Source organism: Chiroxiphia lanceolata, chromosome 18 (assembly GCF_009829145.1).
Source record: "Chiroxiphia lanceolata isolate bChiLan1 chromosome 18, bChiLan1.pri, whole genome shotgun sequence".
Taxonomy (NCBI): Eukaryota; Metazoa; Chordata; class Aves; order Passeriformes; family Pipridae; genus Chiroxiphia; species Chiroxiphia lanceolata.
The window spans coordinates 3820476-3889591 of NC_045654.1; the positions used below are offsets into that span (position 1 = coordinate 3820476).

A 69116-nucleotide genomic window follows, 5' to 3' on the forward strand; every position below is an offset into this window, starting at 1 on the left:
TTCCTCGTCTGGAGAGCCAGGCCCTGCCTCTGCTGCCCGGACACACGTGGCCACGGGCTCTGTCCCCCTCTGTCCCCCTCTGCCAGCTGCGTCTGACCTTTGGGCAGTGGCACTTGGAACGCAGCGGCGGCTGCGCAGCTTTGCCGCATGGTCCCCGGGGGCCGGTTCGCCGCCGCGGCCGCTCAGAGGGGAAAAATCACATTTGCAGCTCCATCCCTCCATCCCCCTCCCCAGTCTGGAGCTTTTTCAGAGCCAAAGGAAAGAAAAGGCCGTGGTCTGGCTTCCCTGCCTCCCTCTCCTCCTGCCCTTTCATTCTGCCCTTCCCAGCAGCTGCAAATGGCTTTGCCTGCCAACGCTCGCACTCATCTGTCCCTGCGCCTTTTCATCTTGCACTGCCCCCTAAATACCGGAGCTGGACGGCTTTGGTAGGTGAGCAGGGAGGGAAAAGGGCTTTTGCTGGAGCAGACGTGTGGGCAGGTGAGCTGCAGAGGCCCCTCCTGCCGACAGAGAAGCCGGCTGCTTCCACTCAGGCCGGCACAGAAGCCGGGGGGAGACACTTGGCACTGGCGAGGGGGACAAAGGGGCTCGGCAGGTCCTCAGTGTCCATGTGGAGATGATGGAGAGGCATGCTGGGTCCACTGTGAGGCATCCTGGGGGTGACATCCCACACTGGTGCCATTCCTGTTGTGGTTTTTCACACCCAAACTCCGCAGGTTTCCCTCCTCCCTCAACAAGGGCTGCACAGCCCCCTCATGCCATGTCCAGTATCCTGAAGCTTTCGAGCCAGGCTCTGATGAATGATCTTGTCAGCAGTGGATGCACTCAAGTGCCCACAGCCTCAGTGCTCTTCAAGGAAAGCTGCAGCTCCACTTCCCAGCCTCTCCCTTATTTATTGCCTGGAGAGACACGGGGTGGGGAGATGGAGGGAAGGGACAGGGAGGTCACTGCCAGCATCCTGTTGCCCCAGGGGCCAGCACAGCCTTGCAGCTGCCCCAGGGCTGTGGGTGCTCCCAGGTTTCCTGTGGGTGAAAATGGCTTTTCCACAAGTGGAGAAAGGAAGGACAAAAAAAGACTTTTGGCAAGTGCCTCGACCTTGGATGCACCTGGATATGGGGGCAGATAGAGTGGGAAATTTGGGTGCTGGGCTCTGCCCAGGGCTGCACAGGCTGCAGGGACAACTGGGAGCCTTTGAGTGTGTGTGGGGGAAGAGCCATGAAACAGATATTTCCCATTAGAAAGATGGTGAATTCTCTCTTGCAACACTTTGATTCTGAAAATTGCATTTACTGGGCTGAAGATTCTTCAGTGGCAGCATGGGGCCTCTTGGCCACCTGCCACCATCCAAGGGTTTTTCCCAGCTGGGCACATGGTACACATTGTCCCATGGCCATTGCTGCTTCCCCACCCTGCAGCCCACTCCATGCCACCTTTCTTGGGAAAACCAGCTTGGATCCAGCCCCACTGGAGCACCTCCTGGCCCCTCCACCTTGGTAACCCCATGGCCAGACTGGCTCAGCAGCCACCCACATCTGCCACGGCATCCAAAGTGGAGCTGTGCATCACCTTGCAGGTTCACATCTCAGTTACAAAGGTTATTTTAAGTGAGGAGCCCTTCTTCCTCCTCCTCCCTGGCTGAAGCAGGCAGTGTGTTGCAGCAGGCAGTGGAGGGGCCCCCCTCCTGCCAGGCAGGGCTGGCTGAGTCAAGGGAATAATTGGTAGGTGCTTCTGGAGTGCCATGAGCAGAGGGCACTCACAGCCTTTGTTTATTGACTCTTGATGATAATGAATACTTCCAGAGATAATTATTGATTTTCTGCATTTGCAGTAAACCTGTTTGGCTGGGGAATGGGCAGAGCAGTACCATGCCAATGGCACGTGGAGGTGGGAACGGGGCAGATTGGGCAAAACCAGGCTCTGGCTCTTCCTGTGCATACAAGCCAAATAAGAAAAAAAATAAAATTCAACATTTATAGAAAAATATTTGTGCAGCTCCAGGACAAGCCCAGCTTTCTTCTCTCTACTAGGGGGAACAGATTAAAATTTAATCCTAGTTAAACACATTTTCTCCTCTCCCTCTCCTCGGGTACCTCCTGCACATACACAGCTTCATCCTGCTGATCCCTTCTTCCCTTGGCCCTGAGCTCATCCTCCTCAACAGCAGCCAAACACCCACAGTGGGTGTTCACCAGAGCAGGGACCCCTCTCTTCTCTCCATACCACCAAAATCAAAGCCTGGGTGTAGGAGGGGATGAGGTGATGGGGCCCTTTAAATGTGGCAGAGGATAAAGCAGGAAGAGGGATAGCTGGAGTTTCCTGAGCATTCCCACCTATCCCTGAGCCAAGTAGGTCCCATTCACATTTCCATGGGGTTTTTACCCCAAAAGGGGCTTTGTGGGGCAAGGGGATCCTGGGTGCTTAATTGTGGGGTGCAGGAAAAAAAATCAACGAATAAAATCTTCTTCATTGAGCTAAACTTCAACAAGGTGGTTGTAGGGCTGCAGAGCTGGGTGCAGCAAGGGGGGCTGGGGGCCAGCAGCCTTGGGAAGAGCCTGGTTTGCAGACCCCCATGCAGAAGGGGGAAGCCCAGGCTCAGCCCTTTGTGCCACTAAACTACCCTCCCCCCCCAAATAACAGAAGAAGAGCTCTCTAAGGAAGAGAGTTTTTATGTTTTGTATTATTTATATTTTATTTTATACTTTTATATTATTTATATTTTATTTTATACTTTTATATTTTATTTATTCATTTTGCTTTGGAGAAAGTTGTGCAGTTGTCCTCCAATTCCCAGTTTCCCTGTTCCCATCCCAGAACTCGCTCTCTCTGCTGCAGTTTATTGCACACATTTGGGTGCAAATGTTTGAACCTGGCAGAGACCCATGTTACCACTGGGGCTGTAAATAACCCGGGGTGGCATTTATGGCAGTCCTACAGGTTGGGTAACCCACAGCTGCGTGCTGCTGGCAAACAGTGGTCCCACAGGGTGGGCAGCACCTGCAAGGGCTCTGGGGATGCTGCAGCCGTGACCACCCCCGTGGCACCAGCCCCACAGGTCCCTGCAGGACCACTGGCAATGCCACGGGTTAATAGACACACTAGAAACAGCATTGTTTCTGCTTATGATGTAGTGCTTTTTCTGGGTATCTTGTAATGCTTTCTCAGGCTGTTTATTTATGAGACAATTTATTACAGTGCAGTTATTCTATAGCAGTGAAGTCTATTCCTGGGAGCCTCCGTTAACCGAGCCAATTGCTTAATTGGCTCACTGATGTCTCCACAAGGTACGCCAGGAGAGAGGGCTCTTGTAACGATCGGAGCCTCCCTCCTGCCCACACGCCACCCGTGCTGCTAATTTAATAGTGCAAACATTTATTATTCCTTTTATTTGTGAGTTAACGTTCGGGTGATTAGAGCAGTGGAAGGGGTGAAATGCCCTGGAGTGCCACGAGGACTCTGGTGACAGCTGGGAGTGGTTGGACTCATCTTGCAAAGCCCAGGGGATGCTGATGCCTTGTAGGGTATTTGGTTAATGAGCCACAAGGGGAGGGTTCGGGCTGACAGTGCCAGTGAGGCTCCTGCCTGACCCCCACCCCACAACTAGGTCATTCACCAGCAAATCAGAGACCAGGGCATGTGTGTGCTCACACCTGATCTCTCTTTGGTGAGCTTAATGTGCTCTGAAGGGAAAGAGGTTCCTAATGAACAGGCTGTGTGCTACAGGAATGACTGGAAGGGCCACAGGAAAACCAAGCTTTGATTTGCTTGGGTGGGGAGTCCCTGTCCCTGCCCAACTGCTGCAGAAGAGTAATGGCCCAGTGGTGGCTGTTCTGGGGAGGTGGGTGCCTGCTGTGTCTGCCATGGGTGCTGTCTGTGCCCTCCCCAGCCGTGTTTTCACAGCGTGGCTGATCTAGACCTCTCAAGCCCTTTCCCCTGCTCCCTCTGCTCTTTCCTGACCGTGACAGTCCCCGGAGGGCCCCCACTCTGACACCTCCTGCCCATGGTACAGTGTGCCCTGGGCCAGAGCAGAGCTGTAGCTCCCAACCAGCCTTTCCCAGCCGTCGCCCTTGGGCAGTTTCCTGGGGGGAGCAGCCTCCCAGCGAGCATCTCTCCGCTGTGCATGAATGTCGTCCTTCCCTATCAGGCTTTTAGGCAATGTCTGGCAGAGCTGACAGTGTTTCTCTAAGCCCTGCTGGATCCGTGCCTGCTCCCACTGCCGCCACTTTCCCAGGATCCGTCTCCAGCCGTCCGTGGCCTCTCGGCACAAATCCCGCCGGCGCTGTCCAGCGTGTGCCGCCGAGGCTCTGGCTTTGTGATTCTGAGTGGGGACACAGCTCGGGGCTGTCTGACCCTGGGTATCAGTGGGACAGAGCCCTGGCACTGGGAGTAGGAAGCAAAACGGGGCATGGAAGGAGGAGTTAGCAAACAACGCTGCCAGAACAAGCCTTCTGCTAATTTTGTGTTTATCGCAAAGAAGCGATTAAGTTTCCCTGTGATTTTCCTTCTTCTCCAGCTCCCACTGCCTATTGTTCCGGGCTCCATTATCCCCCCGCCGCTTACATAAACGTATCATGCGGGTTTCTGAGGCACAATAGAGAGAGTCTCATTCATCCAAGGTCACCAGCTTTTACTTGTGCTTCAAAGCATCTGGTAGAAGAAGCATTTTCTCCTAAAGACGTTTTTATTGTACTCGGTGCAGGGGCTGAGGAAAATCTCGCAGCACTGCACTTGCACCGCCCCAGCCCTTCTTCCCTTCCCGTGCACCCAGTCCCGGCAGGTCAAATCCTGCCTTGGAAGGTGAGGAATTGTTTTCTGTGCTGGTTGGGACCCTGCTGTGGGATTCCTCAGCCTGCTGCCACGCAGCCCCAGGGCTGCGTGCTCCATTCCAGATAAATGGGAAGGGATGGGGAGAGGGAGGAAAGAAAGGGGTTGTCTTCCAAAATCTTTCCCATATGGGTCCTGGTATGGACAGAGAGGTCTCCATGGCCTCCTGCTGCTTTCTCCCCCAGCTCTTGGCTCCAGGCTCTCCCCTGTGTCTGGCTGGGACTGGGCAAACACAAAGGTTATTGGTAACCTCTGTGGGGGGACAGGGACTTGCTCTGCCCTGGAGGGTTTGTGCCCCGCAAAGGGCAAAGCGCAGAGGTGCCCGCCAGCCAGCAGCGAGCTGGAAGTGTCTCCCGTGCTGGGGAACGTAATGATGGGATGGCACAAGGACAGTCCTGGGGTCTGTGCGGGGGTGGGAGCCCCCCAGAGCCACCTGGTCGGGGCGAGCAGCGAGGCGGCCCGTGGTGGCGGCGGGGAGCGAGCCCCTGCCGAGCGGGGCCGCGGGTCCCCCGGAGCCGCCCCCTCCCCTCCCCGGGCCGGGCTCGGCGCGGCCGCTCCGGGCGCAGCTGCGGCGGGGGCGGTGCCGGGGAGGGGACGGCGGCGGGTCCGGCCCCTCTGCCCGCCCCGCCGGCACAAAACGGGAGGCGGGGGCGGCCGGGGCCGCACTTCCCGCAGCGGGCCGGGCTGCGGGCCGAGCCGAGCGGGGCCGGGCCGGCGGCGCGGGGGATGTAGCGCTCAGCACCGCGGACAGCGGCGGGGCCGGCCCGCCGTGCCGGGGGGCCCGGGGGCCATGGCCGGCGTGCAGCAGGGCGAGAAGCAGCTCTTCGAGAAGTTCTGGCGAGGCACCTTTAAAGCCGTGGCCATGCCGCGACCCGAGAGCATCATCGTGGCCAGTATCACCGCCCGCAAGCCGCTGCCCAGGTAAGGGATGCGGGGCACGGGAGGGGGGGCTCTGGGGGACCCCGCGTCCTGCTCGACCTCCAGCCCCCTCCACAACATCAGGAGGGTTCTGAGTGTCTCCCTACCCAGCCAGTTAGTGGCTGGACGACCCGGGGGATCCTCTCCATGCCCGGGGCAAGGGGATGCTGGCTGGCTGAGCCCCTTCCCCTGCTGTGCTCCGGAGCAGGGCAGGTTTGGGAAACTTTGGTGGTGCTTGGAGTCCAGGAACTGACTGCTGCACACCAAAGGGAGCACAGTGAGGGTATGGAAAGTTCTAGCTGGGCTATGGAGGGAGGACAGTGGGGGGGGCATCAGCCAGAAAGTGTGGCCAGCTCCATCCCTGCCGAGCAGAGCCCTGGGGTGTGTGTCCTGCTGGTCGTCTTGTCTCTGTGTCAGTACTCCTTCATCAGGGAAGGTGAAGCCTGGGATGGGGAACAGCCCCTCTTCAGCTGGACCCTGCCTTGTCACGGAGGGGAGGCTGATACACCACAGGGATGTGCAGCCCAAGGAGCCTGGTCACTGCCATGGACCGGGGCAGCTCTGGGGCTGGTGTCCCCCTGGTCCCACAGCCAAGCAGCCTTGGCTTTGCACATCTGGTGCCTGCCCTGTCCTCCTGCTCCAGGGAGGCTGGTGCCCCTCATGTTTGCTGGAGGCTGAGCAAACCCATGAAACAAGGCAGGGGGACTGCAGGTACCCCCTGAGCCACTCTGCCGGGCTGTCACACGGGCAAGGGTCCGTGTGGCTTCCTCACAAGCATGTACAATCTAATTTAAACCAGCTTTATTTTGCTGACTGTCTCAATATTGGTTAAAAATACCCTCTTTGCACTGCTTTTATAAGGAAAGGAGGCTTTTGCTTGTTCTCTTCTCTCTTTGGTCTGTTTTTAACACTGCTGGCTGCTGTTCACCTGGTGTGGGCAACAACCCAAAGTTCCGTGGAGGTGATGGATCTGTAGAGGAGAAGGGCTTGGTCTGCAGTGGGTTGGGTATCAGGGGCTCAGCCTGTACTAGGGAATAAAGAGCTCATGGGGAGAGAGCTGTTTCGGATGCTTCCCGTGCCAGTGGAGGCTGAGAGCAACAATAGGGATGGGGGTCACTTCTGCCCCTGCAGCCCAGCTGCTGAGCATGAATTTTTTCAGTCTCTCTGATTTCCATTAACCTGGGTAGGAAAATGAAAAAGGCATGGCTTAAGCTTCCGAAGGAGAAGAGCAAATCTTGTTTACACAGGCAGCGTTTGCAGGGCTTCAGCCTTTGTGAGGGAGAGGAACCACAGTGTTGTTCTCCATCCCTCGCATCGGCTATGGTCGGCACCCAAAGGGGTTGTTGGCAGGCTGGGTGCTGGCTCACACACACACACTCCTGCCTGAAGGTGCCTGAATGAGCCGTGCTGCTTAAGTATCTTGCAGTTGGAGGTGAAATACAGCAATAAATTAAGGTATTGGGGAAATACAGCCAGCCTGGTGCCAGGAATGATGCCCGGCTCTAAACGGCAGTTCAGATTGCACGGACATCCCGGTGGGGCTGAGCACGGCAGCCCGGGGTGTTTGCAGCTCCATTAAAAAGTTCCCAAACGCGTGTACCTCTCTGTTCTGCTGGCAGTGCCGGCTCTGGCAGGAAGGGAACTGTCCATGCAGTGGCCAGGAGCTCTCGGCACGCGATAAAACGGACCCGCCGTTTGCACCTCAGCACTGTCAGACCCTGCACGACGGGGTCCCCAAGCCGGGGTGTGCCCCACACAGCTGGCCACGGTGCTGCCAGGTCCCCGTGTCAGTGGAGCCCGGCGCCTTTTGTCTCCTCGCGGCGTGTGCCGCGGGCCGGGGCTATTCCCTGCGGTGTGGCCGTCTGTGCCGCTGCCCTCGCCACACGTGTCCAGCGGGGTCAGCCCGGCGGGGCTCTCCCCGGGACCCACGGGGCACGTACTGCGCTCACCCCTGTCCCCAGGCACAGAGGGTCTCTGCTGCTCGGGGGGCTGACACCAAGGGCTGTGGGGACAGGGAGACTGCAGTTCCCAGCTCCTCTCATCAGGGCTGTTGGCTCGGCTTACATCCCACTCTGCTAGGAGCCCGAGGCTGCTGTCTGGGCAGGTTCACGCCTCCAGGGGCTTTGCAGCGGGTCCCCATCGGGGTGCACAGTGATGTCCCCAAGCTGGCAACAGGCTCGTAGTCCAGCAATATCCAGAGCCAGGCTCCTGCTCCCCATTCATGGTGAGAGCAGACCCATGGCTTGCAGCAGATCCTTTCGTAGTGGCCTCTGTGCCCAGCTCCACTCTGGGTTTGTTTTTCCTGAAGGTTTTGCTGCGCCACTGCTCCGATCGGCCTTTCTTCCCTGACGATACTCCCGGCTAATTTAAGAGCAAATGACTGCGGTGCCAACAAGCAGAGCGCACCAGAGAGGAGGTGGGGAGACCAGTTAGCCAAATGAAAAATTAAGATGACCATCTGGATTCCTGTTTTCTCCCACACTTGACAGCTGGTCCCCTGAAAACACCCTGCCCTGGATCCGGCCCCGCGCTTCCCGCAGTGGTGGAGACGTTGGCATGGTTTCTAGGCCAGGGCTGCCCATCTCCTCATCAGTTTTACTGTCTGACTCTGAGCCCTTGTGGAGTGCCAAGGGGCTCAGCTGCTGCATGGGGGTCCTGCCAGGAATCCCCCCAGTGGGCATAGCCCAAAGCCATCCCTGCTGGGTGCCCTGGGCTAAGGGCTCAGTCCTGCATCCTTGAGGGGCAGCGGTGGTGTTCCCAGGACAGAAGGTGATTTTTTTCCCCTCTTTCCAGCTGGCTTTGCCCTTGCCCCATCCCTCAGCACCACCTTCCTGCTGGTTCTGGAGATAAAGCTTCTTCCATTGAAATTCCCATCAAGCTCTCTAGGAGCTTTGAGGGGTTAAAGCTCTGCTAAACCCATGGTTCATCCTGGAACAATAGAGTACATTAACACCATCCCTCCTCATCCTGCTGGGGCTGGGGTGGGGCATGAAATCCGGCCCCCAACACAGCTTTGTGCCCAGAGCAGGGCTCTGCCAAAGTAAATGGATTATTGACCAGTTTGCAGAGTGAAAGGAAAAAATGAGGTGATGGGGAAAAGGGCTTTTCCAATTAACCTTTTCCCACACAGAGTCTGGTGAGGCTTCACTGTGCAGGAGGGGGTGAGGGACTAGGTGGTGTGGGGAGGCTGCGCAGGGCTGGGGCTGACTCCACACTTGCCTTTGCAAGAGATTGCTCCAGCATATGCAAAATCCTAGTGTGGGATTTGAGGGGTGGTTTGTGTGCCCAGCATGCTGGGTAGAGATGGAGTGAGGGACAGGGACCACCTATGCTGCCCTGAGCCCCTCTTGCTGAGCCAGGGTGCCCTCACTCCCTCTCATTGCTCCATAAGGATGGGACTTTGGCTCTTGTGAACCTGAAAATGCTTTTTAAATCTCCTGCAATAAGGTGGCTCTGCCCAGCCTTTGGTGATGTGTGTCACCACCACACTCTAGCCCCATCCCCAGGATCCCCTTTCCTCCCTCTTGGCTGAGCTTTTGGCTGCATCTCTTCCCTGGCCATGACCTCTGCCACAGCACAGCGGCTGCGAGCTCCATCCCACTCGGCAGCCTGACTTCTCCCAGCGCTGCTGCATATTCCAGCAGTGCCTGTGCCAGGAACCTGAGGACAGCCAGGTGGGAGATGCCTCAGGGTATCCTTGGGACCCAGAGGTGATGGCAGTCTGGGGGCTTGCGGGATTCTTTTGGGGGTGTTTGCCTTCCCTGCTCCCACTCCACCAGCCATTGTAGTGTGGTATGAGCTGCCCTGTCCCCCCAAACTCATCCAAAATCTACTTTGAGGGCAGTGCTGGAGCTGGGAGCTGTGGGTGCTGGTGTTTGTTCCCGGGGCAGCCAGTGATGCTGGGTGAGCTCTGGCAGTGCTGGGGGAAAGGAGGCTCCTGCCTCCCTCCCTGCCAGATGGTCTAAGTGGGTCACACCAGGGCAGTGCAGGGGATTTGTGCTTTAACCCTTAATCCCCCGGGATGCACCATGCACGGAGGGGGAGGGAGGGATGTGTTGCTGGAGTGGGATTAAGTCCAGTTTCACCACCTGGTTTGCCATTGAAGGTGATCTCGGAGACAGGTCTGGGTGCTGCTGCTGCTGCTGCTGCTGCAAACCTGCTGGGACAAGGGTGACATGTCCTCCCTGGCTGCACTGGGACGGGGTGGGAGCAGTCATGACACTGCGGTGCCAGGGGACACAGTACCCCAGCGAGGGCAGAAGGCATCTGCCATTCTCGTGTGGCCTTTGCAGTGACTTTTCACCATCCCAGCCTCTGGCTTCCCAGCCACCTTCAGGTGGCCCCGATCCCCAGCTCGTCCCCAGCGGGTTGGCAGCCCTCGGGTATCGATGCGGGGTGTGCCGCTGGGGAGGAAGCCCCGCTGGCAGCCCTGCTGTGCGGATGGTCCCCCACTCCCGCTAATCCTCCCCCTTGTTGGTCGGGCATCTGTTCCGCGGGAAGAGGCGGCGGCGGTGCCGGCCGCGCCAGCCGCCTGGCTGCCATCTGCTCCCTCCGCTCCCAACGAGCCCGAGTGCTAATGAGCCCGTGGCCCCGGCCCAAGAGGGGGGAGAGGGGCTTGAAAAGAAAAGCGCAGGGGGAGAAGAAAAGCCCCTTCCTTGGAGGGGCTGTCAAAAGGGAGGCTTTTGTCTGCCCCTGCCCTCCGGCTCCAGCTGGACGGCGATGGGAGCGGGGAGAGCTAATTAGGCAGCTCGGGAGCTGCTGGGAGGCTACGGGCAGCTGAGTGAGGGGAAGAGCAGGGGATGCCCGCAGGATTCCCTCCCTGCTGCTCGCAGAGCCTTCATCCTCCTCCTCCTTCCCCCGGCCCTGTCCATCTGCCTCTCCACTGGACTGGTGCTGGGCACCGTGTCCCTGCTGGCCTCCCTGGTGGGGTGAGGGACACCTCTGTCCCCACCTCTGTGAGGGACAAGGGGATGGAGGTTCCTGCCAGGGCTGGGTGGGATGCAGTGAGTGCCAGGCAGCACAGCCAGGCTCAGCACCAATGGGTGCCTTAGCCAGGTGTGCTGTGCTCCAGTGTGGGAAGGTGTACAAGCACCTAAGGATTCAGGGAAAAGGCCACTGGAAGCCCCTGTAGGAACCCCAAGCTCATGGATGGGGCTTTCTTAGTGCTACTGGGGTACTCCCAGAAGTGCTGCCTCTCCCCACCATACCCCTGCTGTGACCACGTGGGGCTTTGTCGCCTTCAACTAAAAGCTCCCCAAAGTGGACGTGAGGCTAAGAGTTGTCCCCAGACCAGCACTGCAGGGACTGGCAACCAAAGGGGTGCTGGGAAATATAGTGGTTTTGGTAACAGGTCATTTCTGACATGTAAAAGTCCATTTGAGAGCTCTGGTGAGCTCTGCTCTGGGGCTTCAGTTCCCATGGTCACCAAAAGAACACGGGTACAACCTGGCCCAGCTGCTGAGGGTGAAGGTCCACAGCACCTGGTGGGGAAACACGGGGTGAGGCTCTCCCTGAATCTGGGACTTGCTGCTGCCCCATCTCTGAGCAGGGGGGAGTCTGGGGCCTGCAGTGCCCGTGATGTGCCAGGGGAAGCACCGTATCTGATCTCTTCAGATGAGGGATGAAATCAGGTGGAAGGAAGCAAAAGGGGGGAAACTCCGCTGGCTGGCTGGAGGATCATTTTGTAGAAATATTTGATTTCATCCTTGAACAAAGCCACTGCAGACACTGCCCTGGCTGCCAGGCAGCCCCTCGTCTGCAGATGCCAGAGGTGTGGGTTTGTGAGTGCAGCACTGGTGGGGTCTGGCACTTTGGGGGGCTGTGCTGGCCATGGGGTCTCCCCCCAGCTCAGCACCATCCCAGCACTTGAGTGAGGCTGTTTCATGGATGTACTGAAGTGTGGAGAACCAGGGCAGAATGTAGCAGTTTAGGGTCTTACAGGGCTGGGGTCTTCTCTGCCTGGCTCAGGGAGAGTTGGCAGATGCCCCCATAGCAACACTGCATCCAGCCAGCCCCCATCCCTCCTTGTCTCCCATCCCTGGAGAGGCCAGAGAGCAGGACACTTGAACCCTGCACACGCGTTCACACCCCTCCCACGACATCCAGCTAATGAATATTTAGGGCTGTGGGGCCCTAAATAATAAATAGCAGTGATGACCTTGATGACAGGGATTGCTAAGAAGCCTCTGCCCAGCGCTGGGTCCTGTGGCTGCTCTTGTCTCCTTGCTGTCACCGTCCTGCCCCCACCATCCAGAGCAGCCTGTCCTGCTGTGGCTTGTCCCCAGAAAGGGCCTCTGCAGACCCCACTCTGTGTGTGTGGAGGGGTCCCCACTGTCCCTTTGGGTCCCTGGGCTTGGGAGATTTCTCCTTCCAGCAGGTCATGGCTGGAGCTGAGTGCGTCTCTGCTCAGACCCATTCCAACCCCTTCCCACACCTCCATGTCTGGCAGCTGCACCTTTCTATACGCTCATTTTTCTATAAGATGAACTTATCAAATGCAAACCCTGCGTCACTGAAATGAAATAATTTCGTGCATGATCACCCTTTCCTTTTCTCTCTTTTTTTTTTTTTCCTCCTTTTCTCCCTGCGGGCTCTGAAACCTCTTCATCCCAGCAAAGCCTGACCCAGGCCAGCAAATCCCACCTGTTTTGGCTGCAGGGGGTGCCAGGGATTTGCTACAGTCTCATGTCTGGTGTGAGCCCCTGGGAGCTCTTTGCTGTTAGGAGAGTGTGGGTCTGCTGAGACCCACAGTTCTTCCCTGCCCCATGGAGACCCACACACTGCTCCCATCCCCCTTGATCCTCCTATGGCCCCAATCCCTGGTGGTGCCATCAGCTGGAAAACAGGGCTGTGTTCGATGCCTGGATCGGAGCCCTTTGGCATTCCCAGCAAAGGGCAGGGACAAAAGCCAAATTCCGGGAGCCAGTTTGCCTTTGCAGCCTTGCTTAAAGATTTTATAGGTGTGGGCAAAGGCACAGAGGTCGTGGTGCCTGAAATCTGGCAGGAGCAGTGGATCCCAATGGCACAACATCCCTACCAGGCCTTTGCTGTGGTGCAGATCTGGCACATGCCAGGGGGATGGACCAACGCTGCTGGCAGTGCCCATGTCTTGCTGCCACCATCACCTGGCAAAGGCCACAGAACCCTCTGCGGGACACCGGGTGCTGCAAAACTGGTTTCTCTGTCAGCCACTCGAGCCAAAAGCGCTGACAAACACTGGGAGTTTAAAAATAGCAGGTTTTTTCGCACGCGGCGGGAACACTTTCCCTGCCAGCGCAGCGGGGACTGCAGGAAGGGCTTATAAAAAATAATACAAGCGAGGAAAAAAAACTCTATTAAAAACTGTACTGGTGTTTCAGGCAGGCTGAAATGAGTCCCTGGTCTGGAGGCAGCTCCACCAATGACCCGTTTAACACTTCATGTTTAATTTATGTCTCGGGGACATATGGAAGAAGAAGCAGCTGCTGCCTTACCCCAGACATCTCATTCACCCCTGAGTGGGTGCCTAGGTGGGCAGAGGGGACACTGTGGGAAGGGCCTGCTGCCTGTGGGGCTGCTCTGCTCTCTCCTCCCTGGGGCAGGGTAGGCTGTGACATGCTGGTATGGGCTGCAAGAGCCTTTGTGCTGCTGGGCCACAGGGCTGGGGTGAGGTGCCCACCTTGCATGCAGGTGGCTGAAAATGCTCTCAGACCCATAGGCAGTGACAAAAAAACAGGTTTTCTGTGCTGGTAACACCAAATTCCAGCAGCGCATCATCCTGCTGGAATTTGATGGGACTTTGGCAACGAGCTGGTTGTAGTGAATTTATCTCTGAGCCTGCGTGTGTTCAAGGGTGACTAGAACAGAGTGGGGTAGGAGGCTGGGATTTTAGCTACATTACTGTCAGGATGAAGAATTAACCACTGCCCAGCAAGAGAAATATTTTTGCATTAAGAGAGATTTCACAGTTAAAGAGCTCCTGCTGCATTAATCTGTGGGTCAGCTGGAGCTGCCGTACAACCCCCCCTGCCCACCAAAGCTGTGCAAGTGTAACACCAATCTATAATAGCATGTAAATATATCTTAGCTTATTCTCCACGGCTCCATCGGCTGCAGCCAGCGAAGCATTCCTGCTCTACCAGAGTGGGCCTGGACATGGCTGTGGCATAGTGGGGGTGGGAGGCAGTTTGGGATTTCGGCAGATCTACCCCTGAGGCTGGTGTTTTAACTCGGGGAACCTATTGCCTACCAAACGTTTGCCTTCTTCAAATCCCCCTGCTCTGCTCAGAGCCCAGCCAGGTTTGTTATGATGGGGAGAAACAAGACAAGCGAGGTCAGCACTGCTTCTTCCAAGGGATGAGGTTTTAAATCGCCGGAAAACTCCAAGACCTCCTGTGCCCACGTGTCGCCTGCCCTTCCTTGTGTGTTAGACAGGGTCTGTGGTTATCTGTCACCACCCACCCCATCCCTGCCTTTGTCTGCCCCATCCCTGCCTTTGTGTGCCCATCAGCCACGCGTTGACCGGGTTAAAGGGCGATGGTGCGGGGCCTCCAGAGTGGAGAGGCAGGCGGATAACACGTGCCGGGAGAGGGAGGTGCAGGGGGCTGGGTGGGCACCACCAGCAGAGGAGGAACAAAGAGAGCTGCTGGTTCATCCCTGCAAGGGGCATTTGCAGCCTGACTTGCCGGGGAGCGCTGGAGCCCATGGGCCGTGGGCCTGGCTGTACCCTGTGTCTCATAATGGAGGATGAGCTTGATCTCCTGGTGAGCTCCTCTGGCCATGTCCTTGCACCTTGGCAGCCTTGAGGGGTCACTGTGCGGGCTGAACTCTGCAGGACACATGATATACTGGCTGCACCCCCCCCAGGATCCCAGGACACCCCTGAATGCAGGGACTCAGTTGCCTGTTCTGTCTGATTGCTGGAGAGGTTGTTGGCACAGTTTTGGACTAAGTCCTTGTGTTTTCCTGAACATTTCCCACATGTGGTTCAGGAGCCAGTGAAGGCGAAGGATGTCCTTTGTATCTTTTGGAGGGATTTGGGATCTTTTGAAGAGTCCAGACTGGCAGATGCAGCTGTTTTGTGCTTCAGGCACGTGCCTGTCATGGGATGTGCTGGGGCCATGTGGCTGTGCCTGGTGGCCAGGTCGCTGTCCCTGTCCCTGCCCTTGCTGTGAGTGTGGAGCATCCCAGCACCTGCATGGACAGAGCTAAAGGCACAACACTGGCAGCACATGCCAGTGGCAGGTTTGGCTCCCACTGTTTTCTGCCTTGTGGCAGTAGTTACTACCCCATTGCCTTCAGAGCTCCCCACAAGTGTTTTTTCCACCCGCAGCCCCAGGTTCCTCATCCCCATCTCTCCAAGAGGGCTGGGATGCTCAAGGGCTCTTGGCATGGGAGCTGTGCTGTGGGGACGGGTGGGTTAATTTTGTGGTGGAGGCTTGTGGGCCAAGAGCTGCCTGCCGGCTCTCTGGGCTTCGAATGCCACCCAAGGCACATCCATCCCTGATTAATGGAAACTGAAAAGCAGGATCCTGAGGACCCGTGGCTCCCCTGCCCCCCTCCCTGCCTCCAGCTGCCACTGCCAACCCTGGCCCTGCACTGCTGCCAGGTTTGTCCTACATGGAGCGGGGAGTCTCACCCTGCCTTTCCATGGAGGAAAAGCAGGCAGTGGAGCCCACAGTCACAGCCTGAGCTGGTGCTGGGACACAGCCACTGCTCTGCTCCCCCCATTCGCCCTCCCCACCACATTGGTATTGATCTGACCTGAGCTCCCTTTAATGTGCTGTGATTTCTTTCAATTAGGCTTTGAGCGAGGTCTCTGCGACGTTCAATAGAGCTGGACCCGGCACAGAGCCTGGACCAGCACGGTCCAGAGGGAGATGCTTGCGGATGCTCCCCCATCCCTGACAAGAGCATCCAGCCATGTCATATTTTCCCCATGTCCCATGAGGATGATTCCACTGCTTAAAGGTTGTTCTTCACCCCCTCTGCATCTCCCGGCTCTTTCCATTCACTGGACTGGTGGCTTTGCCACCCCAGCCCATAGGACAGATTTCAGCATCGTTATCTGGTTCACCTTCCTAATTTAGATGAGCACTGGGCCTGCATGGTCCCCGCTGCTCTGGGCAGGAGCAGCCTCTCCTGCCAGGTGGAGCTGAACCAACCCTGAGCACCCCTCATCTTCCCATCCCCTGCAAAGCTTTCCCCTTTCTCCTTGGTGGCTGTCATCTCCTGGGGGATGTGCTTAGCCAAGTCAGGGCTTGGTGTCACATTGTTTCTGGCAAACTAATGGGCAAAGTGCTTGTTTCCAGAGATTGTGTGGAGCAGAAATCCCTGCCCTTCATCTCCAGCTGCAATTACAGAAGCCAAGTCGATGCAGTTGATGGTAATAGGATGGTAACACTGTCTGAATTTGTATTTAATGCTGATTCCAAGGGTCTATAATCTTCATCAGCACCACATGACTTTTTATAGAACAGAAAAATGTGAGAGCGGTTAATGAGCTGTAATTCTGGAGAGCTTCTGCCTTGATTGGGACTAATTATTTTCTTTATAAAAATAATTAACCATCCACACAACCTATAGAGTGAAAGGCATGTGGCATTAATTAAACCATGCGGTATTTTCAATGCACCTTTATCTCCTGTTTCCCAGCACATCCCAAATAGACGGTCACACACTGCAGAAAGCCGGGCTGGGCACAAGCTGGCATCATGCAAGGGCTTGTGCTGGGCATAAAGGACAGGTCCTGAGTGAGGGGGCTGCATCCAGATCCCACTTCTGCAGCTGCCTGGCCCTGCATGTACCACAAAATTCCTCATTTGGGTAGGAAAGGCTGTTTTGGGTAGGAAAAGGTGACAGTGCTCATGTGTGGGCTGTCTGTGCTGGGTGCAGAGGGGACACTGGGGGTGTCTCTGCTCTTTTGGCTGAAGAACAGCCAGTGGGACCCTGGGGGAGCACAGGGGTCTGTGGTGTGAGCTGTCACTCGATGTGGGGCATCGGGATATCCCAAAATTAAGGTGGTTGCTTTACACAGGCCAAGCCCTTGTTCTCCAGCGCTCTGAGATCCCAGGATGAGTCCCAGGCGAACGCGTCCCAGCGCGGGGTCTGTGCGTGCTTAGACACACACTTACATAATACATAATTGTTAACAAAACTAATTCCTCTATTTTCCTGGAGGTATTCTGAGAACTAATGAATATATTTGCATAATCTTGATTTTGTTTATGAATAATTCCGGATTATCCAAATGTGAATAACACCGGGGTTTTGCCACTCTGGATTGCCTTTCAGCTGAGGATAGCAAAGCATTTTACAAATATTAGTTCAGCCTCACAAATCCCAGCAAGCAATAAAATTATTATTACAGCCAATTAAAGATGGATGGGATGAAAACTGAAATGATCCTCTGCAGCCCTTCCTGGCAGGGTCTGCCATGGGGACCCACCTGCCTCTTCCAAACATTCCCCCTAGGAAACAGCAAGCCAAAAAATATCCCTTCCTTTCTTTTTTGGGATGATTTCAAACAATATTCACAGTCGCAGAATGGTGTGGATGGCTGGGGACAAGACTTGGGAGCAGAGGAGGAGGTTTGTTTCAGGCTCTGACCCCCACGGAGCCCTGGGTGGTGCAGCACTGATCACTCCAATGACTGCCACGTGGCAGGGATGGCACAACCGTACCAGCCCCTCCCTCCTTGGAGCAGAGCAGGAGCGGAAAGGTTTCTGTTTTCCCTCCCAGAAACTCTCCTTAACTGAAAACCTCCTCACCAGTCCTTCCTGCGTAGGTGGCACAACCACTGAGGTGTTTGCAACAGGACCAGGGGGTGTTACAGGGAAGGAGGATTGGAGTCAAACCAAACCCTCCCATCTAAAGCAGCAATTTGTGAGCTTCCCAGCTCAGCTGACATAGCAGTTGTGAGACAGGGAGGCAAAGAGCCCTTCTGGCCACAAAAAACCCCCCAGTGTGGGTGTTAAATCCCACTTGCCACCTTCCTTCCTGGGCTGGGGACATTGCAGGCTCATCTCTCAGCAGCAGAAATCCGTCGCTTAATTCCTTTCCACGGGAGCTAATTGCTGCCCACGCTTCCCCCCACGGGAACATCTGCTTCTTGCAGTGTCACTGAACCCTCCTGGCCCCGCGTGGCCCCGGCAGTGCAGCCCTGGGCACCGTGGGGGGATGGAAGTTCAGGAGATAAGCCCCAAATGGGAGGATTTCCAGGGACCCCTCCTGTGCCAGAGCTTGCTCAGGTGATGCCACTGAACACCCATGCTGGGACACCCGTTCAGATGCACCCGTGGGTCTGCCCTGGGGGGTCTGAGCATTTTTTTAATGTTGGAGTTATTTCAAGCTGAGCCCTTGGGATTGCTGTTCACTAGGTGACACCATGACTGTGTCCCAGCACACATGGGACAGGACACATGGGACCCCCTGAGTGAGTCAGTGGGTGGTTTATTAATGGCTTGCAGTGACCTGAGTGTCCCTGTCCCCACCCTGGATGGACGGATGGATGGAGGGATGGGGTGGGCAGCAGTCAACCAGAGTCATTCCCAGGGCAGCTCCACAGCCAGGCTGCAGTTGCATAAACAGGATGGTTTTTTGGAGTTATCCAGTGTTGGGACTTCCGGTATGTTTTCCCCTCTTCTTCCAGTGGTAATTCAAAAGAAGTAAGGAGGAAAAAGCTTTATGTGAGTGGCAAAGGCAGCATTTCTGCTCCAAGTGGATCTTCTCCAGCCGTCTTCTCCTTGCTGCTTCCAACGTGCCTTATTACTAATTCATTTTTAAAGTGATCTCTCAGTGCTCCCAGGAGCTCCTGGTAAATGTGTGCTCACAATTCCCTATTTGATTAAAATTTAACGAGCTGTTATTGGCAAATACACTATTTCACTGCTGTTTGCCATGCCAGATAGCAAGGGTTTTGGACAAAGGAGGGAATGGGTGCATCTGATGGTCCCTGGAACAGGGTCTGGCACTGTGCAGCTCTTGGGTGTGAAGGTGCCCTCTAGCCTGACCACATTGCAGATAGTGCCAAAGGGCTTCTTTTCTAGGATGTCCTTCAGTTCATTTTTTTTTTTAAACCCTTCCTAAAATGTTAAGCATCATCTTCTGATGCTCCTCAGCTTCTGGCTCCCAGTGTCGTGTTGGGAAGTGCCCAACCACAGCCACTGGGTTCCCTCCCTCTCAGCCCATGGTCCTGACCTTCATCCAGTGTGGTTTTGCCCTGCAGTGCTTGTGGGAGAGAGTTTAATTAGAAATTTGAGCTCAGATCCAGACTTTTCCTAATCACAAGCTCTGCAAGGGCTGCTTCAGGTTGCCCCCATGCCTGGCCATCAGCTCTCGTCCCCTTCACCCAGGAGCAGTTGCCCCCATGGCTTTCTGAGGCTGCCTGGGGACAATGGCAGGGACGGGGTCTGGGAGTGCTGTTTGTGGCCTGCCAGGAGGAGAGCGGCCATGAGGCTATGGCAGGTCTTAGCATAAGCTCTCAGCCCCAGTCCCTCCTCACACCACTTCCTCGGTCACTCAGGAGCCTGGAGTCCCCCAAAACATGGATCAGGGATGTGCAGGATTGCTGTGTCATGGGGCAGCATGGCGATGTCGGCACTTCTGTCTACATTTGCAGGCACCTGTGACAGCCAAGGCTCCTCCTTTCCTATTTCCTGAGTGAGAGTAAAACTGGCTCCTACACAGACATGGGAACCCGCAGGGTATTTGTCTAAGGAGGAGGATTTGAGGACAGGAAAGGCACAGGATTGTCCCCCTGAGAGCAAGCCTGGCTCGGCAGTGTGCAGGTGCTGACGGGCAGGAAGCTCCGCAGGGACCTCCGAGCCGGCAGCGTGGGAGGCACAAGATGCCATAGAAACCATTGAGATGGGGCAGCAGTCCAGGTTTCCTTTAGAAACGACGTGCCCATGTGCCATATTCCTCGGGTTTGTCTCTGCAGTTGCTGGCAGGCAGACAGCAGAGCCATCCTGGATTGCTGGCAGCGAGGAGAAGTGACTCCAAGCCCTGCAAGGTGACCAGGTGCTCAGGAAGGAAGTGGGACAGGGAAGGGGGGTCTTGGTGCCCCTGGGGAGGAGGAGATCCAGCCGTGGGGAGCAGGGAGAGGCTGTGCTTGCCCTCGTGCCTGACCCTGCCTAAGGATGGTCCATGGAGGCACTGCTTTCCCCTGTGGAGTTTTTCCCTCTGCCAGGGCCATCCATCCTGTGAGCCTCTGCCACTGCCAGCTGGTGCCCAGGACAGAGCCCTCCCCGTGGGCTGCAGCCTCACAGAATCCCCCAGAGCATCTGGCACTGGTTCTGTGCCGCTACCGGGGCCTCTTCCAGCAGGGAAGCTCCTCTGTTCTGATCTAACCACGCATAGTAAATCAACTGCTGGAAAATAAAGAGCCAAGCTGCTTTTTTGGCCCGGGATGTGCCAGGAGCAATTGTTAAACCTTCCTGGAGTCCCAGAAGGAAAAGGAGCCGCTGCTACATACAGGCTTGCAGCAGGACACAGGGTTCCCAGGAGCAGGAGGGGGAGGCGAGTCACGACTGGCAAAAATTCGATGAAAAATGTATATTACAGAATTGTATTTCTCTTCTGTGTTTAAACTGCCTCAAGAAAACCACGTGCTTTTCTGCAGCTGGTGCCTCTGCTGATGCACAGAAAAAAAAATAGCGGAGAGAAGATTAAAATTGAACTGGCTTGGAGTCTGTGTAATCAAGGAAAATATCTCGGTGATTTGCTATTATAATTTTCAATAACAAACTGCAGGGCTCCTGGTGCACTAATAATAACGGGTTGAATGAGGTGGGGAAAGAACCTGCCATGGGGTGTTTGTGTGTGTGTGTGCTTGTGGGAAGCACTTACAATATTCCCCTTCTCCTAATTTTGAAGAGGTATTTTTAGTGCGTATTTTAGAGAGCTTTACATAAACACATCTGCTGGAGTTTTTTCTGTGAGATATCTTTACAACACTCTTTTTCTGTCCCCTCCCTTTCCAGGGACAAGGGAACAGTTTGACTGTTTTCTTTTTCAATCAGATGAGCAAAGCTGGAGGCCAAGAGAGAAAATCAAAGGGTCATTTTGCCAGCGCCAAAAGGCTTCTCAGCCCCAGGGGTGGGTTTTAGAAATTATTTGAGCAGCTCAGACCACCCTCACTGAAGCCTGGGGCAGAAGCACATAGGATGTGGCCATGGCAGAGAGCCATGGGGGTGTGGGAAAGCAGGGATCCTGACCTACCACCTGCCCTCTCCTGCACAGCTAAAACCTCCAAGTGAGGAAAGGAGAGGAAAAATGAGGTATTCCATCACCTGTCTGCGCACTTTTCGCATGTTACTCAGGAGAACTGGTGAGAGCATCCCTGGTGCGAGCGGCTGTGGGTGCACGGGTTTCTCCTGCTTACCCTCAGGATGCCTGTGTCCTTCCACAGGCTGATGTTCCCAGTTCCCAGGCCAGGCATCCATCCATCATCATTTAATGCCAGTTAAACATTCACAGCTATTAGGCTCATCAGAGATGCTTTAACCTTTTTTTGTTTCGGGGCTCTGGTTGGCTCGAGCTGCTCCTGCCTTTTCACTGGGGGCTATAGAGAAGATGGGAACTTGGAGCCGCTCAGGGCTGAAGCGGGGAAGGTATTAAAGTTTCTATACTGGTTTTCCAAGATCCTCTGCCCTGAGCTTGGAATTGCTGTCAGTGCAGGCCTGCCAAGTGCAGTCAGTGTTCGGGGCCTCTGAAGTGCTTGTGTTTGCAGCCGGGTGCATCCAGCACCTGACCCAGCTGTGTGTGCAAAGGAAAATAAAGGATGGGGAAAAAAAAGGGCTTGGTTAGCATGATTCGGCCCCAGTTTGCTTACACTGCTGCTTGCAGAGCAGCTGGGAAAGGCAGAGGGGATGGGATTGCTGGAGCCCATCCTGGGGAGGCGACGGACAATGCAGCTGTGGGTGGGGACATGGCCTGGTGCCAGGGTCCGGCAGCTGAAAGGTCACTAGCAAGACAATTTTCCTGCTCCTGTCTCCTCTTGAGATGAGTTACTGCGGGGAAAAGGCTGACTGATAAAAGCTTTGTGGCAGGAGACTGCTGTGGGGCTGGGACAGAGGAGCTGGGCTGGGACACTGGAGCCTGCAGGCAGAGGAGGGCAGTGCCCGGCCCGGCAGTGCCGGGGTGTCAGCACACAGGGATGTCAAGTGCACACCAAACCCTCGCTGGCTGCACGTCCCTGGGAGGCCAGAGGGGACGGGTGTCACTGGGCTCAGCTCCCAGAGGAGTCTGCGTCACCAAGTGCCACATTTCATGGCCTGATGCGATGGCGCTTGGCCATGGCATGAAGCATGGCGGCCTGGGATGGAGGGATGGAGATATTTGTGAGTTAGCTCTGCCCCCTGAGGCAGAGAACGCCTTGTGTCTTTGTCCCATCCTCTCTGGAGGGTGCCAGGATCCATCCATGGGCAGGAAGGGCAGTGGTTAACTGGCCTCCATGGTGCCTCCACAAACTGAGGGTGACATCCCTTCCCCAGGGAAGTGAGGCAGGATGGTGTGGCCTCAGGAGATGGGGCTTTGTGGGGCACTGCTGGCAGTGGGATTCAGAAATGTAACATGCCTTTAGGAAAGGCTGGTGGGAAGCAGTTCAGGCATCTTGCAAAACTAAACAGGGACCTCCCCATCTCACAGCAGGCTGGCACCACCCACTCCTTCTCCTCCAGATGTACATAGTGTTTTATGATGGTTTCACCCCCCTTCAAATGAAGAATATTTGGTTTTTTTCCCACCAGTGACCTTTCCTGCATCATGTCTATTAGAGTAGTAATAGATCATTTCTCTCTGCTGTCTATACATTCTGCTAGGGAAGGAAAACACGGGAGAGCCCATATATGGGACCAAAATGAGGAGATGGGCTGGCTGGGCTGTGAAAAGCAGTGAAAGGCTTGGGCTAATGGAGAGGTGAGAGCCCTGTGTGCCTGCTGCTTCCCTTACAGCCACTGCAACCCTGGCAAAAATTGCCATGAGCCCAAAATACCCCTCCTGGAACGGAGACTACTGAGATAGGAAGGGACAGGGTGAGCCAACCTTGGCAGGAGGTGGCACAGGGCATGTTCTGCACTGAGCTGGTGGCAGGCAGCCCACAGGTGCCCTGCTGTGGGAGGTCTCCCATCAGGAGCAGGCATGCTGCTTTTGGACAGGATGGATAGGCTGGATTTCTGCATGGGAGAAATAAAGGAAAAGTGAATGCAAGTGGTTGAATAGCCAAATAGAAATGGAGAGACTTGGAGGGCAGGTGGGATGTGTGGGCAGCTGCCTTGTCCTGGCGTGGCTGCCCGTGGCCAAGAGTGCATCCTTAGGGAAAAACATGTAACGTGTGTTGGGCAGAAAGGCTGTGGTGCTCACTCCGATGCTGGAGCAGTATTGTCCCCCAGCAGAGCAAACCCTGGGCATCCTTCTTGTCTCCTCTTCTTCCTGCCTGCTCTGGTCCATCCTCTGGGCTGAGTGAGCTCTGTGCTTCCAGCAGCATCACACTGAGCATCCTCACTGCTCTCCTGGGGCCGGCTCCAGCAAAACACCCACAGAGGGCTTTTCTTTCCTGCTGCAGGCACGAGCAGCAGGGAATGTGTGATAATCCCTCCTTTGAGGCCACAGTAATCGTTCACACCAAACTGCATCACTTTTGTATCAGTCATGAAAGACACCAAAGACAATAAGAAAAAAATACAGTTTTATATATATATTCAATCAACGTCTATGGAGCTCAACACGAGGGGATTACCAGCCAGTTTAGAGCGTTAGGGACTCTCAGCATCCATCAGAGGAGAACATTTGGTTGAATGGAAGCCAGCCTTTGATGGAATTGGAGAATAATTATTTCCATCAATAATTACATCCAAGCCCAGAAGAAATGGTTCCTGGCACATTGCAGGACAGGAGTCCTTGACTGCCTCGAGGCCAACATGTTTTAACCCCAGGACCTGGAAATCCCATTAGTGGGAGCGGGGGCTGGGGTGAGAAGGACATTGCCTGCCGTGCCCAGGTCCTGGAAGTGGTGTCTCAGCCTGCTGCCAGCCCAGGGAGGAACCCTCCTGCCTCCACTGCTGGAGTGGATCCAGCTCAGACTTTGCACAGGTCATTAATTTGGGGACGTTTTTAATGGATCCTAATGATTGAGCCTGTTCTTAAAAGGGGTTCGGGAAAGGCCACAAGCCAATTATCTTGCACACAGACAGCGATTAACTGTGTAGCTTCCTGGATGGTTAAAAATAATGTAGATGTTGGGAAGGGACTGGGGAATTTATTACAAGCAGAGTAACAGAGTTTTAAAGCCAAAGGGGCTATCACCTCCTGCATGTTCTTGGCCAGAAATATTTCACCCAGCTTCCCCCCAGTGACTCCTGTTCCTTGTATTTGGCTGTGCACATCCTTAAATGTTCAGGCATTACAAAATGGGCTCCAAGAAGGAATCCGCTATTAGTAAAAGTGGGAGCTCGTTGAGAGAGACAACAGGTGGAGACACCTTCTGCAGGTGCCCCTGTGCCAACTCCAGCCCCAAAACGTGTTGCTCATGGCTGAGGCAGGCAGGACGATGTTCCATGGGATGTGCAAGACTCTATTCATACCTAACTGGGGCTTTTTTAACATCACATTGCTCTTTAACCACCCTCTGGGCCCCATTCAACCCCCAGGATGTGCAGCCCTGGCCCCACAGGGGGCCCACATGTGATGGCTGTGGTGGTCTCTGCAGCCCAAAGTATGTTCCACTATGACTGTAGGGCTGGCAGGGGGACATCCCAGCCTTCCCCTTCTCTGGTGGGGTCCATGTGGCCTGGGGGCATAGTTGTACTGCTTTCCAAAGGGATGAGGAAGGTTGGGTGGCAGACACAGCAGTGGCACCTTTCAGAGCTGACCTGGGCATGGATGGCTAAACTCCAAACCCAGTGCTGGGATTGGCTCCAGAATGGTAATGGGAAGAAACGGGGACACTTTCAGTGCCAGCTGAACTCAACCCACCCTGGATACCAACCCACAGTCAGGCTGAGCCTGGACATGCCAATACTTGTTTTATCTATTCAAATAATACTCTGGATGACATCAAACCCCCAGTGTTCTTAGCACCCCTGCTGGGTACAGCTTATGGCTTTTCATTAATCTTTCCATTCTTTGAAATAAACATCTGCAGGACCTGGAAACCTATTTACTTCCATCCCCAGTGTCTGCACCCAGGCTCGTTTGAGTTTGTTTTCTCCATTTGGCTTATTTGCTTCATTTCAGCTTGCACAAGCCCTGGTGTTTCTTAAAGACTGTTCACTCAGTGGCTCTGCTCTTCACCGGCTCCCGTGGTCTTCCCGGGGCTCTTGCAGGCACTGACCTGACCCAGGTGATTCCCCTTAGCTCTGCTGGGCTGCCCCAGGTTCTCCAGGTTGGGCTTTCAGCAGCAACAGGTGTGTTCACTGGCCCAGCACCCTATTTGTAGGAGCTGGGAAAAGGGCTGCTCCTTGACTGCCAAAAGTTTGCTTCCAGGGAAGGATGAAGATGTGTGGCAAGGTATTATTAGGGCAGTAACAGGTTTGGTAAATTGCATTTGAAATGCAAAAGGGTTTTTTTCTATCAGAGTGCAAGGCCTGTCCTGTCTTGGCAGAGCTGGTGATCTAAAACCCAGGATTCAGGAGAAGATGTCCTGACTAGCTCCCATTCTCCCTTCTCCACTGGATTGGATCTGGACAGTCTGGAGCTGTCCAGCTGCTCTCTGGCTGCATGACACTCATGGAACCTCTGAGTGCTGAGTACAGCAAGCCTGGGGTGCAGCTTTGACTGAAAATGGGGAATTTTGTTGGAGCCTTGTAGGAGAATTTCAGGGCTGAACACTAAGAGCAACCTGCATCTCTCCTTCACAGCAGCACAGGTCCTACCTGTGGAAAGGAAAGGAGATTCTCCAGCACATAGGAAACCCTCAGCCAGTGACCCCAGCTGAAGGGACAGTTCTTGATGGCTCTCTTTCTCTCCTCTTGCTCTGGCAGTGGGACACTCGGCTGCCTGCCGTACCCTGCGGAGGACAGACGTCCTGAAAAGCTGAGCAGCTGCGTGGTCAGGGAGACCTCCACCACCAATGGCTGTGTCAAAGGGAGGGAGAGACGAGACCACAGGCACCACAGGTCACGCAGGTAAGAGCCAGGGCTGTGAATGGCATCACCTCAAAGCCGAGGGGTGGCAGGGGAGGCGTCTGTGGCTGTTTATCCAGCCCCTCTGGGGTCTGTGAGAGCTGGGGATGGCTTAAATGACTCTGTGAGTGTACAACAGATGCATGTGATTGTATGAAATCCCAGTGCATGCTGGCAGGGAGAAACCTGCAGTTCACTTCTACTCCAGGGCTAGCTCTTACAGCCTCCTTCCAAGTATCACTCTGGAAGACAGGCAACCTGCCAGCACGCCTCTGCACTACCAGGTCTGCTGAGAACCACCCTCAGCAATTCCCCTCTCCCCCGGCCTAGATCAGACCAGCAGCATTGGCTTCATTAGGACACAGCTTCATTATCAGCTTGTTGTTCATCCCTGATCACTTGAGAGGAGAAAAATGAATGGAACATTGTAAGCGAAGCATCTGGGGTCTCTGAGCCCTGCCTGCTAAACTATCTCTGGGATTAAAGCCTCTCTGTTTGGTTAAAGATGCTGCAAAGAAAGAGCAAGAAAGCACATTTCATATCTTCAGATTTCAGGCTAAGTGGAACAATAATCTGAAGCACATTTTTAATTAGACTTTGATTATAATCACGGAGAAACAATTAAAGTCAGATCAGCACATGGGAGAAAGCTTCCACATCAAAGAGAGATTTTTCTCTTGGGAGAGGGAGAAGGGCTCTGCAGAAACTGCCTGTGGCCAAAGGGTCAGAGATTCTTCCCTGCTTTCCCTTGGCTGTGGTCCAGCTGTACCCCTGGGTGAAAGGGCTGAGGGGCACCCAGACCTGAGTGCTGGGGAGCCCAAAACTGTGCTAGGAGAAAGCACGTGGGAGCTGGACTTGAGCATCCTGAGAATGGAGGGTCTGTTAGCAGTGCTCAGGTCCCTGATCTAGCACAACCCTGGGGTGTCTCTGGGCAGGTGTCTGAGCTTAGTGACAGTGAGAGTTCCTGGGAAATGCATGACTTCTACCTCAATGCAGACAGGAGACCCACTGAGCCCAAAGTGTGCTATATCCCCTAACAGTGCTACTGTTGGTCTGTGAAATCCTCAGGAGGAGAAAGAGAGCCAGCAGGAGTCTGTGGGTGCTCTGTGGGGCTGTGGTTGCACCTTGGATTTACTGCACCAGAAGCACTCAGCACTCATCCATGGTTCACAACTGAAGCACTAACTTGCAGTTTCGTTTTGCAGAGCAATTTTGTTTTTCAGGGCATATTAAAAGCACTAAGCAATTGGGTTTTTATGACAGTGTAATTTTGGTGGTAATTCAAGCCCTGGCTGATCAAGTGTTGAGGGGCGGTGGAGGCTGTGTTCCCCCCCCCCCCCCAAAGTGCCATTTGCTCTGCATTAGGCCTTTTATTAGCAATAACGTTTGTTCTTTCTACAGAAAGCTGCTCAATTTTTGGTTTGTTTCTGTAGTGAAGATCCCACAGTATTTTCCAAACACAAGGCTGCTTCCACTCATTACCTGCTCCCGGCTCTTCCCACTGGCAGGGGGAGAAGTGGGGAAACTGAGGCACACACATAGCACTCTCATTTCCAGCAGTGATTTTTCAGAGGCCCTGGGGAACTGGCTGTGCCCCCACAAGCTTTGGTCCTGGATCCATTTGGGGATCCATCTGGGAATCTATTTGGGGATCCATGGACTGATTTGGGATTAACCTGGGGAACCACAGGCTGCCACCAGCTGTCCCTGTCTTTACAAGCATTTGCTTTAGTTAATGAGTAGCCACAGAGTATCTGTCATTTTTTCAGCCCAGTGCTCTGAATTAATTAACCATGATATTTGCTTTTCATTGAAGCATAATGCAATTCGACATCATATGTTTAAAAAAGAAATTAATTTACAGGAGGGTTTATTTTGAAGCTTTAACAACTGTATAAGAGATGCATATCTCCTTCAATTACCATAGTGTCTCAATAAATATATATATATATTTCTAATCAATTGCTACTTAACACATGTCAAGTCTTTATTATAGTTAGATGCATCTGGTTGTGATAATTACTGTGTGCAAATTAAATGCCAATTAATTATTTAAAGCATATTTACAAAGAGCAACAAAACCTATAAATCTGTTACAGAGTTGTTAACCTTAGCAAACATGTTTTAAATAATCAGCATTGCTGTGGTGTAGCTGTCTTGTTATATCTCCATTAGACCCTTTAATCTGTGACCAACAGGGTAATTAGGCATCACTCGTGCCCCAAGTCCACCATGAACACTGATCTTGGTGCCCCATGTCCCTGAGGTGGGGATGGCAGACAGAGCCCCACGGGAGTTGATTTAGGGTTTATTTTTATTATTTTTGCTGTTTGTTGGTTTTTTCCCCCCTCCTCAGCCCTTCATGTGATGGGGAGAGGCCGCCACCAGCCCGGGGGAAGAAGAAGAAGAAGAAATCTGGCCGCAAGAAGCGAAGGAGGTGAGGGCAGCCATGGCAGCATGAGGGGACAGGCAGGGCAACCCTTGGCTGGGTGTGATGGAGGAGGCTCAGTGAAGGAGGTGAGGGTGGCCATGGCAGCACGAGGGGACAGGCAGGGCAATCCTTGGCTGGGTGTGATGGAGGAGGCTCAGTGAAGGAGGTGAGGGTGGCCATGGCAGCGTGAGGGGACAGGCAGGGCAACCCTTGGCTGGGTGTGATGGAGGAGGCTCAGTGAAGGAGGTGAGGGTGGCCATGGCAGCGTGAGGGGACAGGCAGGGCAACCCTTGGCTGGGTGTGATGGAGGAGGCTCAGTGAAGGAGGTGAGGGTGGCCATGGCAGCATGAGGGGACAGGCAGGGCAACCCTTGGCTGGGTGCGGTGAAGGAGGTGAGGGCAGCCATGGCAGTGTGAGGGGACAGGCAGGGCAACCCTTGGTTGGGCCTGAGGGAAGAGGGTCAGTGAAGGAGGTGAGGGCAGCCATGGCAGCAGGAGGGGATGGCAGACCTCAGCTGGGCATGAGGGAAGAGGGTCATTGAAGGAGGTGAGGGTGGCCATGGTGTTGTGCGGGATAGGAGGGGACAGAAGCCCTTGGCTGGTCTGTGTAAGATGGAGGCGTGAGGGGCTGGGGGTTCCACAGCCCAGGGAGGTGCCGCCATCTTCTTGCCCTCCCCTCAGGCCAGCAGAGCTGGGCTGAGGCTCATCCCTGGACTCATCCCATTCCCACTGGGAGCCCCCAGCCTCTGTCTGCCCTGGCGATGCTGCTGGTGGTGGGGTGAGGGCTGGGATGCCCTGTGGTCCCTAATGTCCCTGTATCTCCTCAGGTCTCCCTCCTACAGCCCCTCACCTGTGAAGAAGAAGAAGAAGAAAAGCTCCAAGAAGCGAAAAAGAAACAGGTATTTTTTCCTTGAAAACATAATTCAGCTGGCAGCAGCTGCTGGGGGTTTGGAGAAGGGGTGGAAGGCACAGCTGCCTTGGGCAGCTGTCGAGCCCAGTGGACAGAGAGGTGTGAGGCTCTGGCTGTCAGCAATGGCCACCTGGAGGTGAACTCTGGGCACAGAATGGGGTGCCCACCCAGAGCAAACGGATAAACATGTGCTGTTGGGGTGTGGGGGCACAGAGACAGACAAACCAAATCCACAAGAGGTCTGAGGAGCATCAGCCTGCTGTCCTTGCTGTCCTATTCATGTGGCTCCCATCCTCTGGGATACCAATGGGATCGGTGCTCGGGGTTTGCACTGGTCCCTGTCCCTTCTTTCCCAGCCTGCAGAAAGTGCCAGGACCAGGAAAAGGCTCAGACAAGCTCCCCGCATTCACATCCCAGTTTCCTCTCCTAGCTCTGGTGACTGCCTGCACCTTCCCCTTCTAAAGCCCATTTTTAATTCAGAGTATGATTAAATTTTAAAATTGCAAATATTTCACTGTTTTCTCTCAGCTGTTAAACCAATATTTGAAGAGAACAGTGGATACCATCTTCCTTGGAAAGTTCATGTATTTATAATATATTGAACCAAAGAGAGAACTACCAAAAATGGAAAACAGGGTGAAAAGTTGAGCTTCAACCTTAAAGAGGAGGAGAGACAAGGATATAGGAATTTCTTTAAAACAGTTTCTTCCCAAGGAGGGATTCTTATGCTCTTTTGCAAAGGCCATCTCATGATGGAAGTCCTTGGTCAGAGACTCTTTGGCTTTGAACCCTTAGTACCCATTTATGTCCCTGCAAGCCAAGAATAAGCTGTAGCTGGTCCCAAAAGGCAGTATGATAAACCATTCAGGATTAGTGACCAATGGAGGTTGTTTCCAGACACCTGGTAGCACTTCAACCATGGATCCTGACTGACTTTGCCAGAGGCAATCTCACAGCCCCTTTAGGCAGGACTTCAGGCCATGCCTTCTGCAGGATGTTGCTCCAAGGTGAGATGAGACAGTGGGCTGTGCTGTGCACTGGGGCCAGGCCTTGCTGCATGGAACTGTCCTCCATGCTCTCAGGGTGCTCTCTGTGAGAAAAGTGTCTCCTGTGTCATCCTGGGGATGCTTCAGGAGTCAAGGCAGAGTAATGACAGTGGTTTGGCTGTGAGGCTGCTCTGGAGTCACACAGGAAGGATTTTTCCTTTGACTGCTATGTGGTCCTTTATACAGAAAACCAGGGAAAGGACTCACACTGGCCACCTCAATGTGCACAACTGTGAGGCAGTAGCAGAGAAAAGGGACCCACCAGAGATAGGGGATGTATTTGATCTCTCTGAAGACTTGTTAACCTGAGGATCACATTCTCAATTACTTGCAGAGTGTGCTAGTCACTTCTACCACACCATTTCTCAGCTGCTAAAGGAGACCTGGGGCCATTCTACCCAGCTGGTGCATGAGGTCCTCTCTCAGTGCTCAGTCTGGGCCTAAACACATTGTCTCTGATTCAAATTTACAATTTTGTGAGGCGCTGTATTCAATGTACATATTTGTGTCTTGCAGGTTATCTTCAAAGAAGAGAAGGCACAGGTAAGAGTTGAGCAAGTGTGGGTGTTCCCTTAGAAATATGAATTTAATGGTCTCTTCAAGGTTGATGTTCACTGAGTGGGGGCAGAAGACACTTCTTCTGTGTCTCCTTGTGGAATCCCCTTGGCTTCCCCCATTTCCTTGGGTCTGGGGCTGCCCTCTCCTTATTCAGCCTTGTGTTCCTCAGACTTCACAGGAATTGGGTCCTCAGCCCAGCCTGTGCAATCAAGTACATAACTGGTGTAACCTCTTGGTGTTACCTCTGGCAACCTCATCCATCCTGCACCTGAACCTTCATTTCTCTTATGGTTTCATTTGCAAACAGTGACCATCTTTGAAACATTCAGAGTCAGTGGCTTCCCAGGTGTGTACTGGAAGAACTGTCCTGATTCCAGTATGTGTGTGTACAGAATCAAGAAGTTTTCATCTTTTCTGTGTAAAAAAGGCAAAGTCATCAAGTTGGCTGATCCCTTTAAGGGTTTTGGCCAAGCCCATGAGGCAGATTTGTCAGCAGGCACTCGGACCCCCTGTGCTGTGGCAGAATCATGAAACCCTTTCATTTTTACTGCATGCTCTTGGGCAATCTGGCTGTAACATTGATGTGTGATTGTGCAGCTTTTTATCGGAACAGAAATCTCCGAATTAATTAGCCATTTCTTATTTAGTTCTTCAAGCCCCAAAAGTAAGAGAAAGGAAGAAAGAAAACACAAAAAACAGTAAGTAGTGATTCATGGAGTTCCCTGCCCTGCCTGCACAGTGTGGGGCTAGGAAGTGCTTGATGTGGTGGGGCCCCTGGAGCTAACACCTGCTGCACAGCCCTAAGTGACTCTCAGGATTATTTTGCAGCTAAAACCAGCAATTCTGGTCTTGCTGGAATGAAAAAGGGTTTGTAGAGGCTGGAGATCTTTCCTCTCCCTTTCTTTTCTGATCCCTCATTCAGTACTTTCTCTGTGTCTCGCAAGGATGTGAAGGGTCTTGTTCATCCAGTCTGGAGCAGAGACTCTGGCTTTTCTGGTGGGAGCAGCATGAGAGGATGAACTGCAATCTGCTGAAGGGGCAGGCTGGCACACTCTTACTGGGAAGGGCCTTGGCTCCTTCTGGTTTGCTGCTCTTGGAGGTCACAGTAGAGGCTACTCATGATATAAAGTACAGCCAAATATTTGAATGGAGCCTAGGGAAGAGAAAGGATTTGTTTGAAGGTGATGGAGGTTGCAAAAATCTGGTGTTGAGGTTCCCATCAGCCCTGGAATGTTAGCAGAGCACAGTCCTATGGGGCAGATAACCAAAGGGTATGGTATAAAATGGGGTTCCTCAGGGCTGGAAGGAAGGGCTGTAAGCTGCCTCTGTTTTTAACTTCCTTCTTTGTCTTCTCCTGGCATTTGCAGCTTCTGGCTTCTCACCTGCTTTCAGAGCAAGGAAACAGTTCTGAGGCTGCACCTTGGGAACTGATCCCCTGACTGGCTTTGCTGGCACTTGGGATACTGCCTATTGCATGCAGAAAGTCTGTCTCCTTTCTTCTACGATTTCTGTGTGTTCAGTAGCACAGACACCCTTTTTTTTCTCAAACTGGGCTGCCCTGCACCTAAAAATCACAGTGGTAAAAGGGAGGATTCCTAAGTTATCTGTAAAAGCAGGCATCTCCCCAGCCTTACGTAGCAGTACCCTACCAGTGTGGTTAAAGCAAAGATCCAGGTCCTGCTGCTGTGCCCTGACCTCAGGGAATGAGAGCTGCTGGAACTGCTCTTTGGGGATAAACCAGACAAGGCGTTTCAGCCTCATTTTCTGCTCACAAATCAGAGCTGAGCCACTCCCGATTTCTGCAAACCTTATTGCTCCCAGGCGTGGATCAGATGGATCCCATGAGCCATCTCAGATCAGGATTTTTGCATAATCACGTTGCTTTGGCTTGTCTTCGCATCGAGCAACCGGTTATCTAAATCACACAGGACCAGTTTTTCCTCCTGAAGGGAGGGGAAAACACAGTGGAGGGACTGGTGCAGAGGGTCAAGAGCAAACATGGGGATTTTCACACAGATCCACCATATGAGGGAGAGATGTTCAGTGTTGCTGATTTCAGCTGTATGGAAATAAGGAAGGCGGATCCCAAAATGTGGAGTTTTTAAAAATACAGGGTGTGAAAAGCATCAAAGGAAGCAGCCAAGTGGAGTTGAAGGAATTGCTCTGGAGGTTGTCCTTTCATCTTAAAGGAGGTGCTGTTCTCAAGTAATTATTTGCTGAGTTTTTATACCGGCAGGTTGCTAAATGCTGTCCAAGCAGGCCATATTCATGCTGTCAGTGACTATGGTGTGGCCACGAAGCCAGGCTGTTCCCACCAGCTAACCCACCATTAGCTTTGCCTGCTGGCACAGCCATGCCAGCCTGAGCAGATGGATGTGCTGCCAGGTCTAAAATAACCGCTGTGGTGGGCACTGGTGAGAGGGAATGGGCACAGAAGGTGGCAGGTAGCCTGTCACCGATGTCACCCTGCTCTCTGCATGCAGGACTTCAGCTGTTGGCACAGGCAAGAACAGCCCTTCAGTGGCAGGGCCAGGCAATCCATGAGAAACAGCCTGGATGGTGCAAAGGGAAGCACAGCAGGGCACTGGACCTGTGTCCCTGTGCATGGTTTGCTGGGGACGGTTCTCAGACCCTGTCACAAAAGGAAAGCAGCAGTGACTGGGCCCCTGGCAGAAGGCAGGTAAATAGTCCTGCCCCTGCAGCAGGAGCCATGCACAGGGCAGGCTGCAGTTAGGGAAGCTGTACTTGGTGTAGCAGCCATGAGCTGCCCACAGGACTGGCCAGTTGCTCCCACCTGGAGAGGGTGGGGAAGGCTGGGCTGTTACCGAGTGTACTGTTTCACTTGGAGCTTGTCCTTCTGCTCTTTAACAAGGAGCCAGCACTACGGAGAGGGTTGGAGGTTTGTGATGGGTTGCCCCGAGGGATGGTGCTCCCTGCAAGGCTCAGCAATGGGAAGGTCTTGAGCTGTTGCCTGGCTGTTTTAGGGTAGTTTGCAGGATGAAAGGCAAGCACATAGCTCTTTAAAGTCTTGAAAGCAGAAAGGGTTGGTGCTGGCTGCTGCACTCCCGCATGCTTGTCCACAAATCTTTCCCCAGCAGGCTACAGAGCCAACCTAACAGCTTGTGTGTAAAATGCTAGCATAGACCTTGGCAAGATGGCTGGCCTTAATGTCGGTGTAGCAATGAAAGGACGGAGAATTTCATGCCTTGATGTTCTGTACAGTGTTTCATACACCAACCTCTGGTTTAAAACTCAGATCTCCGTTCTGGTTGGAGTGTTATTGACTTCAGCCTCCAGCTGCTGGCTCTTGCATCCCCCCCCATCTGTTGGCCTAATGTGGGTTTTCCTTTCTGCTCCTCAAAGCTCTCGTGGGCGCGCCCGGAAATCCCATCGCCATCGCCGCTGCCACTCTCGCTCGGAGAGCTCCGACTCCCACTCCCCCGGCTGCCGGAGCAGGTAACGGCACCGCTCCCCGAGCTCAGGGTCCTCAACGCTTCCCTGTGGGCTCAAGGACACGATTGCCATGGCCTGCCTGAGCCACAGGCTCTCTGTGCAGAGCCACGTCCCATTCTGGCAACAGCAGTGTCACATGCTGGGGGCTGAGCTGCTTGTGGTCTCGGCCACAGGAGGGTTTTGCCTCGAGGAGCAGTGGCTGCAGCTTTTTGGTCTGACAGTCACTTCTAATCCCCATGGCTGATGATCAGCCCATGACAGCTGATTCCAGCCTAGTGTCCCTTCCCCAGCCCAAGGGCTCTGTCCTGCTGATGTTCCAGGAAACCATTAAACATGGTCTTAGAAATGGAAATATATTTACCCGTGGCAATTTATAGCTACTGTCTTTGACCTGATTAAAATCTCTGTCCTGTGGATGACAGGACCTGGGGCCCGCTAAGTGGATGCTGGTGTTAGACCCAGCATCACTGCAACAGCAAGTGGTTTAAACACATCATGAGTTCATATTTCATGTTCTCTGAAAGCACTTGAAGAACCCACCCCCACTCTCCCACTTCACTCTAAGTGCTGTGAATTTTCTTATGAAAAGCTGATGATCAGTGGGGGGAGGAATGCAATCAGTAATTGGAGGGGTGCTCACTCAAGAGCAGAGTGTGTCTTCTCTTGGAGGTGTATCACCATAGGAACATTCTGGGCTGCATGAAGGTATAGCTTGCCTTGAGCCACCATAAAATCATGAGCTGGAGCTAAACTCTGAAGTTAAGGTCCAAAGCCTGGATGCAAAATTATTATTTTTCTTTTAAGATAGAATAGCAAAACACCCCTTTCTTCCCGCTATGACTCCGCAGAGCAGTCATGTGGGAGACATTTTCCCCCACACAGTGTCCTGGCACAGAACTGCCAAGGGTTTGTATGGAGCTGGTAACGGGCACTACTGCAATACTAAGGAATAACATTTTGGTTCTTCATGTCTTCTGGAGGCACAGAGCCAGGTCTCGGGAGGAAGGGCGTAAAATACGGCGAAGACACTCCCGGCACCATTCAAAGATCACTGCAAAGAGAAGCTCCTCTGCAGAGGTTCAGGCCAGTCAAAAAGCCAGCCAAACCCTCCCACTCTACAGCTTCCTGTCTCCTAAGGAAGTAGTAAGTATTATACACTGTCCTTCTTTGCTTGAACTAGCCAGAGAAATCTGGGCAAGAACTCTGATATGAAATTTTTATAACTCAATTATAGTGATGTTAGACAAACTTGGTTAAACTGTATTATTAATTCATGGTGCTGTTCTCCAATGTATGTAAAGTCATTCCTTCCTTGAGCACTTTCACACCAAGGGTGGGGCTGGAGAGGGGAAAAACTTACCAGGGCTTTAGCCTATGAATAATGAATTAAGGACATTTAACAAGAAAAAAAAAAAAGGTGGCCTCCAGCAAGGATATTTTACAGGAAAGTGTTTGTTATGCAGTCTTTGCTCAGCTGGATGTGGACTTAATTCACTGGTCTTCACATCCAAAAGTTTAGTCCTTCAGGGTAATAAAGGGTATCAAACATATATAAAAGGAACATTTACATTTAATGAGTTGCTGATTATTGGCAGGGGATGTTTTCTGACTATCAGGATCCTTCTAGGATCACTGTTGCTCTGGACTGACAAGCCCAGGGGCCAAATTCAGAACTTATGAGTAGCCCTCATTGATGCTAATGGGAACTGCATGTGCAGCTGAGGGTAAAATCAGAATCAGTGCCTTGGGATGTTTTTCCACATATATGGAAAGAGATGACATAATACAAGAATTGAGGGAGCAAGAGGTGGAGGGAAATATTAGCTACAGATTGATATCAGTCTTCCTTTTCCATGACACGTTTCCCATTTGTTCCTGGCAGCAGCAAAGCAGAGGTGTGATGCTCTTTGACTGTGGTGTTAGCATCAGATAGGCATTCTGGAGAGATAAATTGCTACATAGGACTGGAGGTAGTGCTGAATCTTGTACTCACATGTGTGGATGTGTAATGCTAGAGGTGTTCTGAGTACAGAGTCCTCCAAGCCCCCAAGTGTTTTTCTCCTTCAGGCCCAGTCATCAGTTGGAAATAGCTCAGCCACACGCAGGAGCTACATCAGATATGAGAGAAATAGTGCCAGCAGGAGGAGAGACTCTACCCACACAGACAGCGTGCCCATCAAAATACACAGGGATTGTACGTGGGCACAGACAGGCACAAGCTGTCTCTCAGCATTAGGGACGGGCCTATTTGCTCTCGTTATAGAGGCTCCTGAGCGTGTGGGGCCATGTGAGTCACTGCTTGGAAAGCCTTATAAGGCAGCGTGGAGAGCAGAACCCGCACCCCACACGTTGATGTGTGTGTGCAGAAAAGCAAGGTATGCCACGAGCTGGGGGTGTTGCCCTCTGTCAGCTTGAGAAGGTAGGAATGAGTTTAAGAGCTCCTCCCAACAACGAGCCAGCCAAAGACTGCATCGTGTCACCAGGGTGTTGTTTGGTTCAAACTGCGTATTTTACATAAATGCTTTTGAGCCTAAGCCTGGTTTTTAATTAGTACTAGGTTTTCTCTCTCTGAAGCCAGGCTCCCTGAGTCCTGTGAGGCCAACTGCCAGCTGTTCTGTTTCCTGAGAAAGAGTAAACTCTAATTTAAAATTTTAAAGGCTTTAAAATGAGCTAAACTCAAGCATGCTGCACTCCCCTTTCCCCTATTTTCACCTGAGGTAAATGAGCATACAAGCTGCAGGGCAGGAAAAATCAGAGCTTGACAGTTCCAGATGCAGGGAGTGGATGCAAAGTAAAAGTCATCAGGACCCTCCTGTATTCTTTCTAGTGAGGGTTAATAACACAGGCAAATATTTCAGTGACTAAAAGACATCACCACTGATGCAAGCCACTCTTTTCCTTCTGTCCCCAAAAGAAATACAGTCTCCTGGGACAGCATTCAAGAGCATATTTAAGCAGTTGTTTAAATTGAACAAGTTAAGAGCTGCCCCTGAAATTTTTCTGAATAAGATCATTAAATATCATGTACTCAAAATTGGCAAGGGAAAAATGGAGACCTTAAGTCTCATTTATTAATGACTATACACAACCCTTTGATGCCTCTCCTCTTTGTGAGTTAAATGGTTGCTCTATTAATAAGCTTAGTTCTGTCAGGCTCCACTTTGAAAGCAGCCTAGATGTATTCTCGAGTGAAACTGTGCTCTTGCAGAAAATGCTGATCACATATCAAAAATAAATTACTGGAAAAGAAAGGATTTAGTGGGGAAAAATAAAAAAAGCCAGAACTGGTATTCAAAAATGCCATGTTTCAGTCCTCTATGAGAGTTGGTTTGTCCTGTTCCCCAGCCTTCCATTTGGCCTGGGCTTCCAAACCCTTACCCAGTGTCATATCTCCAAAGGAAAGGGATTGTCCAGGGAGGATCTCAACATACAGAAAAGACCCAGAGAGACAATACACAAACTCCCATGAGGTACTGCTACAGCACTTCCAAAGCACAGGGTTTGCTTTTTTAAACCATTGTTTTTCTTCCGAAAATTTGATGTGCTTAGTTCTAAATTCTGCATTCCCCCTGCACCGTTTGACTTCCTTTGTAACAAAACAGCCACAGTTTCTACCTGAATTGATGAGGGATAAAGCACACAAAATAATGCCCTGCCCATGCTCCTACCTTGCAGCTTCTTTCCCCCTTTATGCATAAGTTGATGCACACACACATGCATGTACACATGCAGAAACACCCCAAAGTTCCCTGCTACTTTTCCTTTTGGCAGTGTATTTCCAAGCTTCTCCCTCTCTTTCTCCTTTAATCCCCTGCAGCTGCAGTAGCCACCTACTGAGCACAGGATTGTGGGTCTGTGCCTCAGCATGCAGAGGAGCTGTGGGGAATGTGCAGCATTTATTTCTGTACAGAATGCCCCTAACCTGCTGCAGACACTTCATTCCACACCGACACAGATGTAGGACGTGCCACTGTGCTTTCAGCCAGCAGTGCAATATAAATACCTGCAGGGCATGGATCTAATTGCCTTTGTTGTTCCTGATGAAGATAACTGCACAATGCATACACTTTCCTTGCCAGCTCCTCTACTTCCACTGTAACTCATTTGTGATGCCACAAATTAACACAGGCTTGAGCCAGATTTCCAGTGAGGCTCAGTGGGGTACGGCTGGTCCAAATGATGCTGTTTGTCTTTGTGCTCATGTCTGCAGGGAAGTAGAAAATGCTGAAATGCTGTGCAGGGAGTGGGATAACCTGTGCTGGAGGGCTCAGGAAACCTTATGTCAGACCTGCATGTTGGCTTGCTGCTGCTGGTTTTGGTTTACATAGGAAAAGCTATTCTTTTGAATGTTAGGCAGCATGTTTTTGACAATAAACAGGGCTCTCAAAGAGCAGAAAGGTAAAACCTTCCATAAATGTGGAAGTTGTTCTTTCTTTTCCTGTTCTCCACTCTCAGCCAAGGGACTGAGGTTACCCCTGGTTATTATCTGGCAAATCCACAGCTCATTGCTGGACCAGCAGCTGGGAGGAAGGACAGATGCCTGTAGCCATTGGAGGGGTGAGCATGCATCAGGTACCAAAAAAAGGTGGGAGAAGGAAAACCTTTGCTCTAAAGAAGTGCCAGCCTGGCCCAAGGTGAAGTGGGGACACCCTGGCCTGTGTCACACAACACTGGCTCCACCCCAGCAGGCAGAAAAAGGTCCTTGAAAAGGAACAAACTTTTGCCTGGCATTTTCTGGAGTTTACCCCCAGCAGTGGATTGGTGAGCCAGGCTCTCAGCAGTGTTGCCATCTAGCCCAAATAACCCAAGTTCAGAGCTTGCAGGGACAGTCCTGTCATTGCCTCCATGCTCTGGGACTCAGCTTAGCCCCTGTGGTAGAAAAGGCCTCACCCTGAACTCTCCATCTAGCCAAAAAAAAAAGAGTATTCTCCCACTCAATATTCCTCAAGACATAGATTCATAATCGTGCAGAAAGGGGTTATATTAAATTCCTACAGTATTTCTATTTTTTATGCTCAGTAAGAAGTTGGCTTTTCAGCTGGGGTAGGTTATCAGCAGAGGTGAGCCCATTTCCCCAGGTGAAAGCCTCCCCCAGCCCCCTGCCCTGGCAGGTGGAGGTACCCCAGGCCCAGCCCAGAGCCTCAATCCCCCCCAGCAGCCCCTCAGCAGGTGCTGCTCCCTGTGCCAGCGGCTCCTGGCAGATGTTTGCCGGGCCCTGGCTGAGAGCAGGGCTCACCAGGGTCATGGACACAAGTGTTTTATTCCTTTCATTAATACAATGCCCAGAAAAGAAGAGAAAGGGAGACATTATGCTCCTCTGCAAAAGAAATTAACTCTGCTTTGAAGTGAGTTGCAAAACAAAGAGAAAAAAGGCCCAAGTAAGAAATCCTCCAGCTCTAAGTGAGGCTGTGCCACGCTGGGCACTGATGGGTCTCAGTCCCTGTAGGGCTGAGAAAATGTGTAGTCATCTCTCACCCTGGGCCTGTCTGTGGCACAGTAAATGGAGTTGTTCAGTTTAATTGGAAGATGAGCAGTGATTGTATTTTTGTAACCTATTAGATCTTGCTCCCTCTTTCTGGGACTGCACTCAAAATTACAGTCTGGAATAAGAGTGAGGGCCTCATTTCTCTCCCCCTTCATCTTGATTAAATCATGATTTGAAACAGAAAAATCCAATAAATACATATCTTGGGTTCCCTTGAGGGCAGTGGTAGATTCCCTGCTGAAAGCAGGGAAGCAAAGGAGGAAGCAAAGTTCATGAGATTATTTAATTACTTATTAGAGAGGGGGAGTGAAAATCCAAATGTTCACATGGAGAGAATTAGATTTGTGAAAGAGCAGAATCTTCTAAGACACCCTAGAAAAATAAAAAGCCATTAGAATTCAGAATAACACTGAACAGTGTGATTCAACTGAGCTTTGTGCAGTGTTTTTAGATGTAGCATTCTGTCTCCATCCTGGGTGGCAGGCATGACTTTCAGAAGCAGTAAAACGGGACCAGAAGCAAAGCCGAGGTCATCAGATGGGGACTGGGGGGAACTGGTCTGAGCAGGCAGGCAAGCTGAGCACCTGAGACTTGTCCTGGCTCTTGCTGCAGGACAGCATCCCCCTTAGAGCCCTCAGAAAGCTACTGGCTACAGCCTGGTACCCCAAGGTGGGGAGGCTGGGAGGCTGCTGTGTCCCCCCAGTGCTTCCCCTGCCCCATCCAGACCCTCCAGCTGTCACACAGACTACGTGTGAGATATGGATGTGTGATATGTGGATATGTGTAAGAACTGCATATTTCACTCATATCCTCATGTTGCCTCTTCCTGGAGTGTTGCTGCCACAGATGTTGAGCTATGGAGAAGCTTGTTGATGCCCCCAGTCATTTGACAGATTTTGTGATGTGCTGACAGCAGTTGCTGCTTTTGAAGGTAGGCTTCAACCAAGGATCTCAGGTCCCAGAGTTAGTCTGAAAATCTATTTTAGAAATGCCAAGAAACTGCTGTATTTCTTGGCTGAAATAATGGCCTTTTGGTTTAGACTGGGAAGGAACAGAAGGAAGGTGTTTGCACATGTGATGCTGGGGTCAGTGTCCCTTGGAGCAGCCCTGTGCCCGCTCCAGGCTTTTCCTACTGCTGCATCTGGGGAGTACCTCACATGGTGGTTTTATGCCTGTAAATGGAAGGTGATGAAAAAGCTGCTTATCTCTGGGTTAGGGTTTGCTCTAAAGCAAACCATAGCCCATCTTTCAAAAAAATGTTTGCCACGTTTGAAAGCACAGTTCTGTATTTTCTGGGGTGTGCCTGGGGAGAGTGCAGTGGTCCAGATCTCTTTGGGCTCTGGATGTTTCAGAAAGAGTTGGTGAAAAGCAGAGCTGGGTACCTGGCTTTCCTATGCTCCTTTGACATTCCAATTTCTGCTGGAGCTTTAAGGACTGGTAGAGAAGTGCTAGAGCTGAGAAAGAAGCAAGAAGCAGCACCAGATGCTGAAATGAGGACTTGTAATGTGTGTCTCTTCTTAGTTGGGAACACTTGGGAGATGTTTCTGTGTTGAAGGGCTAGTGAAGAAGGATCACTTAATTTCCCATGTGTGCTACTGGGGTTCCTGATGCCTCAGAGTTGGGACTGAGCATAACTTAGAAGTTAGTGTGGAATGGGGGAGTCCCCAGCTCCAGTAGGGATTTGCTGGGATGACCTAATTTTTCTCTCTTATCCCAGAAGTAGTAATGTCTGTCCCAGGCAACACGGGAAGTACTTGATCTTCCAGCTCCACATGTTTTCAGAGCATGAGGTTGTTGTGGGAAGCCACCATTCCACTGGCCATGCTGAGACCTGCTGTGTGTGTTGGTAGCTCTGCTCTGGTTCAGCACCTGTGTCTGAGTCAGCTGTCCTTGCCCCAGTTAACACCTCTTGAAGTAGGTTGAGGGCAGCTCTTCCCAGGGACATGGGCAGGAGGGTGGATGTGCAGGCACCATCTGATGGGATGAAGGAGCTCCATGTAAAACGTGACACAGGCTGAGTGTCTGCAGCCCCTCTGAGGGTGAGAAAGCCAGGGGGTCCAAGGCTAACCTCTCCAAAGGGACGGGCTCTGTCCCTGCTGTGTGATAGCTGATCCAGGTCTCCTCTGCTTTTCTTGGCTCAGAACACCTCAGATTGGTGAGGGCATGACCCAGGTCCCCAGTGTGGACAGCAGGGCATAGAGGGGGGTATTGTGTGCCCAGAGTGTGGCATGAGGTGTTTGAGGGAGCACAGCTTGCTGGGAACATATTGGAGGACTATCAAGAGTGGGGAGTACCAAACCTGTGTGTCCACACTCTAAGGACCCTGGACCAAACTCATGGGTGGGAATGAGGAGAGCAGAGCTTCTGAGTGAAAGAGGAGGAGGCCACATGAGAACGCAGATGTGCCAGGTCTGTGTTTGGCCCTAACTGTCACCCCACTGCAAGGGCAGGTGTTAGCACTAACATAGCCCCACTCCAGTGCTGGTACATCCCTGGACCAGCTTGGGTAAATGCTAGTGGAGTTAAAACTGAACTATAAAATGCTGAAATTATGTAAATCCCCTTGGTGATGCTCAGGGTTCCAGAAAACAGCCCTCCCCAGGGAAGCCTATGTGAGTTTGAGGTCCTTGCTGGCCCTGCTCTGTTCAGGAATCCACCAAAACCCAGCCAGTGTATGGCTGGACCCCCATGCAGAGACTGGCCAGGAGCAGGGTTTTCCTCCTTTATTTTTTTTTTCCTTCTTCCCTCACTTGATTTCCCTTTGCCACTTCCATAAAACCCAAGGGGATTTAGTGCAAGCTGCGACTTTTCATCACAAGCCATCAGCCTCCAGGAACAGGCTGGGCAGACTAATTTTAAAGCATAAGGAAACAAAAATTAATAATAAGGGAGACAAGCGAGCAGACAAAAAGCAGTCGTGACATTTGTGTAGAGGAGGCAGCAAACAGTTGGCAGTGTGGATTGAAGAGAGGGTTTATGTTTTTTTCATGTAATTTGAGACTCTAATGATGGACTTATGTTGCCCGCTCTTCCTTTTTTCTTACACCTTACCTACTAAAGGAGGAGTTCTTGATGGGTAAGTGGATGCTATCCGCAAGACACCAGGGAATTTATTAGAGGTCACTTGAGCGCATTAGCTATATCTTCTTCAGGGGGTAAAAAAAGCACACAAACAAGTATCTGTCTACCTTTTATTTCCAAAGGGATTTTTCTTTTTTTTTTTCCCCTCACCCTCTTTTTTCTTTTTCCTTTTTTTTTTCCTTTTTTATTTCAAAGTGATAAGCTTGTTTATTTGCCAGTTTTTACTTTGTGCAGAAGCCCTTAATTTGGTTTGGTTTGGTTTTTTGTTGCTTATTTTAGTGACATTCGTTCAGCCGCTTTATTAAGGAAGCTTAAAAAATTCACTCATTTAAGATTTTATTTCTTTTTTTCTTTGCAAGGATTATGTAGATTTTGTATGTATATACTCCCCTTTTTTTTTCTCCCCTCTTTAAGGTTAAATAAGGGCTTTGTCCTCTGTTATATTTCTTTTTTATTTAGTTAGTTAGTTATTTTGATTCTTTGGTTGCCCGCTTACTTTGTTGAACTTTTTTGTTTAACATGAGTCGCATGCTGATACTCTTTGCATGATCTCTAAATCTTCCCATTATCATAGCAGGGGGAAAAGAAGTTTCTTCTTACTGTGGATTTCTTTTAGGGATATGTGCTTTTGTTTTCTTCTCCTTTCTTCTTTTTCTTTCTTTCTTTCTTTGTTTCTTTTCTTTCCTTTCCTTTCTTTTTGTTTCAGTGCATCATGATGGTAAAATTTCTGGGTTTATTGAAAAAAAAAAAAAAAAGCAAAGTAAAACAAAAAAAAACACACCCCCCCCAAAAAAACCAATCAAACGATGCCAAATGGCTTTTTTGCTTTCAGATCTCTCAGTCAGGGTCTTCTGCTGACCTCTTTACCAAAACAGACAGCCCGCCTGGCAACCTAACCCGCCAGAACGGAGAGTATCATGAATATGACTCAGGAAACGATACTTCCTCCCCTCCCTCCACTCAAACGAGCTCATCCAGGTCAAAGGACAGCCAGGAGAAAAGAAGTCTAGTCCATGATGGCTTTGGCCATGCCTTCTCGTCCGGGAAGCCCAAACTGGCCAACAGCGATAACAGCTCTGATTCAGGAAATTCCTTCACCAGTTGTTTTTCCCAGACCAAGGGAACAGCTTTGGAAAATCTGTCTCCAGATGCCCAGGGACAAGACCGAAGGTCAGTGATTACCGGTAGCTGCTGCTGGCAGCCAAATACCTGGTGCGTTGTTGCTCTGTACCTCCTGCCCGCTCCCCAGCTGCCGTGGTGAGCCAGCAGGGAGGTGTCTGTGGTCTGGAGGCAGGCAGATACCAATCACACCCACGGTCTTGCCAGTCTGGAGTCCAGAACCCAGCAAGGACCAGTATTGTAGCCTGAGGAGGGAGATAAAATCCAGCCATAACATCCCTGGGCTTTGCTTGCGCCGGTGCTTCTGGCTTTAGTGTGGTTAACACAGAGTTTAGGCCTGGGTCAGGCTGTGTCCAGAGCACATTCCTGCTCAGCTGGGCATGGCACATCAAAGAAAAGTTTCACTGGCCTTTCTGGGAACAATCTGAAAGGGGCATCTGGGGATTGACGTGCTATTTCTCCCCCTCTGCCTACTGAGGGGAAGGGAAGCAGGATTTGTTTTCACTAAAAGCATTATGGGCTGTTCTTTCACCTGTCCAATGAAGCAAACCCAACCTGCCCCCTTCCCAGCTCATCCAGGACTGGTCCAGGGTGAAATGATAGATCTCCTGCTGGTGGAGAGCACAGGGAGGGGCAAGTACCTCGCTGGCTGCAGGGTAACACAGCAGCAGCACTGGGGCCACAGGGCATCCAGGCTTGGGCAGGAGTCAAATCACCACCCAGTGCCACAGGTCATCCTCAGGAGAGGGGAGTAGCTGCCAGCCTCCAACACTGCCTCCCATTCCTGGAGATTTGCCAGGGGATGTTGGGGATGAGGACACTGAAACTTGGTGGCTGGTACTCAAGGCTGTGCTCAGGCAGTGGTGTTAGGGAACTGTTCCAGCTCAGGCCCTTGGGTCCTAAAGGCTGGAAGTTAGAGCCAGGATATGATCTGGGAGTGGGAGCCAGGGGAATGGGTGTTAGGAAGAACAAGCTTCGTTTTTCAGTCAGAGGGTAAAATTTTAGGGCTGTATGTACTTATCACATTGTGACTCCAGTGGGATAACTCTGCCTTCACATGGGTGGAGCTGGGATTGCAGCTGGCCCTGGCTGCTGGGAGGCTGCCTGGCTGCTGGGCTCTTGACCCCAGTTAATTCCCTGGGCACTTCTGTGCCTGGAAGAGGAGGAATCCACACAGTGCTGTCCAAAGGCAACAGGACATGCCTGCTCAGTGTCCACTCATGCTGCTCCACAGCCAGGCTGGAGCAGAGTCCCCTGCCCTGCCATGCTCTGCCTTTCCCTCACTCCAGCACTTCTCACCTCACTCCCTGCCCAGAACCTGCACTGCTCGCTGGCCTGACCCAGGCTCTGCCAGCCAGATGCCTCTGGTGTGTTGAGCACGGGGCAGATGAGCTGCTCCTTGTGCCACCTGAGACCTCTTCCACAGCCCTTCCCTGGCACAGCCCAGAGGGTGAGCTCTTGGACTCTGACCCACACACATGGGGTTTCCTGCAGCCCGGGGAGCCAAGAGGTCTTTTTTACCCCCAGCTGGGGAATGGGAGGATGGGAGTATTTGTTTGCTGGAGCATGGTGCTCCCCTCAGCCAGGGACCAGTCCCAGTTCAGCCACAGCTTCAAGGAGTGTCCAAACATCTGTTCACAGAGGGTGCCTGTCCTTGTGTCTCAGTTCTTCGGAGGAGAAGAAGCGAAACTTGCCCCCGTCCCCAACCCACAGCTCCCCGCTCAGGCCGTGCTCCCGCAGCGCATCCTACACCAGCACGGGCAGATCCTCCCCCGGCTCCAGCCGCTCCCGCTCCTCACACCACAAGGCCTCTCCCAGGTACTCCCGAAGCAGGTCCTGCTCTTCGGGAAAGAGGTAAGGCCAGCTGAAATGGCTGTCTCTGTGACCCTGGGCGATGTCTGACCCTTGTTGGCTGGCAGGCTCCTTACAGGGGGAGGTGTGAGAGTTTGGGGGGTGCCTGGGGATCCGCAAGGCTTGGATCTGGCTCACGGAGCTGAGCCGAGCCCGTGAAATATGGGACATCTCTTCCCCCTCACCCAGGTTTGGAGTAGTCTCGTACAGCCTCAGCCTTCAGCCTCTTTAACTCCTTTATGTTTCTTTCCTATCTCCAGGTCTTCCTCACGTTCCCCCAGCTATTCCTCCAAATCCTGCAAAAAAAGTCCTGGGAGTAGGAGTTCAAGGCCTCGTCGGAGCCCCAGTTACTCCCGCTACAGCCGTAGCAGGTACAGCTCTCTACTCATGTGATATCTGCTGCCTCAAGCTTTCCCACTGCCTCCATCACTTGGTTGGACTCCAGCATACCTCCTGGTTCTTCCCAGCCCCAGACTGCTCCCTCAGCTTCCTCACTGGGTGCTCTAGTCCTCAGCACTGTGGTGAAAGGGAGCAGAGGGTCATGCAGGAAGTTATATGGCAGTATATTGGCCCTCAGTCCAGTGGAGATTTCTCACCATTTATTGCCCCTGAGGTGCTGTTGCAGAGGGAAGAGCCCAGAGATGAGCTGTGGAAAAAATGGATTTTCTGGAGCCTAGGACTGCCTGGCATTGATTCAGGAGGATTTCAGACAAAGCACTTTTGGGGGTGGGTTGCTGGGAAGGAGACCTGTTTTATCCTTTGCCTTGAAGCATCACGATCACAGTCAGAGCATGTGGCAGGTGAAGTGGCTGTCCCTCAGCTCCGAGCCCTTGCAGGGGACAGCTGTGCAGCCAGGAGTGCACAGATGGCTGCTCTGCTCAGTGGTGTGTGCCACGGCCTCATCCCAGTGGGAGATGCCTCACGGGAAAACCCAGGGAGTGCCCCTCTCTGTCATGCTGGTGTGAATGGTGGGCAGAGCATGAGGCTCTGTCTGGGTCTGGCCACCCAGGAGAGGAGCTCATGTCAGAGAGGGGTCTGACTGCAGCAGGGAATGACATTCTGCTTTTCAGTCACGGCTCTGCCAAAGATTGTTAGGCCCTGGGAAGTGCCCCTGTTGCCGGGACAGATGCCAGGTACCCTTGGGCTGGCACTCACAGCCCTGCAGAGGGAAACATGGTCCAGGCACTCTCTGTTCCCTCCACACTCCTTAGAAAACACACATCTCCAGCTCAGTCCCAGAGATGCCTTTGGGCAGGTTCTTCTGGTATCATCACTGCTGCTGTGAACATTTTGCACCCTTAAAATCATACATTCCCAAGGTTGATTCTTGCAAGCTGTGACAATCCCTGTGCTACTGAGGAGAACATTTCTTGCATGGAAGGATCAGGCAGGCTCCTGACCTGTAACGTGTTGCTTTGCAGATGGCACTGAGCGGGGTGTATGAAGTCAGCCACGCTCCACAGAAGGGCCTGTACTGACGTGTACGGGAATTTAACAAAAGAGAAAACCATAGCAACACGGGCACTCCTTCTGGCGAGGCGTGAGGAGCCCTGCAGGGATTCGGGGCCGGGGCCCTCGGCTCACGTGGGGCCTGTTGGCAGGGCTGTTCCTGCTGGCAGGACTGTGAGTGCCAGCTCCAGCAGCATGGCCAACAAGAGCAATTTTACAGAGCTAAATACAGAGCACACCCACAGACACAGGTCCCCGTAAGCCATCTTAGCTTGGCAGTGCAGAGCCACTGTAAGACACTGCTGGAACCCCCAGACACAATCAGTGGTGTCCATCTGTCCAGCCAGATGAGTGTCTCTCTGTCCAGCTACATGAGAGCTCAGGGCTGATGCCACCAGAAACACTTAGAGTGGTCCCTTTTGGACATGAGTGCCCTCCACTCAATGGGTCATTGCCTCCACACCCGAAATCCACCCACAAAACTGTCACCCAGCAGTGACAGTTCACAACCTGTGCCTTCCCCAGGGACCGTGAGCGAGAGCACAAGTACAGCTCCAGTGAGAAGGAGTCGCACCGGGAGCGTGACCGGCAGCGTCGGCGCCGCTCCTACTCCCCCCTGAGGAAGCGCCGGAGGGACTCTCCCAGCCACCTCGAAGCTCGGCGCATCACAAGGTGAGGGGATGCTGCCCCATCCTTCGCACACGGGCTCAGCCGGCGCTTCCCAGGGGGATGTGGGCTGTCCTTGGGTCCCGGCCCTTGCCAGAGGAGGTTTCTCAGGTTTCCCTGAGCCTGATCAGCAGGCCCTTCCACCCCTCCCAGAGCTTGGGGATTTCTAGCTAGAGGCAGAGGGAGGTTTGGAGGGAGGGTGTCTCATTAACAACAGCTGAAGGAAAAAGGATGCAGTCAGAGCAGGGACTCAGGTGCCAGGAGCATCTCCTCACAGGTTTTTATTTCATCCTTCCCTGTGGTAGATGTCCCACACTGCAGAAAGGCAAATATTGACTCCAACGTTCATGCTCAGGGCTCTTTGGGACAACATCAAGCAGAGCCGTGCCTCGCCTCAGATTTCATGTTTGGGATGTTCCCCAGGGCTGTGGGTGTGGGTGGTTTGAATCCCAAAGCCCATCAGCTACCTGATCTTTTCCTTCTTTTTCTTTTAAGCAAACACATTCACATTTCTGGGAGTGTTGTGCAGAGCAAACAGTGCTCTTTGGGGATTTTGGCAGTAAATCTGTCCTTGTGTTGCTGGTAACCCGTCTCTCTCTGTCCCCACAGTGCCCGCAAACGCCCCATCCCCTACTACCGTCCCAGCCCCTCCTCCTCCAGCAGTGCCAGCAGCTATTCCTCCTGGTACAGCAGCTTCAGCCGCTCCCCGAGCCGAAGCCGGAGCTACTCCAGCTACCGGACGAGCCGGAGCCGAAGCTGGAGCAGCAGCAGCGCCGAGGGCAGGAGCCGCAGCCGGAGTTCGGGCCCCAGGAGCAGCCGCAGCAGGAGCAGGAGCTATGACTCAGGAGCCAGCTCCGACAGCCTGCGTCGTTAGGGAGTGCCGCTGGTGGCTGACACCGTGTGCCGGCGGCACCTCCAGATTCCCGGCATTCTCTGCTTCCTTCCCACCTACCTGGCCATCGATAGCAATCATCCCCGATACTGATGTGGTGGCAGTGCCGGGTCCCCCTTCCCCGGTTCAGAGTAAGAGCCCTGGAGCGCCTGATGCAGCCCCTTCGTTCTGCCATGGAGTGGGTGGATCAGCCCCAGCTCCCTGTGCCAGGGCTGGAAGAAGGGTCGGTGCTTTACAGAGGGTCTGTCACGACAGACCTGCTCCATCCTCCCTGATGCTCCCGTCTCTCCATCGCTGCCACTCTCCAAAGCACTACCAGCTGTTCCAAAGGAAAGAACTCAGCTCCAGGAACCAACAAATTAACTTCTCTTGGAGGAAGAGACCCAGTTAGGGAGGAGTTTGCTGGAAAGCTGCTGAGATGAGGGGAGTGACCTGTCCCCACCAAGGCAAACATCAGGTCCTTTGGGTCTCTCCTCCAGAGTAGCTGCCCATTCTGTAGCAGGCCTTTTCCATAAGAAAATATTTATTTATTGCCACTCAGCCAGGCCTTGCTGTAAATAGAAGGTTAGAAATCCCTCCTGACGTAATTTCCAGGGAAAAAAAGGGCTGTTTGCTCTTTCTCCTGCCCTTTCCTACGAAGTAACCACACCTTTTGCAGGGTTGTTTTATCCCCCCAGTGCTGACTTGCTTGCAAGCAGCCTGCTGAGGTCTGAAGCAGACATGGGGCTGGTGGGGTACAAGGCAGAGGGGAGCTGCTGCCACGCTGCACTCCGAGGGCCAGGCAGTGGCATGGGAGACAGGGCCCACGTGGTTCCCTTCTTGGAGGAAGCCTCCTGCAGTTTGGGTTCAGGTTTTCCTAAAGGAAGTGTTGCCCTTGGAGTGGAACCATAGGGAGGTATGGAGACAGCCTGGTTGTGGGGTACAGTGAGAGCACACAGGGTTAAAAGGGCATTGCATGAGCCAGGGGACCCCAAATTCCTTTCCTGAAACAGGCAGTAGTTTTAAGCAGGATTTTAGGAAACCATTTCTCCTTGAGCCCCTCAGGCTGCCCTGAGGCAGGACCAGCAGCACAGTAGTGCTGGTGCCAGGCTGCAGCAGGGTTTACTGGTGGCCCAGTTTGTCACCGGGAGGCCAGAGCAGTGCAAGGGGACAGGAAGGGCCCCCCACTAATTGCCTGTTTTTCCAGGGAGCCGCAGGCAGTGGCAGGAGGGCCCTGCCTGGGCCCTGGGGTTTTGTCTCCCTGCCAGCCCAGCTGCCTGCGCAATTACTGTGTTTTGCCGGGTAACAAAGGCTGCTCCCAGCACAGGCTGAGCTGGTGCTGAGGAGTTTATTTCTCTTACAACACCTGGGTGCTTAGAGACGCTAATTTGGACTTCCCACCCTCCCTTTTTCCATCCCCTCCCCTTCCATCCTGCCCGATTATTAACGAGTTTGGGCTTAATGAGTCAAGGAGGTGTGTTGTTTAAATGTCACAGAAAAGGGCTGAGTGGAGCCACCGTCTGCGGGAGGAGGAGAGGGGGTAGAAAGGAATGCAACCCTCCCCCATCTAAAGAGTTACCTGCAGCCCCCCCAGTCCCGCTGGCAGCAGGAAAAGGGCCAAAGCAGCAAGTGGAAGAAAGCCAAGTGCCATGAGGTGTTGTGGTGGAGATGGATGATTGCCTCAGCAAGCCTAAAAACCTGTTACCTGTTGAAAAGTACAGCAGTGAGGGCTGGAATTCCACCTGGGTGGTACAAGGGGAAGTTTTATGCCAGGAGTCTCTTTCCCCATATCCTTCCTACTGCTGGTTCCCCTTGTCCTGTACCTTCAACACCCAAAGTCCCCCCTTTTCCCAGACCCTGATCCCCAGCCTTGCTCTCTGTAGCTAATGTTAGGATGAGGATGGCTGAGGCAGAGAGGTGGGCACTGGTGTAGTTGGTGGTTTGGTAGGGACGTATCTGTCTCCTGGGACGACACTTTCTAGGACAGAGAGAGAAGCATTCCTTGTAGGGCTGAGCAAATGCTCCAGGGCTGTGGTTGAGGGATCAAAGACAGGGTGTTCTTGCATTGGGGTGCCACTGCCTTCCCTCCTGTGCTGGCCCTGACAGTGGCCCCTTGCCCACCTTCTGCAGTGAGCTCCCTCTCTAAAGGGCTGAAAACCTCACACTTCTTCCCCAAAGAGTCTTTCCCAGTCTGATGCTGAAATACCCTGTCCTTCTGCTCCCGGGGAAGATCCAAAGGCAGTGATGGGAGCTCAGATCCCAGCTTTACCAATGTTTCAGGAGCAGCCTCCTGCCCCTTGGCACCCCGTAACCCACACATGCAGCTGTAGCAAGGAAGCAGCAAGCCAGAAGATCCAAAATTAAGAAGGAAAAGAGGAGAGGCTTTGTGCAACTGGTGTAAATACCAAACACACATCGTGGCTGGGGTCGGACAATGGAAGCACCACACCAGGATCAGCAGCATCCACTCACCATGGGACAGGAGATGACCCTGAGGGTTGCACAGGGCTCTCGAACCTGTCCAGCTGATCCATGTTTCAAGGACTGCATCTGCCTGGACAGTCCATGGCAGCTAAACGTTCCTGGGGTTTCCCAAGCAGACTTGCATTGGATTAAACCTCCTAAATTATTTATTTATTTATTAACTATTATTATTATTATTATTATTCTATTTTTAATTCTATGTCAGAATGGATGCAAGTGGTCACCGTTACCAGTATTTATTTATTCTTTTTTTTTTTTTGAACATTAAGTTATTTTCGGATTTGTTTGTTTGTTTGTTTGAATGTATCCATGCTGCCGGTCTCATGTAAAGGTTTACAGCTCTGGCCCCTCTTGCTGAGGTGGCTGGAGGAGTGACAGTCACTCCTGCTGCCAACGTGTCCCTTTGTGCTCTCTGGAGCAGGGCGGACAGAGGGACGCAGGGGCAGAGCTGTGCGTTTTCACGTTAAAATCTAGGGTCTCTCATTAGATTTGTGCAGGAATGTGATGGATGTGAGCATACAGACGGGTGTAGGAGCCGACAGAGGCGATGGCGAGGGTCTGCCGGCCGGCTGAGCCCCGGGGTGCTGGCAGTGCTGCGAGGGGAAGTGTCTCCCGGGCCGTGCTCGCACCGGCCGGGTGCCAGTTGGCTGCTGCGCTGTTTCCCTTGGCTCCGCAGCCGCTGCTCAACCCGAAACCAATCTGCTCCGCAGAGGCACTGCTGGTTTCCCTGGGAGGATGCCGTCGCCAGGACTCCCCTGCTGTGTTTATCATCCCTGCGCAGTGACCCACCCATGGGAAAACTAAAGAAATGAGACTGTGAGAGACTGATCCCTGCGGAAGGTCCTTGCAAAATCCAGTCTGTGTGTGTGTACGTATGTATGTGCATATGTGCATATACATGTGAGTTTCCCTTGGTCATGGTATTTATTTTTTAACTTATTTAAGATTTTTAGTACAACCTGGAACATCACCCTCCCTTGTCAGTGGACAACTGGGGTTTCTGTGAGTTTGTGTGAAGCCCGTGAGCTTTTCTGTCTCTGTGCCTTTTGCCAGTGCTTTTTTTTTCTTTTTTTTTTTTTTTTTAATTCTCTCATTTGTTGCTTTTATGGACTTTTGCTCTGAGTCCAACATCTCAGATTGCTGCAGGTGCTCTCTGCAAAGAGCAAGTTCATCTGGTGGAAAAGCAACTTGGTCATTTTGATGTTGGTGAATTGCTGCTCACCTGTGGTCAGACACACAAGGGATGTCCAAGGCTGGCCATAGCATCAGGAAAATGCTGGGAAGCAAAGATAAGGGATGTTTCAAAGCACTGTTCTGTTCGTTCTTTTCTTCATGGCTTACAGCACTCAGCTGAGCTTTGCTTTATGTTGACTGCAACTTTCTCAATGTTTTTGTTGTTTTGGGGACTGAATTTGTACCAAATTTGTCTGCAACAGCCAATCATACTTATTTTGCTATGCATTGTACATATATTGAACAGGCTGAGAGGACTTGGCCTCTATTTAATATTTATTTCTTCTATTTATTGAGCGTTAATTTAAAAAAGCTATTTGGGCCATGCCGTTGGGTCTGTGAAGGTAGGAGCCTTTGAGGTGTTGCCATATATGTTGGAGAGAAACAGGCAAATTGGGCTCATTTGGACTTCACCATCAGTGATTTAGGGAAGAACCTCATTGTGATAGAGATGGGCAAGGCAGCTGAAAATTCTCCATCTCCCTGGACCAGCTCCTGTTGACAAATCACATCCCCCTGGAAAGGTGCAGGGCATTCAGAGGTGACAGGCCAGCTCTTGTGGAGGAATAGCCCTGCTCCTCTTCCTCTGCCATATGGAATAGGGCTGCCTGGATCACCAAAGATCCCTGGAGATCTCTGATCTCGCACTGCTGGTCCCCTCTTCCGTCTGGGAGAGGAGAATACTTGTCACCTTTACATTGATGATGAGGAAGAGGATAGGGTTGAAGTGACTGGCTGTGGTCTCTACCAGGAAGGTGGGATGTCCACACTGCCCTGTACCCTGTCCCTTGTACCATGTCCTGCTTTTCCCCCTTCCCTGAGCTTTGTGCCAGAACCAGTAGCTTTGCCCAGGTGGGAGCTCAGGAAAGGTGGCCAGGGCAGGACTGGGGAGGTCTCTGCTGTTTCCAACATAAGCAGAGCTTGCTGCAGGAATCCTCCCCCAGCTTTGGAAAGAGCATGGGACGTGCTAAAAATCACGATCTGCCCCAGTGTCCTCTTTCCCTGAGCGGGAGGTGTTTGTGCTCCACGGGCAGAGATGCCTGTGGTGGTGGAGTGTGGACGTGGCTCTGGCACTGATACGTGCCCAGTGCTGGGCTGTTCCCAGGGAGCTGGCTGGGAGCTGCCAGGTGCTCAGCCTTGGGGCAATTGGGATATTGGTCTGAGAAAGGGACAGATTCGGGTGCCTAAGTAAAGACTTTGCCCTGTAGTGTCCAGTGGGGTTTTATTACCTCTTTACCAGAGAACAAATAATTCTCATGACTTTGCTGCTACCTGGAAGTTTGCACATTACTGGGAGGGTCTCTGAAGCACCGGTACATCTGCTGTTGTAGCAACAGCATCGTGGTCAAGCATCCCAACTTTTGGGCTACTGCCTAAAGAAAACCACCCTGATCCTCACAGGCCTGGGACAGCACTCTGCCTTCAAAACCCAGGGAATGAAAGATCTAGAACAAAAGCCAAGGCATGAGAAAAGCCGCGAGGGAAACGGTGTCTCTGTTTTCTTGCCCGTTGGTCGATTCCACACCAAATTACATTGGTGCATCTGTTCGTTTGAGTTCGTTGTAAAGCTCCCCTTGCTCTCCATCGACATGTGTTCTGTATCCTTTAGTCTTCCTGGGTGTTTGAGTTGTTAGCCTGGTTAGAAAAAGGTTCCAATAAAGGTTCGGACAGTATTTCCTTTGCATCACAGCCCCGTTTGTCATGTTCCTTTTGGATCCAACTGTGCACAGTGGGATATTTTGGGTTGTTTCAGCTGCTCCACAGGGAAGGGCATGTGCCTCCACTCCCAGCTGCTCAGGACTGGCTCCTCAGGGCACTGGCTGAAGAAAAAAAAGTTGTGGGCTAGTATTTCTGGCAGCTCTCCTTTCCCTGCTGGACCAGGCTTCTGCTGCCCTTTGCCAGGCACTTTGGATCCCCCCACCCTCTTCAGGCATGGGAAGTCCTAGCCAGAAATCCATCCATCTCTCTATGGAGGTCACTGTTGGCCTCAACACCTCTCAACTTGGGGTTGTGCCTTTCCCTGCTTGCACAGCTCTTACTCCAAGCCCTGCACAGAGCTCCTGCCATGGTCACCTTCTTGCTAGGAGGCAGAGGCAACTGGGATTGTTCAGCACCCTCACTTTGGGGTGTGCCCCTGGACTGGCTGGAAGCCCCACAGGGGAGCAGCAGCACTGGGCCAGGTCCCCATGCTGTCCCCAGCAGGGCTCAGATGGGCACCCAGGAAAGGTCTGGCCGTGGCACAGATGGATCTTGGGAACACAGGGCAGCATCCCCAGGTCACTCAGAGGAGAAGGGAGGCTGCAAGGGCACTTCATGCTTCCCAGAACTGATGTCGAGGGGTGGCTCAGCAGTGGGAGGCAGGCGGGAGGTTTGGAGTGACAACAGGAGCTAAATTGGGATGGCCCAGAGCGGGTGGGAGGGGACGTGTGACTAATGGGGATGAACGAGGCGACAGGCAGAATTCCTGGCCGGGGAGGGAGAATGGCCTGGAGCTATGTGGGAAAAATGTGGGACTGGGGTTGTTGCGAGGCTCCTGGAAACACAGCAGGATCATGGGGCTGCCCGAAACATCCTCGGGGCTTTGTCCCCCTCTCCTAGTGCTCTGGTGTTTGCCAGAGCAGGTGCAGTTGTCAATGCTGGAGTGACCCTACTGCCCAGCCACGGTGAGAGGTGCCCCGCTCAGCTCAGGATCAGTGCATGGCCACGTCCCCCAGGACCCTCTACTGTCACCCGTGGGCAGCAAGAGCCCCCAGCCAGGCAGGGGCAGTCAGGCAGAAGAAGGGCATGGAGGGGGATGCTCAGGGTCTCTGCTGGCAGCTGCCTCCCTGCATCAGGGGTGCTCAGCCAGCATCTGGGACCTCCCCAGGCATCTTCAGGAATCCCCCCTTGGACCCCAGGGAGACCCTTGTGATACCAGCTGCCTCCACGGAAGCGGAGGAAGCCCTGTCCCGGCCCAGGAGAAGCAGCTCCCCGCCCCCAGCGATGTCACGTCGGTGCAGCGTTATTAATGCCACGGAGTGACCAGTGGCTGAATCTCTGCGCGGCCTGCGCTGCATTAAAGTCTTCCTGCTGCAATTAGTTCCATCAAGTCCATTAGAAAAATTGCAAATGCTGGAGAGACGGAGCATGAGGCAGAGCCAGGATGCGGCAAGAGGAAGTTCTTCCGTATCCAACATGACCCTCATTGATCACATCCCACCCTCCAGCGCATCCCCACTGCTGGCCTGGATCACCTCCACGGGGAGTCCCTCGTTGCCAGCGGTACCCCCTGCATGTCGCCCGGGCTGGGGCTGTGTCTCCCGGGTGGATGCTCGCTGGGAGCTCCCCCGGCAGCGCCGCCGCGCCTCTTCCCACCGCGCGGCTCGCTCCCGCCGCTGCCCTGTAATTAGCCGGCCGCGGCTGTGATTAGCGCCTCGCCCTGCCCGCACCGGGATTGCGGCAGGGCCGGGGCACGCGGCGGAGCGAGGAGGAGGCAGGTACTGAGCAGCACCGTGGGGACCCTGCCTGCTTCCCGGGGTCCCTCTCCTTACCCCAGTTAGGGGACATTTCTCTGGGCCCAACAGGTGAAGGTGGTCTAGGAAGCAGTGCTGGAGAGGGTCATCCTGTTCCCTGCCCCGCATCCCCCAAACACCCACCCACGGGGTCCTACCGCCCTCGCTGTGCTGTGCTGGGGGTGCCACCAGTGACCCATTTCCCGGTACAGTGGTACCCGGTGGTGTGGGGACACGTGGCTTTACAGTGAGGGGAACAGCTTGGTCAGCCCCACCAAGGTATTTTTAACAGGTGACACTGGGGTGAAAGAAGCCAGCCCGGGCTATTTTGGGCAGGCAGGGCAGCAGGAGGGGGCAGCGGGGGCTGGGGCAGCTGCTGAAGTGCCGTGGCCCCAGCGCAGTCGGGATCCTCGGGCTAGCAGGAGTGGTCAGCTGCCACAGCCCGGATTCTCCACGGCTGTTTCATCCTCTCCAAAATACTCGGCTGACAGGGCAGGACTTGCAAAACACACCACCCCCCTCCTCCCAAATCCATATAAATAGTGCTCGCCCAACGGCTGGAAGGTTAGAGAAGTTTCTGGGCTCCAAGCTCAGGCATTTATTGCAGCTCCCAGCCGGGAGCAGCAGGGAAAGTTGCACATAAAGTGCTGGGGAGTGAGAAAGGAGAGAGAAGCTTTTTAATCTCAGGATACTTGGTTTTACTATTTTTTTCCCCTCTCCTGACAAGAAGTTTTATTTTCCTCTGCCCGGTCCTGGGATCGCAGCCAGACAGGAAGCGTTTTCTCACGGCCAGAGAGCTCCCTCCGTCCTTCCTGCGCTCTTCCAGCTCCCGGTGATTCAGCTTGAATCGATATTCTCATCGTCCTTCACCTGGTGCTGGGAAGGAGGGACCGTCCCCGCGCACCCACGTCCCACCCGGGGTGGATGCGTCTCCTCCGGGACAGGCTCCCGGGGGAAGTTTGCAGCCAGGAACAGCCACATAGAGGCTGAGGCTCCGTGGGAGAGCCCCAGGGACACGCTCAGACCCCTCCGAAGGAAGCCATGGCCGACAGCCAGTTGCCCTTCTCCTGCCATTATCCCGGCCGGCGCAGCATCCGAGACCCTTTCCGGGAGCCCGGCCTGACCTCGCGCCTGCTGGACGATGATTTCGGCTTGTCGCCCTTCCCCGGAGACCTGACGGCGGACTGGCCCGACTGGGCTCGGCCCCGGCTCACCACCACCTGGCCGGGCCCCCTGCGCGCCGGGATGGGCCGTCCCTCGGCCATGGCCCCCGGCTACGGCGCCCACTTCGGGGGGTACCCCGAGAGCCGCAGCCCCGCGCCCTTTCCCCGCGAGCCCTGGAAGGTCTGTGTCAACGTGCACAGCTTCAAACCCGAGGAGCTGACCGTCAAAACCAAGGACGGCTACGTCGAGGTGTCAGGTGAGAGCAGGAGGGGGCATGAAAAGCAGCCGGTCCTGCCGGCTCAAGGAATTGCTGTAAAATGCCAAAATCCCCTTTATTTTAAGGCAGCGGTAGCAGCCCTGTGCTTGGGAGCCGGGGAGGGTTTTGGGGCAGCTCCACAGGCAGTTCGGGGGTGCCATGGGGGGATCTGGCTCACAAGCCGTGGTGGTTTGCTGCCAGAATGAAAAAAGACACGTGTCCTTTGGGGTAAATCTCCCTGCTTTCCACCCCGGCTGGCGGCACCCAGCAGTGAGCGGCCGAGAGGGGCCCCAGCCTGGCTGGGTTAATTATAGCCGGGGTGAGGCCGGCACGGAGGGAGATTCCCTTTAAAGGGGCCGAGGGAGAGGCTGGGAAGAAGGGAGCAGCTGCTCCACAGCCCCAGCCTGGATCTGAGCTGGGTAGAAGCACATCCCTGAGAAGTCATTTGATGGTGGGGACAGGGGGTGCAGGGTCCACCACATCTGGGGTGCCCACGAGTGCCCTGAGCAGCCCATCAGCCTGGCACTGATGTCCTCCACTGGCCTTGAGTCCCCTGGGCTGGGGTCACTAGGGAGGGCTTGGGGCTGCCACCCACCACAGTCTCAGGTATTTATTTGGGCTTCACAGCATCACAGAGGGAAACCCCAGGTCAGGAGGGTCCAGGCAGACACTGGCTGATGCTCCAGGCACAGGGCCCCCCATCCTGACAGTGTGGTGGAGAGGAGCCCAGCCCAGTGGGGCCAGGGGAGGAGGCTGCCACCTCCAAAGGTTTTATTATTTATTTATTTTTATTTTTTTAAGCCCCAGCTCTTGGCAGCCTGTGAGACCCCATTTTCTTACTGGAAATACGGCTGTGCTGTGTCCACCATCGCCTCCCCCACATGGAGAGGCTCCCTGAGCCCTCCCCAGGGAAGGGTTTGCACACGGGAAGGGAAACAACTGCTCGGAAAACTTTCCTGTTGGGTTTTGCTGTTGTTGTTTGTTGGGGAAAAAAATAATCTCCTGGTGAGGTGCTGATGTGGGGTGTTGGCCTTCCCTGCAGGCAAACACGAGGAGCAGCAGGTGGAAGGAGGGATTGTCTCCAAGAACTTCACCAAGAAAATCCAGTAGGTACCGGTTGGCCTGGCTGAGCTTTGCCAGTCCCTGCGCCCCAGCTCACACACGCAGGGACTGTTTTCACCCCAAACTCTGCCCTTCTGCAGCACGTGCCTGGCTGGTTCAGGCCACAAAGTGACTTCCTGAGGGAGATGAAGGAGGAGGAGGCCTTTTTTGGGGTGCTCTGTCAGTCTCCTCCACGCCCGGGGCTGTGTTTGGGGAGGGCTGGGGCGCGGGGAGCAGGAGGGATGCGAGGAGGAGCCAACCCCCGGGGTGCGGCGGGGCACGACGGGCTGACACCACCGCCAGCTCCTGACACCACCGCCAGCTCCGGAGCACATCCCCGAGGATGTCTCTGTATCCGTTTATCTCCATGATGTCACTCAGATCGCTATCGCGTTGACTCACCCACGGCTCACTTTGGCAACAACAATGGCAAAGGCGAGTCCTGCAGAGGCAGCCGATGTGGGGGGCAGACCCCCGGCCGCAGGGGTTAACAGGGAGAGGCAGCAAAAAGCCCAAGGCATGGGAAGGGTTTCCTCAGCTGGCAGCAGCTCAGCTTCACTTTTCTACCCTGAAGGAGCCCTGTGCATCCCAAACTCCCACGGGAAGGCTGGGGCGAGCGCTGCACTCCCTCCTGCTCGGCGCTCGGGCTCCTTTTACGGGCAAGGCTCGCGGCTGACGTGGGCTGCGGCACGGCCAGGATTTACTCCTGCTTTGTAGAGGCACAAGCGGCGGGTGACATCCCGTCAAACACATCTGCCGGGGAGATTAAACAGAGCTCCCACGGGGGCCAGGCCGGCCAGGAGCCCGCTCTAAATATCCCTGACACATTCCCAGGCACTACAGTAATAACAGAGGCTTTGCTGAGCCCCACACCCGGGCTGGTGCCTCGGCATCAGTGGTTCCCCACACACTGGGGGTCCTGTGTGAGCTTCCCGAGGGTCGGTGTCCACCAGGGATGCAGCATGGCCCGCGCTCCTAACCCATCCCGTCTTTCCCCTCCTCCTGCAGGCTGCCCTACGAGGTGGATCCCATCACGGTGTTCGCCTCCTTGTCTCCGGAGGGGCTGCTCATCATCGAGGCGCCCCAGATCCCCCCCTACCAGCAGTACGGCGAGGGCGGCAGCGAGATCCCCGTCGAGAGCCAGGAGGCCGCCTGCACCTGAGCAGCCACCCACGGCCCTGCCGTGCCCCGGCAACCCCTCCTCCCCTGCTCCCTCTCCCCCTGGATCCCTGCTCCCTGGTCCCCTGCGGCGCGGCATCCTGACAGCCTCCGGCAAGGGTGACGGGTGCTGCTCGCTCGTAGGGATGGCAGCACCCGTCACCCCAGGGGGGGCCAGCTGAGAGCCGGGGCACACACCGGGTGCCAGGCCACCGTCCCCGAGGGCTTGTAGCAGTCTGAGGTGCCAGTAGAGATTTTGTGCCCGCGGGGCCAAGCAGAACGGATGTCCTCCCTACAGTTGTTGTTTGCTCTGAGTCGCTCGGATGGGATATTTACAACAATAGCAAAAAAGGGCCATTTTTTTTCCTCTAGAATTGACATGGAAACCCGTAGCCCTGTGTCTTCTCCTCCTCCATGAGTTGGTTTTTTTTTTAAACTACATCTCTGCAAAGGACACGTGTCCGGCGGCGGAGCTTGACGGCACGGCCTCCGTCCTGAGAAACGCAAACCGTCCGCGTGCTTTGAACGTTGGTTTGGGGTTTTGGTTTAATTTTTTTTTCCTTATTTCCAAAGAGAATTTGTGCTTTTACTTGTCAGACCTGAGGAATAAAACCCAGTGGATGTTCTTAGCCTCCGCTTGTCTCAGCTGAGCCGGCGAGGGTGGGCGCGGGGCTGAGGGAGGGTGGCAGGGAGGAGGGGGGATTGCCACCATGTGCCACCTCCCAGCCTGGCACAGGTCCTCCCCATGGGGCGGAAGGACAAGGGAGATGTGTGGGGATGTCTGCACTGATGGGTGAATTCCAAGTCCCAGCTAACACTGTGCTGGGGAACCATCAAGCCTGGCGAGGACCATGGGCTCGTCCTGTCTTTACCCTCTCAAGGGGTTGAAAATGTTTTTCCTGCTTGGGGATGCTAAAGCAGGCTCTGAGTTGGGAAATTTGGGGTTGCACCATCCTTCTTTCCATCTCGCCATGCCACCTTCCCACCTTCAGCTCTGCAGGGAAGCACTTCCCAGCTAATTCCCTAGTGGAGGTTTCTGCTGGGCTCTGGGCTCATGGGGGAGAAGCACCATTTGTTAACACACTGCAGTGCCTGGGGTTGGCAAAGCTGAGCTGTCGATGGGTAGTGGGAAATTTTCCATCGATCTGTGCAGCACCTGGACCAGGCACCCAGTTTTCCATGTCACCAGGACCTCAGAGTTAAAAATACCACCTCACATGCTCCACCCGGGCTCATTTGGGCTGCGGTTACCAACAACAGCCCATCACATGCTGTAAACCCCGGCCCAGCACTCGGGTGCCATGAAGGCACCCACATTCCAGGTCATGGGGTGGAATCTGGGGACTCTCACCCAGTTTTACATAGTATATTTACTTTTTGGCAGTTGTTACAAAGCTGGGACCCTCTGGTGGTGCACAGCACTGCCAGCCCCAGGCTCAGCCACACGCTGGCTCTGCCGGACACTGTTGTGAGCACAGCAATTTTTATGAATAAAATATAATCCTTGAAATGGGATACTGACACCAGGATGGAATGCTGAAAAGTCATGAGTCACAGCCCTGTGTCCTTGTGCCACTTGGAGCCGTCATCCCTGTGTGTGACACCTCTCCAGCACAAACTGTGCCTCCTCTTCCTCACCCCTTTGAAGATTTATTTTTATCAGCCTTTTGAAAAAACAACCCCAGGCCCAACCTTAGCTTTGTCTCTTTTCATGGGAAGGATCCCAGGGGAAGCACATGCCCCTGGCACCACATTCAGGCCCAGCATCCTGGCTGGATGTGCACCACTGCAGCCCTGACCTGGCTGCCTGAGCAGGGCTGCAGGTGCAAGGGACCAGCTGCAACTCCACAGGGAGTTGCCGGGGGAAAATGAGTCACAGCTGAGCCCTGCTCCCACCCCAGGGTATTTAGGGAAGGCCCCAGGCTACAGCAGCAACAGTGCTGGGGGACAAAGGGAGCTTCAAGTTCAGCTTTGGAGCTGCCACGCTCAGATGATGGCTCCAGCTCTTGTTCCTGCTGATCCAGCAGTTTGGGGTAAGTTTTGTTTTTCTTTAATCGCTTTCTGCTTTATTTGGTTCTGTTTTCTGGTGAATTCCTTAATAGCATCTTATAAAAGCTGTTGTAAGCTGCATTAGCAATAATTTCTTAATGCCTGGGGTTGGCATGGGCAATTAGCACTAAGGACCTCTTCCTTTGGCAGTGTGCTTGGATTTGTGCAGGCAGCAGCTTTCCGAGCTCTTGGATGGTCTGAAGTATCACAGACTAATGAAAAAACTGTAACTGGAGATCTGGGGCTTTTTTTAACTATGATCTGATTATTTGCGTGAATGAGGTTTTAAACAAGTAACCCCTGCTGGTGTTTCTGCAAATGGAAAAATCAGTTTGGAAATACAGGGGGCACTTCTGTATCAGCCTCTCCCCCCATGTCTGAGGAGATGGGGTGGGATACGTGGATTTCTGGGGTACCAGGGTGAGCAGAGCCAGGGCCAGTGGGGAGCAGGAGCTGTTTGCTCTCCCTCAGCCTGCTGTGAGGTAACAGCTTGGAGCCATCAGACCTGTAACACAAAGTGGTAGCGGCCGCTCTGCAATGACATCACATTTCATGGGTTTAGAGCAATTACAGCACATCAGGTGGTGTCAGAACACATTATGGTTTATGGCTTAATATTGGCTCTGAGGGGGATGCCGTGTGCAGGATATAACAGCGAGTGAGCATCCTCTGGGAGGAGTGGGCATCCTGCAGGTCTGACCCTGGGGTTGCTCAGGAGGGATGCAGACCCAGTTTGTGCATTTTGGGACCCCTGTCACACGCAGGAGAAGGGGCTGGATCATGTTTATCAGCAATTCACCTTGTACAGGACACCTCAGGCACAGCTCTGCTCTGCTGGCCCTTGTCAAAATCATTCCAGGAGGCCAATGCTCCCTTATTTCTCCTGGAGAAGCATTGGACTTCCCAATATCCACATCATTCAAGACCAAGTGACTTTTACTGCTGAAGGAGACAGCGGAACCATCCTTATCTGGCCTTCAAATCCTGCTTTCAGAGCAACACTGATGCTGTTGGCACAGGGCTGTTCCTGGATGGGGAGGGGAGAGGAGCAGGTGTTTGGGAGAGTTTATTTTTTTTCTTTCTAAGAAGTCAGTTCTGATAAAATGCACAACCACCTCTGAAAGGGGCTGGTGGAATTAAGCAGTTGAATGCTGGGCAATTTGCATTAGGCTCTTTATTAGCACCAATTGGACAGCAGCCAGAGCAGGGAGCATGAGGAGTGTGCCTGCTCCGGGAGAGGGATGGTGGAGTCAGGGCTGCTGAGGTGGAAATCCAGGAGCTCCTGATGCATCTCAGGACCATGAGCTTGCAAGCTCAGCTCTGAGCCCTAGCAAAGCTCTCCCAGGCTGCTGGAGGGAAATGTGGGTGGTTCATGCAGACTCTTTATTCTGGGAAAGATTTTTGGTGATCCCTCCTGCAGCACAAATGGGTGATTCCCAGTGCTGCAGGCACAGAGCTGGGATGGGCTGATGGGGAGGGCTCAGTGCTATAAGGTAAGGGGCTGTGTCATGGGAAACCAGCCTCAAAGGACCTGCTGCTCTAACTGGCCACTGTGACAGGCTGAAGGACATAGGGAGATAAGGATAAGGTCACCAAAGCTGTGGGAGAGCTCTCCAGGCAGCTCAGTGGCAGGAGGCTGAATAAACCTCTTAGCTGTGCCCTACTGTCTGTCCTGAGCTGTGGGGCATTACCTGCCCTCTGCAAGGCATAGGCACGAGTCAGTAGGGCCAAGCAGTTTCTGAGTCTGGTTCACATCCCACCAGGGCTGGGACGGGGAGCACGCGGCTCCAAGCAGGGCACCACCTCCCAGCCTGTCCCAGAGGATTTATTTTCCTAAAATGGAAACAAGAGCTGAATTGATTTATTTTGGTTGGCAGCATGTGGAGCTGGGTGAATAATCCACAAGAAGCTCCAGAGCTATCCAGACATACCAGGCACCTCCACGGACCTGGTCCCTTCTAGAAAAATGGGACTGATTTTTATTTTCCAACTGCCCAGCTCCCAGTGCTGCCTGGGCAGAGCCTGTGGTCAGCAGCTGGCACAGCAGCTCCCACAGCTGTGCCCATCCCTGCTCTGGGAAGCGTTGCTCTCACACCCACACGTGCCCATGGCTCGGGACACACTGGCTCGCCCTGTGGGGACGCGTTTGATGTCTTTTGCTTGCTCAGGGTTGGATCAAGCTGTGGGGTCCTGGGGTGCTCACAGAGACCCTTTTGTTGGCTGATGCGGTTGTTTGTGCTTCCCATCCCCTCTGGGAGCCTCTCTGCAAAGCTCAGAGCTGCTCATGCAGGGGCTCATCCTGACTTCCCTCAGCATCCTCTTCCTCTGCCCCTTGGGCTGCAGAGCCCCCCTCGGCCCCTCCAGGCAATGTGCAGCTCTCCAGGCTCTCACTTGGCAGCCGGTTCCTATTCCTGCAGTTCATCCATCTGTATTTGCACAGAGGATTTGGTATAACACTTCTAGGTGTTTTCCCTTTCTAGAGCATCCCTGGCTCCCTGAGGGTGGGCTGCCTCAGGATGAGCCAGTCCCTTTTCCCTGAGAAAATATGCTGTAACCACCGAGGTGTTTCTCTGCTCTAGTCGGTCATTTGGGGGTTTTCATGTTTCTCTTTGGGAGTTTCTCCTCTGTTGGAAACCTTGCTTTCATGCAGTTTTGGTCTGCACTTGCACAGCAAATCTCATCTGCTTTATTTTGGATGTCTCCAAAGGGAACACTTTGCCACGTGGTGGCTGCAGGGACAGAAAAGTAAAAGCTCACTTTTTTGTTTTGTTTTGTTTGTTTGTTTTAAGAAAGAACCCAATATCGGAGAAATAACCCACCTTGACTGACCAGCTGGCCTTTCTGCCCCTTCCAAATCAAAGGCTGGGAAGCTCAGCCAGAGCTCCTGGCCACAAACTGGCACAGCCACCCCTGGGAGCAGACTAAGAAATTCCTGAAGCTTCACCCATCCGAGCAGAGGGGAGGGGAGGAGAGATCTCTGTAGATAAAGCAAAGCCTGTGGGGTGTTAAGGCATCATGTTCTGGATTCCTCTGCCAGTACCCAGCTTGGGAGGGGACTGGGTGGGCTTTGAGTGACCCCCCCACCCCAGCAGCACAGACCCTCACGGGTGGGCAGTGTGTGTGCCTGTGGTGTTGGGCATCAGGGACCCCTTCATGGAGCTGCAGCTGCCTCTGGGCACTGCAACAATTCCCAGCCACGAATTCCCCCCCTCTGATAATGAGCTGCAGCCCGAGGAAGGAGACTTTTCTCCTATTTGTTTTCTTTTGTCAGTCTTTAAACCCAGTTGTAAACGGTGCTGATAATTAGGGGCTCTCTTGTCATTTGGGCGAAGAACTGAAGTGCAGCCTCCTGCTCCCAGCCAGATGCTCCCCAGCAAACCCATCCTGGAGGAGAGGCAAATTTTGGCTTAATTTTTCTTCTTTCGTATTCCAACAAAAACCTCCCTATCCATGGCAGCCTTGGAAACCTCTCCTTATTAAAAGACCTCCTTGAAATGCATTATAGCAGCCAAGGAAGGTAGTTATGAAGCACAAAAAGCCTGCAGAAGAGCTCATTAAAACAATAAATTACAACTAATTAGAATAAATCAAGCTAAATCATCTCCAGTGTGAAGGTAAAATGAGGTGTGAGTGAGTGGTTTTAATAAGGCTGGTGCTAATCCCAGGCTCATCTTTAAAATGATGGTGAGTCCTGCTGCAGGGCTGATCCTGCTGCTGGGACTGGGGTGGAAAACAGACATGGACAAAGGCCTGGGGAAAGTGGAGCTGATGGGATTTTTAATTGTGTCCCAGCCTGAGGTGCCTGTCCCTAATTGCAGTCAGTTCGGGGGTAGCACAGCACTCACAGCAGTCAAGGCATTGGGTTTGCTCCCTTTTTTGCAATTTGCAATGCACAAAGTGGCTGTGGGGTTTTGGTCCTCTCTGTCATATCGCTTCATCGGGCACAGCCACAGCTAAATGACTTCTCTGCATAATTAGCAGTGAGATCATCGCAGCCGCCTTGGCTCCGAGTCATTCCTCCTCCGGTCTCCAAAGAGCTGCTCAAAACAAGGGAGAGGAGGGAGGTGTGGGTGGAGGCAGTGGGAGAAGTGCCCTGCCAAGGCCAGGCTGGAGTGAGTGGGCTCTGAGCAACCTGCTCTAGTGGAAGCTGTCCCTGCCCATGGCAGGGGGATTTGAACTAGATGGTCTTTGAGGTCCCTTCCAACCCAAACCAGTCTGTGGTCATTGACAAGAAGGCCTTTGAGCTACCAAAGCAAAAGATTCATGCTGAAGTAAATGAATTGCTGCTGAAAGCACCTGGAAGTGGGCTCAGCTCTCAGGAACATGGAGCCTGGAGCAAGCACAGGTACTGGTGCCAGGGTCAGGGTTAGCAGTGATGCTGTGGAGACACCACAGCTCGAGCCTCCCCAGCTGCTTCCCTCAGAGCACTACTGCCAGTGCTGGAGAAATGTATTAGTTTCATTAAGCTTAAATGATTAGCTCCAGGCCTTGATAATGATACTTAATGGATCTAATATTTTTTTTTGGCGATTTTGCTGTTGTATACAGTGTGTATATCATTAATAACCTTCTTTAAGCCTCCTTGCTTTCACTGTCACTAATTATGTTCAAGCCCTTCTTATGCCTAAGCCCAATTAGCTGCCAATAAAGAGGCTTTGCCCCATGATGAATGCTCAGCTGTGCTGGGAGGCAGATGCTGATGTTTTGGGCAGGAGGATGCTTGGTCACAGCAGCCATGGGCTGGACTCTGTGGGGTGGTCTGGGCAGCCGTGGTGGGTGCAGGAGGTGGTGGAAAGCCTTGAGGCAGCTCTGCTCCGTTCAAACCCCTTTACAAGTCCCACCCTGAGTTCTGCAGGGGTGTTAACACCAGTCAGGGCCACTCCACATCCCAGGTTTTATCACCTATTGGTGTCTGTAGGGGAGGGTGGTGAAGTCAAACACTCCTCACTGTTTTCCTCAGGGGATGATAACAGATGCATCAAGGATTCGGTGTTTTCTCAGGGAAGATGTACCTAAGCCCAGAACTCACCTGTTATTGCCAGATCCAACCTCTGTTGTTCCCATGCTGGATGCAGCCAGGTGGAAGAGGAAGACATTTCCAAACTGTCCCTGAACCTTGGGAGGAGGAACCAGGCTTGGCTGCTTCTCTGCTCCTCATCACCCATGCCTCCTTCCCATCCTTCTGTGAGTTGATTAATCCATTAGGATTAACCTCTCTTTAACTCCTTGATTAGCTGAATTTTAAAACTCCATTTGTTTTCCTCTTTGCATCAAGCCAGAGCCAAAAAAAGAGGGCAATTTGCAGCTATACTGATTTACTGCAATTTCTGAAAATCAGGGTGAAGGCGTGCTCGGCATTTCAACTCCTCCCAGAGAGCTGCAAGGGGCTCCATCCTGCAGGAGCCAGGTTTGGAAAGAACACCACAGAACCAACATCCACCTACATTCCCAGGGCTGGTTTCTGATTGTATTGGTGCAAACCTGGAAGGGCCTTGGAGAAACTGAGGCCCTCATAAAGCAATGTATGTGGGGTAGCAAGGCAGATCCTCAGTCCTTAAAGACTTTTTGGTCCCTCAGGGGCACCCATTTCTCCACTGGAAATGTCCTTGATTTCCCTGAACTATACGTGGCAGGAGTTGCTCAAGACTGGGCTTCTTGCTCTAAGATCTCACAGAGTCATGGTTTGATTTGCCAGGATTAGACCCAGTCCTGGGTTTACCAAACTGAAGTATAGCTCGTGGCCTTCGTGAGCTGCCAGACCCCTCCAGAGTCTGGGGGTGTTTGATGACAAAAGCTTTGCCTTTTTGTGCCAGGATCTTGGCTCAGTGTCAGCTCCAGCTTTTCCTGCAGGGCACCTGCCCTCCCCTGCTGTGCAGGAGCCATGTGGCCATACCTTCAAAAATAAGCAAACCTGCTGGATTTAAACCAAAGTCTCTACTGGTCCCCAATGCCTATCTTTCCCTTCCCAGTGTGCCCCCGGGGATGGAGTGACTCTGTCTCTCTGCCTGTCCCAGGACTCTCCCATGGCTGAGGCTGGGGATGCTGGAACATAGGCAGCAGTGGGGATGTGTCAGAGGAGCAGAGCTCTGTAGCTGGTGACAAATTGGAGGAGGGGGACTGTTTGGACCCCGCTCTCCTGGTTTTCACCTTGGCTCTGTGTCCCATGGCTTCCCCCCTTGCAGGGGCAGTGGGTGCAGCCCTGCCACACACAGGGAGGAGCTGACAGTCACCCCGTGTCCCATCTTTGACCAGGCACAGCTCATCCCCTTGATGAACTGCTTGCTCCAGAGTTACTTCTACTGTACTTCTGTGATTATTAAGTGTTAAAGTGACTGACACCAAACACCCCCTGACCTATGTTAACCCTTTGATTCATTCTTGGGGCACTTCCTCTGGCTGTGAATCAGTGTTTGAGCGTGGATGCTTTTGGAGGTGGCTGGAGGGGAGCAGCATCCTGGCATGCACCAGGGCTCTGCCTCTCCCTCTGCTGAGGAGGGACAGGGACAAACAGCTTTCACAGGGATGGAGGAATTGCCTGAGCTGTGTATCACTGCTCATAGAAGGTTGTTGCATGATTAGGGGGTGTCTGTTTGTGCAGGCAGGGATTGAGGCTCTGGCATGGAGCTCAGCAAAGCCAAGGCTTAGAGCCAGGGTCTGGGGTGTCCCTCTTTCCTGGCTGAGGGCTGGGAGTCTCCCCTGGGGTTGGGATGCTGAAGGAGATGGCTCAGGCTGGCACCAAAGCCCCTCTCCAGCAGAGCTGGAGTTTTGAGGTTTGCTGTCTGCACTGAATAGCTTTCCCTGCAGCTGTTTGGGGTGTCCAGGAAAGGCTGAGAGCAGCAAGGATATCACTAGAGCCTTCCTCCTCTTCCAGGCTGCCCACTTGCAGGATGTTTATAGGGACCTTTGAGATTTCTCAAACACACTCAGTGTGTTTCTAAGCTATTTTGGGGTGTGTGAGTGGAACATACACATCATGAACACGGGCACCTACTGTGTGCACCCATAGGCAGTTTCCTGCAGCTCCAAGTGTTCAGGCAAGCAGGTTCAAAGATCTGCAAGGGAATCTTCTTCTCATTACTAAAGCAGAAATTGGTACAAAAACAAGCAGAGAGCTTTGCCTTGAGGGACTGCAGTGCCCAAGGCTGGCACCCCCCATGCACGGGTAGTGTTGGAACTGGGAAATTCTCTCGGGAGCCGTCTGTGAGCTGTCAAAATATATCATAAGCTGCTGTTGAGGTTTAAAAAGCTTCACATTGATGCACAATGTAGGGGAAGCATCTTGCATTTCCATAGCTGTACAACAAGATTTTCTGAAATTGCAACGATATGAGAAAATGTCTTTTAAAGTGGCACCCAGATGGCAGGAGGAAATTGTGCTGTTTTGAATTCTCTTCAGATAAATCGAAACTAAAGGGATGTTAAACAT

The 69116-nt window shown here is 53.1% G+C and overlaps 2 protein-coding genes across 6 annotated transcripts; both read left to right on the forward strand.

Annotated features, from left to right (window-relative positions):
* The first annotated feature begins 5534 nt into the window (after nt 1-5534).
* SRRM4 (serine/arginine repetitive matrix 4) lies at nt 5535-54160 on the forward strand. Of its 5 annotated transcripts, none has more exons than XM_032705809.1 (13): nt 5535-5739; nt 25695-25838; nt 28192-28272; nt 29093-29164; nt 30738-30764; nt 31427-31477; nt 34143-34235; nt 35213-35375; nt 43631-43968; nt 45559-45771; nt 46029-46139; nt 47743-47889; nt 48493-54160. In XM_032705809.1, the coding sequence occupies exons 1-13, from the start codon at nt 5609-5611 to the stop codon at nt 48755-48757; spliced, it is 1836 nt and encodes a 611-aa protein (XP_032561700.1). In that variant the 5' UTR covers nt 5535-5608; the 3' UTR covers nt 48758-54160. The 5 variants fall into 5 exon arrangements, with proteins under 5 accessions (XP_032561700.1, XP_032561701.1, XP_032561702.1 ...); XM_032705810.1 differs by having other exon boundaries at nt 35219-35375; XM_032705811.1 differs by lacking the exon at nt 31427-31477.
* Nucleotides 54161-56385: 2225 nt separating this feature from the next.
* Nucleotides 56386-60270, forward strand: HSPB8 (heat shock protein family B (small) member 8). Its single transcript, XM_032706170.1, has 3 exons — nt 56386-57382; nt 58425-58488; nt 59492-60270. The coding sequence occupies exons 1-3, from the start codon at nt 57004-57006 to the stop codon at nt 59643-59645; spliced, it is 597 nt and encodes a 198-aa protein (XP_032562061.1). The 5' UTR covers nt 56386-57003; the 3' UTR covers nt 59646-60270.
* The last annotated feature ends 8846 nt before the right edge of the window (nt 60271-69116 follow it).

Bases quoted from the DNA above. Each gene is read 5' to 3' on its own strand.
- SRRM4 (XM_032705809.1), top strand. From the start codon at position 5,609: ATGGCCGGCGTGCAGCAGGGCGAGAAGCAGCTCTTCGAGAAGTTCTGG. The intron at 29,165-30,737 runs GTATTTTTTCCT...TGTGTCTTGCAG, and splicing joins AAGAAGCGAAAAAGAAACAG to GTTATCTTCAAAGAAGAGAA. The intron at 45,772-46,028 runs GTAAGGCCAGCT...TCCTATCTCCAG, and splicing joins TCCTGCTCTTCGGGAAAGAG to GTCTTCCTCACGTTCCCCCA.
- HSPB8 (XM_032706170.1), top strand. From the start codon at position 57,004: ATGGCCGACAGCCAGTTGCCCTTCTCCTGCCATTATCCCGGCCGGCGC. The intron at 57,383-58,424 runs GTGAGAGCAGGA...CCTTCCCTGCAG, and splicing joins CGGCTACGTCGAGGTGTCAG to GCAAACACGAGGAGCAGCAG. The intron at 58,489-59,491 runs GTAGGTACCGGT...CTCCTCCTGCAG, and splicing joins AACTTCACCAAGAAAATCCA to GCTGCCCTACGAGGTGGATC.